The sequence below is a fragment of the Lycium barbarum genome, chromosome 4, assembly GCF_019175385.1.
Source record: "Lycium barbarum isolate Lr01 chromosome 4, ASM1917538v2, whole genome shotgun sequence".
NCBI lineage: Eukaryota > Viridiplantae > Streptophyta > Magnoliopsida > Solanales > Solanaceae > Lycium > Lycium barbarum.
Window position 1 is genome coordinate 142,005,800 of NC_083340.1, and position 72,089 is coordinate 142,077,888.

The following is a 72,089-nucleotide window of genomic DNA, read 5'->3' on the forward strand; positions in this document are numbered from 1 at the left end:
TTTTTTAGCATCTAAAAGTTCTCATGTTTAGGTTTTGTTGGTGCTTTGAGCATCTAACAAGCAGGGCTTTATATAGTCATGTAAACAGTGTTAGGTGTCATGGATCACTAAGATCAATTTTCCCACGAGGTTAGCGTTTTGTTTAATGTCTTCCGGCTTTTAATACGACGACAAGAATGAAATATTAAATCAATAAATAAATAAATTTTCTATTATATAGAAACATGAGTTTCTATATAGGATCGTCGTCCATCCCAGGGGACCCACCTATATAGAAACTCATGTTTCTATATAGTAGACATTTAAAAAAAAAAAAAATTAAGGACCCGCTTTTATAATAATAGAAATAAAAAAAAATAAATTTAAGGTGGGGCCCACGTGAGGAATCAGGAAACAATTGCAAAAAAAATAAAGAAGGTGGGCTTCACGTGAAGAAGTACGAGGCAATTGCAACAACAAAAAAAAAAGGACATTTAAATAATGATAATAAGTTCAGAAAATGGTAAATGTACGCTTAGAGAAAATTTAAAGAAGAGAAATTCAGGAAAAAAGAAATAACGATTTAAATTGAACACAAAAATCGATAAATAAGTCATAAAACCAAAACATTTAAAACTTATACCTTTGGGTATAAGTTTAGACACATACGTCTCACACAAATAATGAGGAATAACATTAAGAAAACGAAATATAAACGGTCTTCTATAATAGTAAATTATAAAATTTAAAAAAAAATTAAGGTGGGGCTCACTCTTCTAAAATAGTAGAAAATTAAAAAAAATTAAGGTGGGGCCCACTCTTCCATGATAGTAGAAATTAAAAAAAAATAAAAATAAAGTGGAGCCCACTCTTCTATAGTAGTAGAGATAAAAAAAATTAAGGTGCGCTCCACGTGAAGAATTAGGAGACAATTGTGGAAAAAAAAAAGTTGGGCCTACGTGAAGATGTAGAAGACAATTGCCAAAAAAAAAAAAAAAATGGGGTCCACGTGAAGAAGTAGGAGAAAATTAAGGTGGGGTCCACTTGAAGAATTAGGAGAAAATTAAGGTGGGGTCCACGTGAAGAATTAGAAGACAATTGTAAAAAAAAAGGTGGGGCCCACGTGAAGATGTAGAAGACAATTGCCCAAAAAAAAGGTGGGGTCCACGTGAAGAAGTAGGAAAAAATTGCAAAAAAAAAGGACATTTAAATAATGATAATAAGTTCAGAAAATGATAAAGGTACGCTTAGAGAAAATGTAAATAAGATAAATTCAGGAAAAAAAAAAGATTTAAATTGAACACATAAACCGCTAAAGAAGTCATAAAACCAAAAGATTTAAAATTTATACCTTTGGGTATAAGTCTAGACATATATGTCTCACACAAATAATGAGAAATAATATCAAGAAGGCGAAATATAAACAGTCAAGAAATGTATATACATATTTTTTTAAAATAATGAAGTTGGTCTACTTAAAAATTTAAGACAACAGCAGATGCTGACACATGAAAGCGTTTTTCAGTGTCGTTGAGTAGAAAGAGATGATGACATGAAATTCTATAGGAGAAGGTGTATTTCAAATCTTTCAATTGGAGAACCAAACCAGAAAAGTCATATATAGGAGAAACAGACTAAATAAAATAATTTATTGATATTTTCAGTTAATTGACTTACAATACTTTTTATAATAAAAATTTCATAATTATATTGACTCTCTCTGTCCTTATTTATATCACATAGTTTGACTAGGCACCAAGTGTAAAAAAAAAAAAAAAGGAAAAATCTTTGAAATTTATGGTCTAAAATAAGTTATAGATATTTGTGTGAATTTAAATCATTTTATTAAAAATAAAAAGGAAAATTTCACGTTAAATAATTTCTAAACATAAAAAATATATTATTATTTTTTAGACAAATTAAAAAAAATATGATACTATTTTTTGTGTTGGATATAAAATCCGTGCTAGCATGGGCTTTCATCATGTGGTAAAGATGAATGAATGCGTCACGATAAGTTTCAAATCAAACTACAAGTAATATAAAATGATTGATCAATTATGTAAGTTAGGTGAATATATTTAATCAAAGTGGCCCAAAGTCTGATGATTGTCAGTTCGATTTCTTAAAAGTTACCTCGTAAGTCCGCATAACTGTTCTTTTTTTTTTTTTGGTACCAAATTCTTGACACCATCCTATATTTTTTTAGTAAACAAATGGCAGCTTCACTAACTTTGAGCCATCAAATTAAACACACATAGAAATCAGCAAAATAAAAATGGTTAAAATGAGAACTTTTTTATTTTTTATAATTTTAGCTTTAAATAAAATCAGCAAAATGTAATTAAAAATCACTTAAATAGGTTGAGTAACTTTATAGGTGAAACACTAATAGTTGAGTGACTTTCTGGTTAGAAAACAAAGTTGATTGACTTTCTGAATGAAACACCAATAATTCAGTGACTCTCTGGTTATAAAACAAAGTTGAGTGACTTTCAGAGTGCTACCCATAGTTGGGTAACTTTCTGATTAGAAAACAAAGTTGAGTGACTTTCTGAATGAACTATCCATAGTTAAGTGACCATCTGAGTTATTATCTCTTCATTGGTACATAAAACATAAAACTCTATGTGATTTTCGTAATCTAAAAAGAGATTATGCGAAGTGTATTTTTTTTTTTTTTTAGTTTTGTTTACCTTATAATTAAGACAATATATGAAGTGTATTATATATGTAGATTTAAGCTTTCTAAAGGCATGTCTATGATAAATACAATAAAACAATTATACTTTTTGTGTTGATATACCCAATCTTATTGAATTATTTTATGTCTACTTATTCCGCGCGTAAATAAAACTAATTTATCGCTTTTGTATATATCTTATACACTTGGAGACCCGTGAAGGTCAAAATTAATATGCTATGTAATTTAGGTTAAAAAAAAAAAAATCAGGCGAAACTCCATTTTTTTGGGTAGGGAGGGGTTCCTGTGGATGGGAATGGGTTTTCTAGGAAATTGGTTTTTTATTATTAGCTAAATAGGTTTAAATAATGTTTTTTTATGATAAATAATTTTTTAATAGTTTTATGAGCCAAAATGCCACATGTAATCAATTAATTAGCTACTTTGCCACGTCATTGGCGAGTGTATTATACTCTCCTTAATTTTTTGTTGATTGTCAAAAAAGTGTCTAATATGACAGTTTTTGAATAAGTTGAATGTTCAATAAGAACAACCCTAAATTTAGGTGTCTAAGAGAAAAATCTTAACGACTAAATGAGGCCGCCGATGGGTTTGACCTTTAAAATATAAAAAGTTAAACACACAAATTAAAGAAGCTAAAGAGTATGTATACAAGATTTTAACCTTATATATACTACTCCTCATTCTTTTTACACCTACACTCTTTCAGCAGAAACTCCTCTTATTATTTAAGTGAATTTTCACTTATCTCTTTCCATATCCAAGCACTCCACATAATCCTAGCGGGTATATAAATCTTAGCCCTTCTTGCATATATATTTTCTCTCTCTCTCTCTCACACACACACACACGGTTTTCACTTTGCATGAAGCAAATGGTTCGAATCATTTGAAGAAAATGAGGTGGTAAGGGTCCGGGGAGGAGCTAGAGGGGCGAAAGAGGTTAATTTTTGTACGTATATATAATAGATGATGAACAGGGGTAGAGCCAAGTGAAAGCAAAGGGTTCATCGAAACCCCCTTGGACAGAAAATTACGTTGAATATAGAAGGTTAAAAAATTATTTTTATTAATTTATAGTAGATATTGGATCCCCTTGATCATTTCTTCATGTGTTTATTTCTTTATATTTTAAAGTCCATTAATGAAAATGCTCGATCTGCCACTAATGATGAAACCCCTTAGGTGAAAGTCATGTCGCGCGAATGTTCGGGGTAGTACAACTCTTTTCATTCCATAGGAGATCATGGAAATGAAGGGGGGATGGAATTAAGGCAGTGACGAAGTCAGGAATTTCACTATATGTATAAAGAAATAACTATACAAATTTTCTGATAAAGGATGTTCAATTAATAATTCTTCACTAGTTGTAGCACCTATCCTGGATAGAGAGAATCTGACACACACCTATATTGTGTGTGAGATTCTCACTTACACCACTAGATTGTAAGTTTTGCTGGCGGCATAAGATACCATCCTGACATATTCGCTAGTAGTAACTCTCCACCCTTAGACAACGATAATCGAACTTACACCTAATATTATGTGTGAAATTCTCACTGATACTACTAGATTGTAAGTTTTGGTGGTATAAGATATCGCCTTGACGTATTCTTAATTTATTGTCTTTTTTTTCTTAGTAAGCTAGAAGCTAGAAAAAGAAATTAAGAATGTGGAAATTGAAGATTGCTGAAGGACAAGATGGGCCATATTTGTATAGCACAAACAACTATGTTGGAAGGCAAATGTGGGAGTTCGACCCAAATGCTGGAACACCAGAACAATGGGCTGAGATCGAAGAAGCCCGTCAGCAATTTTGGAACAATCGTTATAAAGTCAAGCCGAGTGGCGATCTTCTTTGGCGAATGCAGGTATATTCGGTTTTTACACCAAAGCATACTAATTATGGAAACTTAAGTAAATGTACCATTAGGCCAACTAGTTTACCAAGATGGCCGAAGTATACACTACCTATACATTTCGGTTATATATATATATATATATATATCATGAATACTAGTTTAATGATAAGAGAGTAAGTGAAGACATAATTTTACTATGTATTAATTGGATGGGTGTAAACACCACATACAACCGTAGAGGTAAGTTTTTACTATATTAGAACTATCTTGATTTTTTTGTTTTGTTTTTGTTGGAAGTACTCTCTACATTAGTAGTTTTCAAGATGATCACAAAATTTTGATGATGAAGAGTGGTGTGTTTTTTTTTTTTTTTTTTTAATTTACCTAAGATTTACGAACAATTTTAGATTTTAAAATTGAATTAGTATGAGCATGCATGCTATTGTGCACTTCTTTAAGACTTAGATATGTTTCTAAGAGATATTTGCTCCAGATATAAGATTATCTAAAACAATGAATAAATCATGATTAAGTTGTTTACTTTTTGTAAGTAATTGATGACATCACTCGCATTAGTCTATATTTGTATCCTAAGTCATTGAAAGTGGGAAAAAGAATACGAAACGATGTCCAATAGAGAGAGAAGAAAGCAACAGGGAGAAGACTAAAAAAGAAGTCTATTACCTCTAATTGGGCTGGGTCGGGTCGGGCCCACCTATCCCGGCCCCTAACCGGGTAAGAAGGTGGTGGATTGGGCTAGTGGAAAAAATTAGAGGGTTGGGCCGAACATGCCATGTAGCCCGGCCCACCAACAGGTAGTTTTTGAAAAATGATTACATATATATATATATATATATATATATATATATATATATATGACAATGTTAATTAGTGCATATCAAATATTTACTTCCATAACAGATTCTAGTATATGAAAATCAATCCTATATTAGATTCACGGGTCGGTTTGGTTTGGTTTTAGGTTAAAACCAAAACCAAACCAATATAATCGGTTTTTTCATTATTAAAGACCAAACCAAACCAAATGTAATAAATATCCATTGGTTTGGTTGTAGTTGTTTCGGTTCGGTTTGGTTCGCTTTTATGGTTTTTAATCATACATAAATGTGTATCCTTTTACAACTATATCACAATAAGTCCATACCAGAATTACCAATTCTTTAATTTACTACTATTTTGAAAAACCAGCAAGTAAGTGTGAGCAAGTAAGCATGCTCAAGATAAGCAAATATACAGAGCGTGCAGATTTTTTTTTTTAATTTTAAAAAACGCACATAGGCTTTCTGATTAGCAAAAAAATTATAACCAATGGAAATTTTTAGCCAAAACATGAATATGGTACTTCAAAATCAGTTTGACAAGGAGGAAATATATTACCTTGACGAATGTGGAACAGTAGTAGTACATTTTTTAGTTAAAAATCTTGGCAAACTAGAAAAAGAACCGCTGTATGCAAAAATACTTGGCTAAACACAAAGACCAACTCATTCCCTGCAACTCACTTATTAACCAAATAAATTTGGATGCATTTGATAAACTGAGACAAAAAATAATAAAAACCTTAAAGCTGACATATTCTTGTAATTTGCTTCACTCCATTTGAAAGCAATATTCAAACTTAAACTATAACCAGATAATCCAGAACACAGTCACACTATTTCATCATCCTCCTTAATTGTGTTCCTGAATTAATCAATGCTCAAAGCAGTGCCTGAGTATTCTGGATTTTTTTTTTGTCATATTAGACATTAAATGATAAAAAGATAAAAGTATTCACAAAGTTAACTGTGTAAAGTTACCTTTTTCAACTATCTCAAGTTTTTGAATTTCTTCTAAAAGATCTTCAAATTTGCATTCTTTAGAAGTTGACCACAACCATTGTTGACTACAAACAAGATCTTCAACCGTCTTTGTCGATAAAGAACTTCGGTAACAGTCAAGAATTCGATCACCAGTGCTAAAAGCTGATTCCGATGCAATGGTAGAAATACGAATAGTTAACACATCTCTTGCAATCTTAGAGACAATTGGATATCTCTCAGATGAAGTTGTCCACCAAACTAAGATATTTAAATCCTTAGTCTTCTCCAAATCATCCATCAACTACTTCTCAAGATCAGATTAATCATCAACATTAACCTCATCTTCAAGAAATTTTGCCCATTGTGATTGCACATCACAATCATGTATTGCAGCACTTTGACTCGTCACACTAATTTGATCTCCAATATTTCCACTTGAAGTTCCAGAAAGAGAATTCTTATAGTGATTATACAATTGAGATAACGCATCCATCACTTTAGTAGACCTCTCTATTCCATCCAAAGGATCATAAAATTTGTCAAAAAGGTACTTCACATACTTCAATTTATTTCAAGGATCCAGCGCAATAGCAATAAATAACATGTTCATAGGATGAAACAGAAATTAACTTTCTCTCTCTAGACGTTTATGCTCTCGGCGCACGATAAGCCAGGATACGCTAACGTGCACTGATTTGCCATGAATCGACGGAAAAAGAAAGGAAAGGGTAGGAATGCCACCACATCGCGGGTGGTTACACCGGCATCTGGAGTTGCTCAAACCCTAGACCCATTACAACTAGCTAGTTGGATCCCCGAGGCGAGCTCTTCGGGCACGAAATCAATAGTTGACCTAGGTACTAGCCCTAGAACGGTGCCAGCAGCGACGAGCAAAATACCTTCTGCACAACAAGAGAACCAGGCTCCGTCGGTAATGGAGGAGACAACTGCGGCTCGAAAATTGGATTTTGGTAGGCCAACCCAAGGCCCAACTTTTGCAGAAATTGTTCAGAATAATCGCGCAAATAAGCAAGGTATGAAGCTTAATTTCTTCCCACCTATCATCAATGATGGAATGAAGCTAGTACGATTGAACCATGCTAAGGTCACGGAACAATGCCAGAAGCGGGAATCTGCTTTGATTAGGTATGTGTTAGGGGGAATGCCTGCGTTCAAGGAGATGCTTAGGTTTGTTTATAGAGTGTGGCGTGCTGTAACTACCCCCAAAATATTCCTGCACGATGAGGGGTACTTCATATTCAAATATGATACTGAAAATGATGCGGACCTTATACTAGAAAATGGCCCCTATACATTTAATAACAAACCCATGATTTTGCAAAGCTGGAAACCTAATTTTCAGCTGAAGCAGGAATCTATGCGTGTATTACCACTTTGGGTGACCTTCCTAGACCTTCATGTACAATACTGGGCAGAGGAGAATTTAGGGAGGATTGCTAGCTTTCTAGGTAGACCTATTTGCACAGATAAACTCACTGCAAAAGAAGAAAGAGTCTCATATGCTTGAATACTCATTGAAGTGGACTTAACTCAACCACTTCCGGATGTGTTGTTAATTGAGAGGGCTGATGGGAGTGTAAAAGAGAAAGATATTGACTATGAGTGGAAACCTTGCTTCTGTCAAACTTGTAATCAGTTTGGCTATAATACAGATGAGTGTCAGAAGGATGAGCACCCACATGGTACAGGGCAATTAAAGGGCAGAAGGAGGAATAAGAAGAAGATGGTGCCACAGTGGTTAGCAAAGGCTGATGAAGGCAAACCAGTTGAGCATACTGAACTTGTTTCCCCAAAGCAGCTTAATGGGAAGAATGATAGTGTGGTTCCACATCTAATTCCCACCCCTGTACCTACAGAAGAGGAGAAACAATCGGTGGATATAGCTACTGAACTGACTGCTCAAAGTCCTGAGAGGATACAGGATAGTGTTGATGAGAGTGTTGAATTACAAGTAGTTGAGGGGGTGTTGACTCAACCCACTCCTGCCCTGACGAAGGGAACAGTGCCATAGACACCTGTATCTGAATTCCTCTAGTACCCTCTTGTTGGTGAAGATCGAGGGAAAAGGGTGACTGATAGTGGAAGGTTGAAAATTGGCTCACTTTCTATCTTTCCTGCACTAAAAGCCACTGCCCACTTGAAAGATCAAGAGGGCAGATCAAAGAAGATGACTAGAGAGGTAACCCAAGAACCTGCTGATATACTCAAATTACACCTATTAATGGCGTAAAGCGGACGTTGTCAAATATAGTAACCCAAACAAGGTTGGGGTCGAATCCCACAAGAATATGGAGAGAAAATGATACTAATCGTATGCGATACTGGTCTTTAAAGACTTTAATCCTATTCCTGATAGTTTGAAATATTTGTTGAATAATGTAATTGAATACTTTGACTTGAATTGTACTTAATGCGAGATAGAGACTAAGGTTGTGTTCCCCAATTTGATTAGATATTATGCTTTAGGTTTCAATGTGATATATTTCTAATAGTTGTTCTATGAATATGCACTTGATCTCTTAAGGACTTCCTAATGTTTTCCAACAGTTAAGTTGTATTTCCTCTATATGATTCTTACGAATATAAAAGAGTTGCAATCGAAGAGCGACCAATAATGCCAATTTAGACTTGTTCTTATCCCTAAGTTAGTCTATTAAACGAGGGTTAACGCCTCGAGTCATTGTTATTCAATCTTACCAATACTAGCTCTCTTTCCCAAGAAAAGTTAATATAATGGCTTAGGCTAATGCTTGCAATCATTACCCAACGATTGTTGACACCCAATTTTGTCCCTCTCCTATTTAATTTACCCGGGTTTCTAAATTTACTGACGAGCTAAATACTTTATTTTCACTACTATTATTTTCGCTACTTTTATTTTTTTTAACATTATAAGTATTACTTTATCACAGATTTTAAACGGTTAGTCATCGTTTCATTTTCGGGTTTGGAATCGTTAAATTAATTACAAGACAACACTTTGCAAAATCTTTATTTTTTCTTCTACATATTAATTATTAATTACATAATATATATTATACCAGTTAGAATCCCAAAACAAATATAATTAAATAGCGGAGGAAGGACCAATATTTTTCAGCCAAATTAATGGCCCAAAATACAAATATAATATCATTTCCCTACCCAAATAATCACCCCACATTTTAATACCCAACCCACATTTATATCAGCCCATATTTAAATTAAACGGACCAGCCCACTACCATTTTAATTTCAGCCCAACCCATATTTCACCCGACCCGGTCCACTTCTTTTCCTCTTCTCTTTTACCCTAAAACCTATTCTCTTTCTCTTTCTCTTACTCTTTTCTCCGCCTCCTCTCTCTCTCTATACTCTCCCTCTCTCCCTTCCTAGCCGCCTCCTTCTTTCCCGCTTCTCGCTCCCATCTCCCACCATTTCCGCTCTCTCCACTCACCTCTGTCCCCCACTTCGTCTCTCTCCCACGCTCCTCTCTTTACCAACGAAACCCTATAAATATAAATGCAAGTTGAATCGGAAGGGAGGGGGAACAAGAAAAAAAACAATCTTCAAAACTTGATTTCTCCTTTCTGGTAAACTTTGGCCGGAAATTACTCAACGTTTTTCAGAGATCTTCTGAGAAATCAGTAGCTTACCTTAAAGATTCGTACCATTTGACAATAGTTTATCTGTTCTTAAACACTTCTCACACGAAAACTTTCGGGTCTATTTCGATCTGGGGGTTTGAATCTGTTCGAGCGTAGATTCGAGACATCGATACCCACTTCACTGCACCCACAAAAGGTCAGTGTGTTCTTTTTATTCCGAATCTAATGTCTGTGATGTGTTCGTGTGTTGTTGTTTCAGTCGGTTTAATTTTAGTTTAGCAGCTTAATCATATCCTGCACGTTCATGTTTAGTGAGTTTAGTTTTTTTTTTCGATTTAGCAAATATTCTTTCCTTAAGTAGTTTCATTTCAGTTTCAGTAGCTTAAGAAATAGTCGTATGTTTCTTACATGTTTGTTTCAAGTGGTCGAACTTCAGTTTAATGATTTGTAGCATTAGGTGTGCTCAAGATTGGTTAATTTGGTTTTGGTTTTAAAGATGTTTGTATGTTCATGTCTCAATTTGGTTTGGGTTTTTGCAGTTTAATAGTTGGTAAAATTTATATGTTTATGCCTTATCTATGTTTGGTTTGATTTCAGTTTTGTTAGTGTTTAGACGTCCGTATGAGCTCAAGGGTGTACGATTATATCGACAGTGTTTGGATCTCTAATTGGACATAGTCACACTTGATAAACTTGTTGGATTAACTTAGTCATCTGCTAGTTTTTTCAGTTTAAGATAAATTTCGTATCTAAAATAAATATATCCTTCAATCAAACTCATGTTGATTCAATTCAAAATAACTTGATATTTATATACATGTGTGATCATTGCTTTGTGGCTTACCCAACTCTGTTTACTTCCCTACCCTTTTTTGAATCTGTGTATGTTAATCTTTCCCTGCAAATTTGAATAACACGAGACTACGTTATCATTCCACATGTTTAATTCTTAATCAAAGTCTGAAATATCGAAAAAATATTAATCCTTCCTACCTAAATGTTTTGTCCAACTGTTGGTATCTCAACAACTTTAGATCGAACAACCCTTTTTTTGTCCTCTCGATCATGGTAGTTGTTTGTTTTCTTGAATTAGCTTGCATCAGTCGAATTCTGAAATTGCATTAAATGACAGAAAGATCAATTCAATCCTGCCTTGCCAGAAACAGATGGTTGAACTTTTAGAAATGAATCTGTGTGATGCTTAGTTTAACATGGCTAATCATTATTCTCTTTTGATCTCTGAAATCCTTGTCAACTTATTTCTGATGGCAGATGATTCTTGGGTTTAAGTTTCATTTCATTTGACAGTAAACTTCCAGTTCTTGGACTTATTAGATTCTTGCCCTTTTTTGCATTCCCATGTCTAAGTCTCATCTTAGTCTAAAATGTGCTTATGAATTATGTCCATTTATGCCTTCTTTATAGTTGTGAATGAAATGTTCATCATGAACCAAAAATGGTGATCCCGCACTGCTCGTATTACGCTGTCCTAAAATCTGCCCTGTTTCTTTTCTTGCTTTCACAGTCTGGTTCAGTTTTTCTATTTATTCAATGTGGGGATTGGCAGATGATTAAATTATGATGAGATTAATGAGTGTGTTTTAAGGGGATACATTGTTTTGGTATAATTGCTAGCAGAGTTAAGCTATAGTTTATGTTTAGTAGGCTAATATAAATTGGTTGGGAATCATATGCTTTAAATGTTCAAATGCCCCCTTCTAAACACATCTCCCCTCTGCAATCCCTCGACTATGTATACTGTATCTTTTGTCTTGAGCTGTTAGTAGCTAGTTTGCTTATACGAGAGTATGAAAATTCGTAAGTTTTCACATTCTTGATTACATTTAGGAACCTTGCACTATGAACTATGCCCAGTCAGATATTCTATTTGCCTTCTGTGGTGGCTCCTTAATTTGGTAATAGTTGTTAAGTCTTACATAGGCATGAGAATAGGTTGTGTTCCTCTAAAATCTGGTGGCTATTGCCCCTGTATTCACGATTGCAAAGATTGACTTGTGTCCTGCCTATTGACTTTTGTAAACAAGTAAACTGAAGTACTGGTTTAGGTACTATCGACAGCTATGAAAACTGGCAATTTCTTATTACATGAATAGGAAACATCATGTATATATTAGGATGTATGTATGAGAATATATATGGTATATGCATGAATCATTTATGTTGGAAGCTGAAACTGCTCTGTTTTTATTCGTTGCTTTTGATTGCTTGGATACGATTTTGGATCTGTGCTTATTTCCCTCTAACTGTTTGTTGGTATGGAGTCTTACTGCCCATTTTGTTTATCTCTATATGTCTCCAGTTCGGCAGTGAGCTTTGTTTTGGGATGCCATTATTTGCGAGATGTTTTCCTTATTCTTTCCTTTCATCTAAATGCTGCCCTTATATAATTTGAACCCATATTAACATTCCCTCTTTCTATATGCCATGTAATCCTCATTGTTATTCTTGGACTATGAATTCTCATCAACTTGAATAAGACTGTTTTTCCTCATTATTGACACCATCTGTTTTTTTTTCATATTCTACACTCTTATGCAACTTATATTGTGCTTTTGTTAGCTGCCTACAACTTTATAAAGCATGTTATATATCTGCATCTATTCATCTTTATATGCTAAGTATACTTGCATCGATTACGTATATATACGTATATGACTGGTATACTTTAGCTTTTACATCCTTATGAATGTGTATACATGAGATATATCTAAATATACACAATGCATACATAATCTAGAGCATAAGGATGAAGCTCTTCATAAGAAGCTTATCTGGCGAAGCACTTACTTGGTATACACAACAGGATGTCCGTAAATGGCGTGGTTGGAGTGACATGGCGCAAGACTTTATGGACAGGTTCTGTTTTAACACCGATATCACACCAGATAGAGTTTACATGACTAAGTTAACCAGGAAGTCAACTGAGACGTTCCGCGAATATACGTTACGTTGGAGGTCAGAAGCGGCCAGGGTTCAACCTCCGATGAATAATAGGGAAATGACTGCTACCTTCATTGAATGACAGGCTGGCATATTTTACGAGAAAATGATAGGTATGATGGGACAAAAATTCACAGAAGTTGTTCGAATGGGAGAAGCCTTGGAAGAAGGAATCAAATCGGGGAAAATTCAGGATCTTAATGCTTTACAAGCAATGAACAAAGCTATACAATCTGGTTCTATCAACGGGATTAAAAAGGAGAAGGAAGATTTCATCTCGTCCGCACTCTTAAAACAAAAAAAAAAAAATAGTTAAGGCCTTCCAGAGTTATTTTCAATTATGTTTTAAAACACTACATATCCCACACTTTCAAAACTAAACTCTTCTTTTATACAACTTATTATTTTTTTTCATGTCTTATTTCTAATAACATTATTACCTTTTACTTTAAAACTTTAGCTATGTTTATAAGTTAATTCCCAAACATTTATAATACTATATTTACCCTTAGCCTAATTAATTATAAGTCCGGTCGGTTAACCATTATTAATGGGTCTTAAAGGGTGCCTAATACCTTCCCTTTAGACTAATTGAACCCTTACCTAGAATCTCAAGTTTCGCAGACCTCAAACAGAGTTAACTTTAAACCTAATAACTTTAATAAACTTTAGGTGTCCTAATTCACCATAAATAATTAGGTGGCGACTCCTTAACAAAACCAACAAAAAACAGGAATCTCCAATACGTCATACTTCTATTTTAACCTCCCGGGTAAAAAAAGGGGTGTGACAGCTTGGCGACTCCGCTGGGGATTCACTTAGGTTCTAACCATAACGGACTTAGTTTAAATAGGTTTTGTGTGCTTATTTTGATTACTTTATTTGATTGTTAACTGTTTTTTACATGCTATTAATTGTTTGTTTGATATAAACTGTTTGTTTGATATAAACTGTTTATGTGTTACTGCTTTGATAAACTGTCATTCCGTTCATATTTCCTCCACTTCTGGAAAACTCACACATATTCACACACTTAAAACGGCTTCGCGGTTCGCGCCCGTTCACTACTAAATTACCCCTTTAGTTGGATTGATCTTGTGGATTTAGTCGATCAGCGGTGCAGTCGACGGCCACGGACTTTCCACTCTCAAGTTGTCCGCTTGGGAGAACCTTGTGTCATAGGAAGCCAACTCTTAGTCAGCCTAAGATAGAGCTAAACCAACACCCTTTATTAAGAGCATACATTTCATGACCTAGGAGGTTTAATACCCTTGGTGCATTAAATCCATTAGATGACTTTACCCAAACGTCCAAGCGGGTTCACAACCCCAAGTGACACCAATCATACTTTATGTGCATGTTTGAAGGATAACTGTGCCTAAATATTGACTATTTGCTTTAATTAATTAAACTTTAGGAGGGAAGGATGATCAACGTTTCTATGACAGGTATGGATTTGCATTGGAGTACAATGAATGACGAAGATCAATGACATCACAAAAACGGGGCTGAGATTTAGACATAGGAAATTGTATTCACTTCATTTAGATTAGGAAACACTTTATGTTGTATTCATTTGACATGTGATAAACGTTACATTTGTACTTTATTGTTGGGGAAATAGAATTTGTTTAAATAATCAAAGCAACGGGATGACATATTATGGCACATTTTATCCTTTAAACAACGTTAGGCCCACCTCTGGCGCAAAGAGGTCACATGCATATTAGGACGTGCTAGTTGTTTTGATATAATCGTTTACATTTGTTTGATAACTTATTTGACTCTACTTGATAAATTATTCGCTACATGCCTTACTCGACTTTACGTGACCATGACTTTACCTAGATATGTTCATGAGATTAACATCGTTTATACTGTATGTCTATTTTATCTTATTCCCGAACAGAGAGTTGATTCGTGTTGACGCTCGATGGCCGACCATCCTTACATCACGAGGTCAAAGACGTCATCGTTACCTGAACGTAGTTGGGCTGTCCAAGGAAATGAAATTACTATGTCTGATCCGGCCGCATCTGTTCCAACTGGTATAGAAAACCTCGTGATCGCTAGCGATCCGCCTGAAACTTCCGAACATGGAACTGCTATTCAACGGGATGAACATATCGCCCGCCTGACTCAAGAAATTGAGAATCTACGTGGAGAACTAAATCGGGTTAGGGACTTGACCAATTTATCCATCACACTCCAAAATTCACCTTCTGAACCTAGCAATACTGCACCAGAACCACCTCGTTTCCCATCACTCGAATCCCCAGTTCCTGAGCATTTTCCTCCCCAAAACAATGCACCTACTAACAACAACTTGCCTCCGATCACCCCCGCAAATCCACCAAATCCAACATCCGTCTATACTCCCCCACAAAGTCAACCAATCACTTACACTAGCTATACTCCTCCACAAAATCAACCACCCACCTACACTACCTATGCTACTCATAATCCACCACCCGTCAACCCACCAAATCAATCGCTAGTTCACACTCCCTATGTTCCTTTGCCTACCAACACTAATCCACTACCCACAACCACTCCTCTAAACCCACCAAATCAACCACCTATAAACACCAATTATAACGCACCACCTCTTGTCCAAAACACCCCCATCGTCCAAACTTATCCGACCCAGCATATACACGGGGCACACTTTGTCACCCCTAATGCACAATATGTTCCTCCGGTATATGCCGCAGAAACACAAACCTTTAACAACCCAGTAACGGTCAGGTTCCAACCCGAGGTAGATCAATACGAAGAAATGGAAAGGGATGCAAAGGCAGGGGCAGATAACATACTGCTAAAAGAAATCCACAGTCTCAAAGAAGCAATGAGGAACCTTCAAGTCGCTAGAGGAACTAAGAGTGTAGAATATGAGGATCTCTGTGTCCAACCTGACGTCGATTTACCCGTAGGCTACAAACCGCCAAAATTTGATACATTCAATGGAACAGGCGACCCTCATACACACTTAAGGGCTTATTGTGACAAACTGGTTGGAGTGGGCAGAGACTAGAGCATAAGGATGAAGCTCTTCATAAGAAGCTTATCTGGCGAAGCACTTACTTGGTATACACAACAGGATGTCCGTAAATGGCGTGGTTGGAGTGACATGGCGCAAGACTTTATGGACAGGTTCTGTTTTAACACCGATATCACACCAGATAGAGTTTACATGACTAAGTTAACCAGGAAGTCAACTGAGACGTTCCGCGAATATACGTTACGTTGGAGGTCAGAAGCGGCCAGGGTTCAACCTCCGATGAATAATAGGGAAATGACTGCTACCTTCATTGAATGACAGGCTGGCATATTTTACGAGAAAATGATAGGTATGATGGGACAAAAATTCACAGAAGTTGTTCGAATGGGAGAAGCCTTGGAAGAAGGAATCAAATCGGGGAAAATTCAGGATCTTAATGCTTTACAAGCAATGAACAAAGCTATACAATCTGGTTCTATCAACGGGATTAAAAAGGAGAAGGAAGATTTCATCTCGTCCGCACTCTTAAAACAAAAAAAAAAAATAGTTAAGGCCTTCCAGAGTTATTTTCAATTATGTTTTAAAACACTACATATCCCACACTTTCAAAACTAAACTCTTCTTTTATACAACTTATTATTTTTTTTCATGTCTTATTTCTAATAACATTATTACCTTTTACTTTAAAACTTTAGCTATGTTTATAAGTTAATTCCCAAACATTTATAATACTATATTTACCCTTAGCCTAATTAATTATAAGTCCGGTCGGTTAACCATTATTAATGGGTCTTAAAGGGTGCCTAATACCTTCCCTTTAGACTAATTGAACCCTTACCTAGAATCTCAAGTTTCGCAGACCTCAAACAGAGTTAACTTTAAACCTAATAACTTTAATAAACTTTAGGTGTCCTAATTCACCATAAATAATTAGGTGGCGACTCCTTAACAAAACCAACAAAAAACAGGAATCTCCAATACGTCATACTTCTATTTTAACCTCCCGGGTAAAAAAAGGGGTGTGACAACGATAATGCACAAAGATAGAATAAATACTAACAACCATTATGCATATATCAATAGTAGAAACCCATTCACATAATATCCATCATTGGACCCACAACCTTAGCGTTAAAATTAGCTACTCATAATTTCTGCCAACAAAGAAATCTTAAAAGTTAACATCATATACTTACGATGCGAATATAAAATGGAATGAAAGAGAAGTTGTTGCCTTAAATGCTCCAACCACTCCCAATACCTAAAGTTAATGCTCCAAGAGAAATCTGAATCAATGAAATTGAAACCCTACTTTAAGTATTTATAGGGACAAAAATCGCGCCAAGTTTCTGGACAAAAACACCCTTACGCGGCATCGTTACGGACCGTAACCTGTGTTACGGTCCGTCCTTCGTTCCGTCCCTTTGTCAGCATGCTGTCACGGCCACCATACGACAGACCGTAACACAGGTTACGGTCCGTATCTCCCGGCAGATCATGGCCTCAATCTTCAGTGGCCAATGTGTTACGCCATGACGTTACGCCCCGTAATCTGAGTTACGGACCGTCCTTCTGGGGCGTAACCTGTGACACTACTTGGAAACTTTCTGGAAATTTGAGAGACGTTACGGTGAGTGTTACGGTCCGTAACATGAGTTACAGACCGTCCTTCATAGCGGCACGTATCCTCTCTGGTACAGATCACGTTACGGTCCGTAACATGAGTTACGGACCGTCATTTAGCTCCAAGTTGTTCGTTTTTCAGCATGTCTTATCATTTCCGATCCTTATTCGACCAACCCTATAAAACACAAAAATAACATAAGAACCGATGTAAAAACACTTAAAAACAAACAACACTTCTAGTTATAAAGGCATAAAATGTGCCGAAATTCACGGCACATCACCTGCTTTACTAGGAAGGGGAATGAAGGATCTAGGAATCAATGAGCATCATGATCATCAGTTCCTGGAACATCAGAGGGCTTAACCAGCTCTTCAAGCAGAAAGAATTACAATCTTTTCTGCAAAAGAATAAAGTGTCTCTAATTGCTTGCTTAGAGACTAAAGTTAAGGCAAGTAAAATTCCAAAGATTAAGACAAGACTTGGCATAGACTGGCAGTTTAGGTTTAACTATGATCATGCTCCAAATGGAAGAATTTGGGTTGGATGGAGGACAACAGAAGTAGATGTTACTATTTTGCTAGACACTAGCCAATTGATTCACTGCCAAATTGCTGATAAAAAATTCTTCATTTTCCTGTTTCATCACATTTGTCTATGGTTTTAATACCACAAGGGAGAGGAAAGAACTATGGGATCATCTAAGAGCCGTATATTCGAGCTTATCAGGCCCCTGGCTCCTATTTGGTGACTTTAACACTCTATTGTCTGCAGATGATAGGCTCCATGGAGCACCTGTACACTTCTCTAAGGTTGAGGACTTTCAATCTTGTGTGGATGACCTTGGGATGGGACAACTTACAAGAAGAGGATGTTTGTACTCTTGGTGCAACAAAAGGAAAGCTCAGGACAGGATTTATAGTCACATTGATTGGGTATTTGGAAATACAGCCTGGTTCTCAAGATATGGAAGTATTAAGGCTGATTTTAAGAACCCAGGCTGCTCTGATCATTCTCCAATACTACTCAACACTGAAACTACTTATAGTCAAACAAGAAGGCCTTACAAGCTACTTACTGTGTTATTAGATCAGGAGAGCTACAGGTTAGCAGTCCAGGGTGTATGGGGTCAAACTATTACTGGTTTTCACATGTATATAGTCTGGCGAAAGCTGAAGCTGGTTGAATTAAATACTAGGCAACTGTCCAAAGAATGTACAAGTTTGGAGGACAGACTTACTAATTTGCAGCAGCATCTAGCCGAGACTCAGGACAAGCTAAACAATGATCATTTTAACCCACAATTAATTACTGAAGAGAGGGAACTCATTTCTCAGCTGCACAAGTGGAGTTCTATTCAGGAGTGTGTACTACGGTAGAAATCTAGAGCCACCTGGATTGCAGTTGGTGACTCAAACTCTAAGTTCTTTCATGCCCATCTCAGAGCAAGGAAATCCAGAAATAAAATCTCCAGTATTTACAATGAACAAGGTATCAAGCTCACTGACCCTGATCAAGTCCAACAAGAATTCATAGGTTTTTTTCACAACTTATTAGGTTTACAGTATCTAGGCTCCCTTGTATTGATGTCAACATAGCCAGGAATGGGCCGTGTTTAACTTTGGCTCAGCAGCAACAACTTATGCTACCAATAACTACTAAGGAGGTATATGAAGCCTTAAAATCAATGCCAAATGACAAGGCTCCAGGTGTTGATGGATACCCAGTGGAATTTTTCAAGCAGTTTTGGCCACTCATTGGAAAGGAAGTCACAACAGTTGTACTCCAATTTTTTCAGAATGGCAAGCTACTCAGAGAGGTCAATAGCACATCAGTCACCCTTGTCCCTAAGGTCAAAAATCCTACTTATATTAAGGACTATACGACAATTGCTTGTTATACTACACTATACAAACTGATTGCTAAAATACTTACAACAAGACTGAAGACAGTAGTAGACTTATTGGTGGGGCAGTCTCAGTCTGCCTTTATCGAAGAAAGGAACATACTAGACAATGCCATTATGGCACATGAGCTTATTAAAGGTTACTCTAAAAAAAATGTTTCCCCCAGGTGCATTGTCAAAGTTGATATCAGAAAGGCATATGACTCATTTGAATGGGTTTTTTTGAAAATGATATTGCTCGAGTTTGGATTTCTTCATAAGCTAGTTCAACAGATCATGACTTGTGTCTCCACTGTGTCTTACTCATTGCTAATCAATGGGGGTCTTACTCCTAGCTTCCCTGCTAAGAAAGGATTGACACAAGGGGACCCTATGTCCCCATATCTCTTTGTGTTGGCAATGGAGTATTTAAACAGATCATTAAAGCTACTACAAATAGAACCTGATTTCAAGTATCATCCCAAGTGTGCCAAACTACACTTGGTTCACATATGTTTTGCAGATGACCTACTCATGTGTTCTAGGGCTGATAGTACATCAATTAAACTCATTTTGTAGAGATTCAACCACTTTTCAGAGGTCTCTGAGCTCAAAGCAAACATGGAGAAAAGTTCTTTGTATGTGGCAGGCATCACAGATAACACTAGAGACCAGCTGGCCTAAAATATGCATTTCACCCTTGGGACCTTACCTTTTAAGTACTTAGGAGTTCCTTTATCTGCTAGAAAACTCTCCATCAGTCAATGCTTTCCACTAGTGGAGAGGATTATAGCTAGAATCAAGTGCTGGACATTAAAATTCTTATCTTATGGTGGAAGGGTCCAACTTATAAAGAGTGTGCTTTTTGAAATGCAAACCTATTGGGCATAGGTCTTTCTGCTGCCTAAGAAGATTTTATCCCTAATCACTAGTGTCTGTAGAAACTTCTTGTGGACTGGAAGTAATGACTACTCAAGAAAAGAACTAGTGGCATGGGACACTATGTGTCAACCTAAGGCTACTGATGGACTGAACCTGATTAACTTCCCTTTATGGAATAAGGCTGCTATATGCAAGTTACTATGGGCAGTAGCAAAGAAGAAGAAAAGGCTATGGGTTATGTGGATCCATTCCTACTACATAAAAGGAAGGGATTTCACTCAAATTCCTTCACCAAAGCAAGCAAGCTAGCTAGGTAGTGTAAAAGATTTTTAATGCTAGACACCGGGGGGATGCTGGTGTGGACTGGAGAATCAGACTAGAACATGCTGCTGCCCAGGGGAAATTTAGTATCCAGAAGCTGTACAAATCTATCCTTCCTCAATTTCCAAAGATGCAATAGAAGAGCCTGATTCTTGTGCAAGGTATAATACCAAGACACACTTTATCTTGTGGTTGGATCTGCATAATAGACTCTCAACAGTGGACATGCTAAGGAAGTGGGGCATACAAGTTGATCCAGACTGTGCCTTATGCTCCTCTACTCAAGAGGAAACACATTCACACCTATTCTTTGAGTGCCCCTACTCTAGATTTATATGGAAAACTCTACTGTCATGGCTTGGCCTGACCAGGCAAGTGGGTGCATGGGCTGAAGAAGTACACTGGTTATCATCTATCATCAGGTGCAACAACCCAAAGACGTTGATATTGGGTGTCTTGTTCTCTGCAATTGTATATCAGATATGGGCTGAAAGGAATTCAAGACGATTCCAACAAGGGCAGAAAGACAAGAAGGCACGAGTCAAAGAGATAGTCCTGCAACTGCACATTGTAGGACAACATAAACCAAAATGGAGCAGAATTCTGCATGAGTTGAACATTTTTCCATGTTAACCGATACCCAGCAGCTACTATCAGCGGAATTACCTGAGTGTTCCACTTAGTGCAAACCTGATAGATAGTGCAAGCAGTTAGGATATATAGGGTATTTTTCAATTTCCTGATCTGAGAGCTAGCTGTAGAGTCCAAATGAGCTGGTTGTACATAGTTGCTATACTTGGTTGAATAAAATATTTCAGTTTAACCAAAAAAAAAAATGTTCATATCCTCAAAATTTCCCCAATATTTATCAAACTTTATTTCATCTTCTTAGCCATATTAGTCAACAGAGAATCATCACTATTAGAATATTTGACAATATAGCTTTGAAGATTGAAGATCTCATGGAAGAAAGAATTAGAAGTAACATGTAAAGTTCCTGAAAATTTCAAAGTGATTTGGTAAAATTTCAAGAAACTTGATAAACACTCTCACATTTTGCCAATCATCAGAAGATGGATGTGTTGTTGTTCCCCTCAAATCTAGACAATATTTGAAGTACTTATGGTCATCATCATACATTCTTGAAAAGGCCTTTTCAAATTTTAGAGTTGTATCTAACATCAAATATGTTGAGTTCTACATTGTCTCAACATCCAAACTCAAAAGGCCTTGAGTGTCTAGTTTGACCTTCTCAACATATGACTTAAAGGAATTAGATCTTACAGGAGAAGACTTAACATATTTCACAGCAATCTTTACCCAAGATATAGACTCATTTTGTTCACTCAACCCTTCTTTTACAATCAAATTTAGAATATAAGCGTTACACCTAACATGTAAAATCTCATTCCCTAGCATGACACCTTTTCAATGATTAATTCTCACTTTCAAGTGCTTGATTGCAGCATCGTTTGCTGTAGCATTATCTAGCGTCATTGTGAATAGGTTATCAATCTCCCAATCTATAAAACATGCCTCAATTCCTTTAGCAATTGTCTCACCCTTATGATCTGGTGTTTGATAAAAGTTAAGAATTTTCTTTTGTAAAATCCAATCATCATCAATCCAATGGGCAGTAATGACCATATAAGTCAAAAATTTTATTTATGTCCACGTATCACTAGTAAGACATATGCGTTGACCTTTAATAAGCCTCTTAAGCTTTTCTTTCTTTTCTTGATAAATCTACAAACAGAACCTAGCAACAGTGATGCGAGAAGGTAACTCATAATTAGGCAAAACAACCCTCATTAATCTTTTAAAACCTTCCCCTCAACAACTTTAAATGGTTGTTCATCAAGAATAACAAACTCAGCAATGGCCCTCCTAACCTCAACAACATTATAAACAACCCTCTCCAAAGCTCCTTTTTCCCTTCCTTTAATAGTTTTAAATTTTAGTGTTGACTGCGTCCTATCAACAAATTTCAAAGGGGATTTGTCGCACCTGGTATTTAAATGTCCCCATAGGTTAGAATTCTCATTCTTACTAGGGCAAGCAAATTCTTTGCTGCAGTACTTCCATTTTGCCCTCAGTTCAGCCATTTTGTCACCCTTTTTATCAATAACTTCTGTAAAATAATCCCAAATTTCAGATGCTTTCCTACCACTCCCTCCATGGCTAGGGTCTTGACCGCAAGTAGTAGTTCTTTTTTGTTTTTTAGGAGGATTGCACGCAGTAGAAGTATTAGGAGTTTTACTATGTACCTGAGGTATCGCTGGTGCTGATGTATTTAGAGTATGTTTTACAATCATCTCAAGATCTTCAACCTCTATTATCTCCATCTGAAAAAAAAAAAAACATTAAAACACAATGCAATATAAATTTTACTATAATAATATTTTATGTAGAGTTTGTGAAAGTTAGTATTCTTGGTAAACCCAAAATCATTAAAATAATTGCATGGCGATTGACAACATGAGCATGTTAAAGGCAAGAGAATTCAAACATTGTTCTTTATATAACTAGAAGGAATTTGTATAAAGAAACTAAAATTATAACCTTACGTAGTTACGTCCAATACTTTAACAAAGTATAAATGTTTCATTCTATTCGATTTTTTTTTTCCTTGTCTTAAAATTACTGTAAATCAAATAAGTATAGAACTTATTAACTCAACTTGTGGAATCACAAAGAACTATGGAAAAATAAAGATAGTGCCTTTTTTATATAGCAACAACAAATACAAAGTACTGGAACTCGTTTACAGCAAAATAATTTTGGTTTACCTCTTGTGGACTGAAATATAGAATTGAAGGAGGAAACGACAATGACTTAGCCGATTAGGTTAAGTTTTTCTGAAATAATCTTTTCTTATTTCTCTTCCACTTAAATATGTTTGGATTAATGGCTTCATTCTTTTAATAAACGGGCTTGTGACCTAAAGTCCACTATCTCTTTAGATATGGTAAATAATTTTTTTTTTATATGTATATATATAAAAGATACTTAAAATTATTTATAAAAATTAAAATTACATAAATATAATTATGAAAGTTGTATATATAATTTGTCGGTTCGGTTCTGTTTTTTCTCGATTTTTTTAATAAAACCAAAACCAAACCAAGTATCGTCGGTTTTTTAAAATTAAAAACCAAACCAAACCAAAGCAAAAAAAAAATCGGTTTATTTAATCGGTTTTTAACCAAACCGTGAACACCCCTAATTAGATCCATGCTTTCCATTTTCTTGCCTATTTTTAGGGATAGTTCTAAAATTTTGGAAGCTAATTAAATAAGTCACTCAAATTAGCTATTTAATAGGGAGATGATTCCAACTTTAACTGTTAAACTCTTTTTATTCACTTAATTACTATGCAACTAATTAAAACTTAATAGTATTCAATTAATCATTATATATACCTAACATTTTTTTAGAGGTATTCTATTTACTAATGTATTACACTATACATGGTATAATTTAATTATATTATATTATATTGAGGTATAATATATATATATATATATATATAATTCGTATAATTCATTTTTAGAGGCACACTGATATACTTTTTCATAGTATAATTTAACATAGATTATAATGGTATAATGTTATATATACCTGGTATAATATTATTTTTTAGAAATACTATGTATATTGATTTAACCTTTTGTGACCTTTTGATTGGAAAATATTTTTTAGTTGAAAAAACACCATGTATATTTGTGATTGAGATATTATCAAAAACTCCAAAAACGACTTGTATATCTTGTTTGGATATTTATGACTTTGTGTATGTCTTGTATATGTTATTTGTATATTTGTTATATCTTGTATATGTTGATTGTATATTCGTGTATATCTTGTATATGTTGTTGGAATGAAGATTCCCAACGGCTATTTAAGCAAGAATAGTTGTTGGGCAAATGGGCAAACACCAAAAATGACTTTTTTTTTTAATTTTTAATTCATTTAATTATAAGTGGCAAATATTATAAAAAGTTGACAGTGTGATGCAAGACTACATCGATAATTTAAAATAAAATTTCAACCTTAAATTGATAACACTGCAAATTCTAAACATACAAACTTGAACGACTTACATTGCAAAATCAAATCAAAACAAACAAACTAATATTGCAAAATGAAAACATACTAACTTGAAATTTGAAACTTGAGTATTGAAACTTGAAAGCTCAAAATTCAAATTCTAACAAAGAGTTACATATGCATTTGGGTGTTTCTAACCCAAGTGAAGGACCAAAGTATCGATCGGTGCATATCCCGGTCCGAACCTATGCTTCATAGTTTGTAGACAAATTTCTACATTGAATTGTATCTTCTTCTAATTTATCATAATACCTCCACACTGATGCACTCCTTGAGCTAGAGGAGGAGGATGATTTTCATTATCCATTAAATTTAAATTTTGAAATTTGAACCTGAAAGTTGGAAGAGAGAGAGATTTAGATGAGTAGGAAATTTAGGGATAGAGGAGAGTAGGGAATTGTGAGATAATATGAAGAAGAATGAAAATAGAGCCAAAGAATAATTTAAGGAGCTTGATGGTTAAAATAAAATTGGCAACAACTAGATTTTAAAATATCAAACTTAAAAAATTTTAGTATTAGAATTTTTTAAAAAATAATTAAAACCTGGCCGGCCCCTTAACTAAAACCCGGCCCGGCTCACTTAGCCCACTAAGTACCCCTACCCGGGTAGGGGCTGGGCCGGACACCCTTTTCCCTCCTCAAACCCGGCCCATTCACCTATGGCCCGACCCTGTCCGGAACCGGCCCCATGTGACCTGAATTTACATGGCCCGACCCAGCCCGGCCTGACCCAATTGACAGGTCTAAAATTTAGAGGAAGACCCTAACAAACTTTGTGAATTAACAATAATAATATAGAAGAAAAAAGATGATTAAAATAAAGATAGATCAACGACTTTTGTAAATTAATGGGTAAATTCACTAATTTAAAAAAAAGAAAGGCTGACAAATTAAATTAAAGGTACAAGACAAGGGTAAGCACCAGAGAGAAAAGTTATACTGTTCCACATCATCGAATGTTTTGACGTCAAGTCACTATTTAATCAATTGAATTGGAAGGGTCAGTTGATTTTATGGTCTAATATAGTTTTTAAAGTTTTATATCAATATTTTCAACTTTCTTTTTGTTTATACACGTCAGAGACCTGAAAATAAAACACAAAAATCTTTGTAAAGTTATTTTTTTCTATCCAAATGTAAAAAAAAAATACATTGAACCATTTTCTCATCAGAACATGATAATTTAGGTTTACAACAATTGTATTTATTGACAAAAGTTTATTCGCACCTAATATTTTTACATTATAATAATAAATGCAAGATGTATGTTAAACGACATCTATTATCACTTTAAATTTTAACCGTTAAATTTAAATTGTATGGCTGTTGGCAGTGACACATAAATGAATAACATTTCAATTTCTTTAACTAGGAAAGTTCTCATATTAAATCAAATATCTTTCTTAAGAATGTTGAGTTTTGATGTAATTATTTTAGGGAAATCTGTGCTTTTAATCCATCAAATATCGCTAAATTTCTAATTTTGATCCTTGTGATATTTGACTAAGTATATTTAACCTTTAACTAATTGAAATCTGTAATTTTTATCCGGCCGCCGAATTATTAACCGTCGCGTCATTTAATTATTTATTTGTTGTGTAAAGCTTGTATACAACTATTGGTACTATAGTTCTAAAACGTCTAAATATGATACATTTCTTATATAAAAAGGTTAATATAATTAATCATATATTAGGAGGATCAAAATTATAGATGATTGAGGGACCTGAAGTACTATTATATGCTAGTAATATATTAAGGTATCAATCTAAATTCTCTGTGTTTTGAGTACTCTTTCTTATCTGATCTATATTCTTGTTAAACAATTCTTTCTTTTAAACATATATATCAATTTACAGTTTCTTGGAGAGAAGAATTTCAAGCAGAGAATTCCAGCTGTTAAAGTAGAAGAAGGTGAAGAAATAACCCATGAAGTTGCAACAATTGCATTAAGTAGAGCTGTTCATTTTTATTCAGCCTTACAGGCTAGTGATGGCCATTGGCCTGCTGAAAATGCTGGCCCTTTGTTCTTTCTTCCACCTCTGGTAAGTTTATTTTTTACTTTTTTGATTATATACTCTCCCGTCCTAATTTAATTTAAGTGTCTTATTTTTTCTTTTTAGTATGTCCAAAAAGAGTGGCTCTTTTCATATTTCGTAAATCACAATTCAAACATCCTTCTTGCCAAGTATAAATCCTACACATCTTTAATTCAAGACCACAAGATTCAAGAGTATCCATTTATTTCTTAAACTCTTTGCCTAGTCAAACTAAAATACTTAAATTGGACGGAGTGTGTAATTACAAATAAACCTATATGATAATGTTTAAGTGTTGTGTGTTGATAATGTAAAAAGTATTTACATAATCAGTACTTATGAGGTAATTACAGTTGAATATCTATGATAAGCATTATTGGTAGGTATTAAAAATTGGTAACAACCCTGTTATTTTGGAAAAAAGAAAAAAAACACTGCTATCAAGTTAATTTACTGTAAAAAGTCTTTGTAGTATCAGTGTATATAACTTGGATCCATATGACAAACATCAGTAATTGTTAACCTTGTAAAAATGGTAACAAGAGGTTGATTAAGGCTTTTAACTTGATAGGTTCGACTTTTTTAACTTGATGGGTTCGACTTTTAAGCTTTTTAGCACCAAACACATTATATAGTTGTACTTCTAAAATTATAGGTTTAGATCTAATAGTTGTCAGAATTCTTATGAGTTTCCTCATAAAATCTATACTCCGTGTCGAAAATATTGAGTTCGGATGAATCTGGTGTGAAACACTAGATCCCCCCTGATAGTAACTATCACTAGTTGATGTATTTGTGCATATAAGTTAAATGCTTGCAATTTTTAGTTCCCTTTTCTTTCCATAATTGAAGCTTAGATATGCTGAAGCTAATTCTTTGCCCTTTTTCTTGGGACCAAAATTCAGGTTATATGTATGTATATCACTGGCCATCTTAGTACTGTTCTCCCAGCTGAACATCGTAAGGAAATTCTTCGGTATATATACTGTCACCAGGTACATGACTTAATGTCAAAATGAGTATGCTATTCTATCAAAATTTTCTGCAGATTCCTAAAGAATTTAACTTATATACAATGACCATGGGTATAAGTTAAGTTTTTAACCGGTTATATCAAGATATTGTTGCATCATTATGTTATGAAATTAAGATATTATAGACAATGTACAATGCATAGAAGTTAACTCATTTGACGACGTTTCAGAATGAAGATGGTGGATGGGGTTTGCACATAGAAGGTCATAGTACTATGTTCTGTACAGCTCTGAGTTACATATGCATGAGGATCCTCGGAGAAGGACCAGATGGTGGTGAAAATAATTCCTGTGCAAGAGCAAGAAAATGGATTCTTGATCATGGTAGTGTCACTGCAATTCCTTCTTGGGGAAAAACATGGCTTTCGGTATGCTTAATTACCCTTACAACTTTTTTGTGTGTCATAGATTTAGATTCAACGTATGTACAATGATATCGTACATAATTTTTACAATATTATTGTATTTAACCTGTTGTAGCATGTAAATTGCCTTATTTTTTAGATTACTAGTCCTAGTTGTTATGGATGGCCACCTTTAGTTGTCTTTAGGTGGCTCTCGGTATGCTTAATTACCGATACCCTGTTTTTTTCCTGAGAAATATTCCCTTATTTTACTCAGATTCTTGGAGTTTTTGAGTGGTTTGGAACCAACCCAATGCCACCTGAGTTTTGGATTCTTCCATCTTTTCTTCCCATGCATCCAGGTTGGTCAATATTGTTTAACTTCCTCATGCACTACTCAACATCATAAAATTTTAGTTCATGGTGTATAGATAGTAATTTTCAGGATTTGCTTTGCAACATTTCGATTGACCAAGTATTTTGACTTAATTAAATGCAGCAAAAATGTGGTGTTACTGTCGAACGGTTTACATGCCAATGTCTTATCTCTATGGGAAGAGATTTGTTGGTCCAATTACACCTCTCATTTTGCAATTGAGGGAAGAGTTATATGATCAACCATACGATGAAATTAACTGGAAAAAAGTGCGCCATGTATGTGCAAAGGTAAGACTATCAGTGGTCGTTTGACTATAAAGATCAGAATAATTGTCCTAACATAAAATTTGGTATTACTTGTCCCTGTATAACTTTGTCTACGGACCAAATGAGTCATTGGTCTTCAGTTAGTATAGATATCATACCTTTTCTTACAAATGCTCAAACACAAACTTATTGATGCAGGAGGATATCTATTACCCTCATCCATTGGTTCAAGATTTGATGTGGGACAGTCTCTACATATGTGCTGAGCCTCTATTGACTCGTTGGCCTTTCAACAAGCTGAGAAATAAAGCTCTTGAAGTTACCATGAAACACATACACTATGAAGACGAGAATAGCCGGTACATCACCATGGGATGTGTCGAAAAAGTATGGCAACAAAGAATTAACTTGAATGACCTGCATTTTCTTAATGACTTCAATTGTTAGAGACTGGTGTAACTAGCACTTGGATGGTGTAGGTATTATGCATGCTTGCTTGTTGGGTTGAGGATCCGAATGGCGATTATTTCAAAAAACATCTTGCTAGGATCCCAGATTATTTATGGGTAGCAGAAGATGGAATGAAAATGCAGGTTTGTAGATCTCAAATATACTATTTCACAAACCAGAATGAGTTAGGATAAGATCTAATGTTACTGAATAGGCGAATATTTGTCGTTAAATTGCAGAGTTTCGGTAGTCAAGAATGGGATACTGGTTTTGCTATTCAAGCACTATTGGCCAGTGAGATGAATGATGAAATAGCAGATACTCTTAAAAAAAGACATGACTTTATAAAACAATCTCAGGTTTGGATGTTTAAATCATGAGCATTTGTTTTTCTTTTTAACTAAGCCTTATTAATATAAGTGACTTCTTGCAGGTGAAGGACAATCCTTCTGGTGATTTTAAAGGGATGTATCGGCATATCTCAAAAGGATCATGGACTTTTTCAGATCAAGATCATGGATGGCAAGTCTCTGATTGCACCGCCGAAGGATTAAAGGTATCTAAAATTTCAACTTCTTGTAATTGCAGAAAAATGGTAAGATAATTCTAGAAAGTTTGCCTGATTGCTTCTTGACCTTTTTCTCTCTAGTGCTGCCTTCTCTTCTCTACGATGCCTCCTGAATTAGTCGGCAAAGCAATGGAGCCAAGGCGACTGTATGATTCGGTGAATGTCATTCTTTCATTACAGGTAAACACTGAAAGATGTGGTCCTCAAATCATTAATCGTTTAATCTGAAGTTTTTTTCTGCTTTAAGAAAAATTCCAAGAGAAAACTTTATCTTACAGTAATAATAATATCCATTTAAAATAAAATCACAGAGCAAAAATGGGGGTTTAGCAGCATGGGAGCCTGCAGGGGCCTCAGAATATTTGGAGGTAGCTTTTTCTGCTAAGTAAAATAATCGTTTCAGTTTGAGATTCACGACATAGGGACTTTTATCTCTGCGCTTTAATTCAAGGTTATTAAACTTGTTTTATAGTCTTCCACAACCTAAACAATTAAGTCTCTCGTTCTGTTTTATCATTGACAGTTGCTCAATCCGACTGAAATTTTGGCGGACGTTGTTATCGAGCACGAGTAATATTTGTTTCTCTAGTTCCTGTTTTCCCCTTTTACCGTTAGTATCCATTTTATAGCTTGACACTGATTTAATCTCAATACAGGTATGTCGAGTGCACTGCCTCATCAATTCAAGCACTCGTTCTGTTTAAGAAGCTATACCCTGGACACCGAACCGAGGAGATCAACAGTTTCATTGATAATGCTGTTAAATATCTTGAAGATGTACAAATGCCTGATGGTTCATGGTATATTATAGTTCTTGTGAGCCCTACAACTTACAACATATAGTTCGATAACATATGACACGAGTAATCATGTCAACAGGTACGGTAAGTGGGGTGTGTGCTTTACATATGGTTCCTGGTTTGCTCTTGGAGGGCTTGCTGCAGCCAGCAAGAGTTACAGCAACTGCGCATCTGTTCGTAGAGGTGTTGATTTTTTGCTAAGAACGCAAAGGTCCGATGGTGGTTGGGGAGAAAGCTACCGTTCTTGCCCAGACAAGGTAACGCAAAAGCAAAAAAGTTGCATCAAACAAAAATAACCACAACTACGTCTTATTTTGTACATAGTTCGGGTCGTTTGTATGAATTCTCAATATTTATCCCGCTCCATTATATTGGAACCTTTCCATTCCAATACTCAAAAAATTTAAGACAAGTTTCTAATACTAGATATTTTGTACGTTCTCTTATTAACATGTATTTTGCCCTTTAAAGAAGAGGATGGAACTTGGAAGATAAAGGTAACTGTGGAAAAGATCAATCTGACTTAGCTTTGTATTTTATCAAAACAGGTATATAGAGAACTTGAAACAAAAGACTCAAATCTTGTACAAACTGCATGGGCATTGATGGGATTGATTCACTCTGGCCAGGTGAATTCTTAGTTAGTAGTAGCAAATGCTTAATTTATTCACCATCATAGTAAAAAATTTCTTGTTCAAGATTTATTTACCAACTTTCTCATTTGGACAGGTTGATAGAGATCCGAGGCCCCTTCACCGAGCAGCAAAGTTGTTGATTAATTCTCAGACGGAAGATGGTGACTTCCCACAGCAGGTAATCTGAAAATTAAAAGCTAAAGAAAGGAAAAAAAAAAAAGGGGTTCTTCGACTGTTAAAAGATCAAGCTGTTAAGTATTGGAGTGAAATGTGTTCAAATTAAACAAAAACGGATATAGATGATTCATATAGTCGATCCGAGTTAGTCCAGGATTGGGTCAAATTTTGCTTGATTGACTGTCACGGAAACAAGTTTTTCAAACTAGAAAAACAATCTGTAAAGGAATGGACATTATAAAAGAAACAGGCTCTTTCAAACAACATATCACATGTTCGTGTCCTGCCACAGATAAAGCCTGGTGTTTAAGTGGAGAAAGGTAGAGGGGTGGGCCATTATCCACTGGGTTTCGAATGTGCGGCGCTGGCCCTCAGGAATTTCTCGATTGGTTGTAAAAAACACTAGTCTCATCAAAAGATTGCTACTATCTGACTTGTGTTCCACTTCATATGTATGTGCAGGAAATAACTGGAGCTTTCCTGAAGAATTGCATGTTACACTATGCAGCATACAGAAATATATATCCATTGTGGGGTTTGGCAGAATACCGCAAAAATGTCTTATTACCATTACAAAACAACTAAATATATGTGAATGCAGCCTTGTTCAAAGAGAGATATGAAAGGAATCTGCCCGATAGAATGCAATTTGGCCCTTATTTTTCCCCCGAAATAATGTATTTTAATTTTTTGCTGTGTTAATGTAAGTGATGTAACAGAGTCAAAAAGCATAGCCTGAGCTATTGTTATTATTTTGTATGCATAATTTGCGAATAAAGAAAATTACCCAAGAAAATGCCTTGCTCTTGTTTCACCTCCCCCTCCCTCTATTTATTTTTTATTTTTTATGCATTATTCATGAACAAGGTGGTCTGGGTGAAATTCAAGATTTTACCGTCTTGCATATCAGTCGACTTTGTAACATTTTGAAGGAATTCTGTAGTAACGTAGTGTGAGGTACACTAAGCGTTGTGGTGGGATAAATATGGTCACTCTGCTCTTAACCAGAGGTCTCAAACTAGAGCCGTGGATATAGAAAAATCATATAGGTAGCGTTTCACCCTTTAATGGACGGCCTTACATGACGCCAATCCAGATTAGTCGAGCTTCAATGCAGGTACCGGACATTGGGGAGGGAAACTTTTTTTTTCTCTTTTTATTTTTTTGCCGCCCCCCACCCCCAGTTTTCACAAAAAGAACGTATAGTGAGGCATAAATTCCATGTGGGTAGTGATTACACTATCAAAACCTTACTCGTTTTCTGCAATTTTTTCAACAATTAATTAAGGCACGCTTTTCTTGCAATTTTATTATCTAATTAAGCTGATATCCTTTTTTTGTCATCATTTGGGGTGGGGTGGGTGGGTGGGGAGAACGACCTAAAAACACGCGTGGTGGCTTCAGTCTGTAAGGTTTGTACCTTGTGTTCCAACTCTGCAATGTATCTCATCTTTTGCTCTTTCGAACGAGCAGCAGACTGACGGCTTGCCAAAATCCTTAAACAACAACAACCAAATCCGTGCATCATGACTTTGTAGTGAACACTACCTTTTGGCACTTTTCGGATCTGCTAAGGCTATCTCTGCAAGTTACAAAAGCGAAAACGTCGGTTACATAGATTTATATATCGAATCGACATTTAACCAGCTAAAGGAAAATCATCACGAGATCATCAAGTAGTGCCAAAAGCTTCTCTGTTATTATCTGAAACAGAGAGGCTGATGATATTAATTGGCACCAATTGTGGATTTAGAGTTACGGGTTCATCTGAATTCAATACTTTCGAAGCGAACATAAATTTATTAAAACTGCAACAAAGGGTAGATTTGAACCCAAAATTTATTAAATTGCAACAAATGGTAGGTCTGAACCTTAAAGTTTGAACACGTACAGTTTAAATCTTGAATCCGCCTCTGAATTTGGCCGTTGAAGAACTTGATGATACCTAAGGATCTTTACTAAAGTTAATTTACAAATGATAAGCTCCAGTAACTTGTTAGAGATTTACATAAAAGAACCATTCTTCATTGTCCTTGATCATTAGCAACGTCTGCAAAAACTAAAAAACACTACTAAAAGCTTCTTACTCAGTTAGTAACAAAAATTATGCTCTTTAAGGCCTAACATGCCATGTTTTCACTATGCTCTGGAACAGTGTTGTCAAAGGCAAAAAGCTTTAGAAAGCACGCTAGGTCTATTAGGGCTTGAAGCACCACTTTTTTCAAAGAGGGGAAGACGACTTACGCACATTTTCTTTGATGGTCATAGGCGAATTGAAAACTAAGCAATGAGTATTCTAAAGATTTCCCAGGGGAAAAATAGACATGTCTCCTACATTACACAGAACGTGTAGAAGTACCAATGTAATTTCATAGAGACATTTGGTTAGAATACTACATGAAGAATGTAAGCCAGGCTTTAGTAAAAAAAAAAAAGTGCAACGAAAAAAAGTAAAAATACATATTTAATGCAAGAAAAAAGTAACAAATTCATTTATAATGTTTTCCTTAACGGTTAATGTATCTCTTTTCTTGATTATATGTATTGTTTAGTATCGCTTTGTTGATAGAAATCATGGGAGATTTGGCACAACCCCTAGTGCATTGCCTACACTGAACCGTAGCTTAAGCGAGGTCGTCCCTGAGCTTTTTTGAACTTCAGGGGTTAAGCGTGTCTTAAATGAGCCTTTGACAACACAACTCCAGAAACATTGGGAACGAAAGCAAAATGTAAAGAATTAAGTACGATGCACAGACAGTATAAAAGATTTTCACGTTGTCAGTGTATATAACTTAAATCTAAAATACGAACAAGATTCAAAAGGATTTCCACCTATTAGCCAAGATCGTGGTGATCTCTGTTGAGTGAAACAAGGCTCCCAGAAAAAGAAAATCTTGTTGATGATCTGCAGCAATAAGACTTGCCATATTCGCTGTGGCATAGAACCAGATCATCTTCAAGAAGTGTCAACAATGCTCCTAGTGATTGGTTTACAATGCTCCCTTCTGTTAGATAAAATCAAGCCATCTTGATCATATAGTCACTTTTCCAAGTGAATAAACAGAATACTGGACTCCATAAGGAATGACATATATATAGTGGCGGAGCCAGGATTGTCACTAAAGGGATTCAAAATATAAAGAAGTAAATAGACAAAGAAGCAAAGGGGATTCAACATCTACTATATTTACATAATAATATTTTTAACCTTGTATATTCAGTGTAATTTTCACCAAAAGGGATCGGAAGATACGTACCTACAATCAAACTTAGTAATCACTTCTTTCTCCAGATCAATAATTAAAGCACCATCACCAAATCTACCCCAGAATGTACTACTCCTATACGTCGGAAATGTCCAGACAGAGCGACTGATACTCACATCTCTCTCACTTCCAGTGACTTCATCACTACTCAAGCACGAGTTCCTAACTCTTTTCCAGGTATTGCAATTGAGCGAGTAAATTTCAGTCCGGTAATCAGGTTTTCTCTCATGTTGAAGTACCCTCACTACTTTGCAATAATTACTATTAGGAACAAATCCAAAGCCAAAGCTAACAACAATATATCCCAAATGAACAATTGGCTTTGGCAAAGCTTTGAATTCGTTAGTTAAAGGATTCCACAAGTACACATAAGAAACATGGGACAATATAGATCCACAAATGCAGAGTATTCCATTAACAGGCTTCAATAGCATGAAATCAAGGGATTGCAATTCAATTGGAATCTTAAATTTCCATTTCACATCATGGGGGCACAAAACATCACTGTTACTCGTCAGTATGTATTTTTTATCAGAAACTTGGTTGACATGAGTGACGGTTTCACGTGTGGATAATATAGAAAAACTTTTAAGAATTGTAATGCAAACTTTGTATTTCTTTCACCATGTTCTATAAATTACAATAGATATGTATATATACAAAAATACACGAGAGATAAAATAGGCAACAAAAGATTACATATCATCTTCCTGATTTGGTTCTAACCGTCAAGAGGAGATTGTGGAGATATTAAAGAATAAATCTTGATTGAGGGAATCCCTGTGATATGGCAGCACATTGAATGAGATTTGATATCAAGTGATTGACTCTTTCCTTGTGTGAATCATGAACCATAACTGTACCTTCCATATCTTTCTTTTCACCCTTTTTCAAGCTGGAGAAAATGATTGAATGTACCCCTTGTTACACCCCATTTTAACCGGGTTAAAGCGGAGTACAACATATTGAAGATTCCTATATTGCTTTATTTTAAGGAGTACAACATATTGAAGATTCCTATAAATGTTGCTAATAGTTTAAATGGAAGTAGCATAATGAAAATGAAATTTACGAAATATAATAATTTACATATAAATAGAAGAAGATGCGAGTTTATGCAATGTTTTACTGAAATACTTGAAATAATTCAAATGGTGAGATGTTCATTGATTTTTAGGAACAAGATACAGAATAGCCATTGAAGGTATTTCTTTGTCCTCTTCATTATTTTTTATTAACTATGCTTAACCAAAAATATATATGATTGATTCAAGCCTAAAGGGTTATTAATAGAATATACTTGAGTTCATGTTTGAGCATTAATGATGTTTTGAAGTGTTTAGATAATAAGAATAAAATGACTCTCTTTAATTAACATATATATAATCATTCTATTTTTTTGCAAATCGGTTTTCCAAACAAAATAATATTAGACATTGTAAATGATTTTAACATGAAAAGAAAAGAGTGATACTTATGAAATTAATGTTAATATTTCTCTTGAATTAACTACCCATGACTAGAACTAAGCCTACTAATTGCTAAGGCTCATCTAAGTTAAGAGGATAAAACAAGATAAAGGGTTAGTTGCATAAATACAAGTTATATGCACGAAAATAAAATAAAAGAGGCCAACAATATCAGATGGGCCAGCCTATTTTGAGACTGCTGCTGCTGTTGCACGGGCCAAGGCCCAAATATTTTTTTTTTCTTTGCTGCGACAGGCCTGATGGGAAAATGACTCGAGAATATTATGTTGGGCTTTTAGCCCAACGTCGAATGCGGGAGGAGAACGAGTCCCTCAGACTCGTGTGCGGTAATCATGCAAAAAAAAATGAAAGAAAAGGATTAGTAAGCGGTCAATGAACTGTATTAAACATATAAAATATAACCTCATACGAGCCTCTCAGAAACACTTGAGTAGGATACTTATCAATCATTAACGAATGAAAGAAAAAGAAAATTATGAAATTTAAACGCATGAATTCAACTGTGCATTAAAGAAACACTGTTTAATGACCATACGCTATCTGATTTCAAAAGTCCTCTGACTGATTTTAAGCTCCAGCATAGCGTCGAACAACAAACTTTATACTTAAACTAGACTGCACTCGATTTAACTTTGAAAACGAAAAGGAAAACTGTCCTCCTCAATTTTAAGAGACAGATTTCAGGCCCAGTTATGTTCAGTCCTAATTCAACCAATAGAATGCTTCATTCGAGAATATAGGGACAAATATGTCATGGGGATACTTCAACAGAAACAGAAACACAAAACAACATAGGATATAGACCAAGGTATTTGAGGTAATTCTACCATTATTGGATATGCTTAGTGTTTTTTTAGATTAGAATGCAATGAATTCTAATATACACGAATCGACCGTCAACAAGATAAACAAAAGCGTGGAACTTCACTACATCCATATGCTTGGCAGGCTCCCACATCAAACACATTGGGATAATAGGCAAAGCTAACATAACCTTATTCCACAGAATCGAAACTTATAGGTATAGCATCAACTCTTATTTAACCAAAGAAGTTCAAATTAGCAAGATATGGGCAGAGTCTATGTTTAAACCACCTGTTAGCATAAAAACTGCAAGCAGCAACCTTCTTTAGGAATTGAAGTAGTTAACTGATTTCATACAAACACAGGAAGGCAACATCATGCATGCAAACCATGGCAAGTAAGTTTCATTTAAATCAGGGGAGTGACAAAAATCATGGTAAGAAGACAACAACCTCAACAAATTGGAACTTCCTTCTTTTAAATATAGAATCCAGACAAAAGGGACAGAACTGAGTTTAAATACTTGTGACCCTTTAAAGAAACATATTCCGAGATCTTTAGATACTAAACCCAATAGTGAATTAACAGCACAGACCACTGATACTGGCTAGACTGAAATCATCCAAAACAAGCTTTTAATAAACCTGAATGACCTAGACAGGTTCATATCGGTTTAAGTTGGACTCAATTAAACAAACATAAACAATTAGAAAGCAACAAGTGATTATACATGCTTAACTGATCATTAACCAAGTTAACTAGGAATGAAAATCTAGAATGAGCCTATAAAACACTTCTAGCTTGAATCCCACATATAAAACTAGATGCAACAACTTCACAATTCACACAGATTTAAACTAATATCTCCTAAGGATGTATACTCACATGACTCATGCAATGCTCATAAGTGAACTTGAATAGATGCAACTTAGCAGAATTAGCCATGAATGCAATGGACAGAACACTTTCAAACAGGACAGTGTTTAAACCAGGAGAACTTCAATTACTCTAAAAAGTAACAAATTATTCTAGGAATAAACATTGTCCTGAAGCTAAGCAACTGTCCCATAAGAGTAGGTTAACTGCAGTAAATTACGACTCATTACCTAGGAGGACACATTTTGTCCTAAATACATAAACAAGCAATAGTTTAGATAAGATAACATTACAGATTTAAAACAGAATCCTTTAAGGGAAATCTGTTATCAACTATTCCAATCATCTTTTAAGGATGCCCAAAGAGAAAATCTATTCAAATCAACCTTTACTCACAAAGATAATGAGAGCACATTGTTCCCTGAAACTTCCTATCTATTTTATTTGGGGTCAAACTTCACTAAGAAGTTTATATGGTATAACTGGATACTGATACACATTCTTTGACCAAGTTTGAACACAAAAGGGGTTCGGCTCAACAAACAGCCAACCTTTATTCAATGTCTAGACAATCAACATGATTTTAAACTACCAGATACCAAGCAGCCATTTACAAATCACACAGGGATCAGACGAACCATCACACATGCTACATAAGCAAATCTCAGCAATTAGACTGAACAAGATATCCAAGCAGTGCAGTGCGACCAAACTATTCATGTACACAGATCGACCAATCCCTAATGGTCAGTGTGCTAAACACAGGAGCAGAAACAACATACACTTCCACACTTCTTATGAGATCACACAACTTCAACAAAGCCATCCGCAAGTCGATTTTAACTCATTAACTTAACTAAACATGCGATCAGATTCCAATGATTTAAAGCCAAACATATGCTTAATAAAACACCCGACCCATGCCATATAATAACTGAATCGAGCAACCATTTAACACGCGCTTAACCATGAAAACATATTAACTTAACAAATAATCGACTACAAATAGCTAAAGAAATCGAATAAAAAATGCAAAATAAAGGAAAGGGGAATCACTGACCTTCTTCAGGTGCAGCGAAATGAGGCTTCGGATCCTTCGATCTACCTCGAAACACCACCGAATTCGAAGTTGGTATCCTCTCGGATTCAAAACAGCCAATAGAGAATACACCAAAAACGTTTGGGTATTTTCGAATCGATATTAAATGATATTGTGACAGCTAGAAAAAATACTTTGCAGTGGATTTCTTGGGGGTTCAAGAACTCGTTTCAGAGCTTAATTTTCCTGGGGGGATTTTTTTGCGATTCGAAAGCTTTGATTCTTAGGGGGTTTCTGCCGATCCAAAAAATAAGCTTTCTCTCCTATGGTTCCTCCGTTCTGATGATCCCCGTTTGTTTTCGTTCCCGTTCGTCCCCTCTCTCCTTCGTTCCCCCCTCTCCTTTTATAGGTTTTTGCTTGGAAAAGGGAATGAGGAGCGGGAGAGAGAGAAGAGTGGGGGACAAGGGTGAGTGGGGAGCGGAGAAGAAGGAGGAAAAAGGGGAAGTGGGAGCGGCGGAGGAGAGGGAAAGGAGGAGAAGAAGAGGGAATGGGAAAGAGGGGGTGCGGCGGTGGAAATGAGGAGATGAAGGGGAAACCCTAAAAAGGGTTTCCCTTATTTGGACGAAAAAAATGGATCGGACCCGGTCCATTTGTGGACCGGGTCAAATTTTAGACTGGGTATTAAAAGATGGACTAGTGAATTTAAACGTGGACTGGTCTAAAATTGAGATAAAAAATATGGTCTAGTCCAAAAAAATATTAGGAGTTAATTGGACTTTGATTTGGGGTCCGGTAAGTCAAAAATACGGACCGAGTGCAAGAAATAGTTTGGCTTCTAAATTTGAATAAGAGACACATTTTGATTAACGGTGTACTAAAGGTGCCAGAATATCATCTAATACGGAAATACTTAGTTATAAAAAGACCCGGGTAAAAATTATATGATGTCGCAAGTGACCGTGCTATAATATTTAATAACAAAACGCTATCATAAGAAATGTGCGAAATAAATGCGATGTGTGTGCGGAAGTTGGTAGAAACGTCGAGAAAATGCAAGTTTCAATAATACTAAATAATAACAGCAAATAAATAGCGGTAGTGATACTGTTAATAACAATAATGATAATGGTAATAATGATAACGTTGATGATAAATGGTGATAAAAACAATAAATAATAATAGTAAACAACAAATATTGATAATTAAAAAATGATAATAATTAATAAAGCTAATAAAGATGATAGTAATTAATAATAAACGATAAATAACAATTATTGCAAATAACAAAATGATAATGAATTAATAATAATAACAATAATAGGGGTAATAATAATATAATAATGATGATAATAATAAGAGAAATAATGATGATAATAATAATAATAATAAATAACAATTATTGATAAAACAATGATAATAATTAATAATAAAAAATAACGATGATAATAATGATTAGTAATTAATAATAATAATACTAAATAAATAACAATAATAATAATAATGAGAATTAGTAATAATAATAGTTTAAGGATAATAGTAATAATTAATAATAATAATAAAAACGATAATAATGATAATAATAATAATAATAATAATAACAATAGCTGCAGTGAAATAATACAACGTGGGTGTTAATGAAAGACTAATAATTATAAAAACATATTTTTTATTTTATTTTATTTATTTATTTATTATTTTTTTTTTTATTTTTTTTTTTTTAACATGCCAGGAGTATAAATAGGTGTTTCGGAGGAGAGGCGGGACAAAATTGGGTGTCAACACCCCTAGCTTGTCCCTGAAATGCCAAAATGGGAGCTTTGACAAAGGTTTGGTGAGGATATCTGCAATCGGATGAGAGGAGGGAATATATCGAGTTGTTAGTGCTCCAATAGCCACCTTTTCACGAACAAAGTGGTAGTCAATCTCTATGTGCTTTGTCCGGGCATGCAACACATGATTTATGGTCATGTAAACTGCACTTTTATTGTCACAAAAGAGTTGTGGTGGTTCATGTAGTTTAATTCCAACATCTCGTAGTAAGAAAGTAATCCATACTAGTTCTGCCGTTGTACTTGCCATTGATCTATATTCTGTCAAGAACAGAGAAAACACGAGAGAAATTGAAGAATGACTATCTCCATTACTTGATTCCCATACATCAGAATACATTGGTATTTATATACAAGAGAAATAAGAGAGGAAAAGTAGTAAAATATCCTACACTAAATGTAAATCCTACAAAATATTCTTCATAATATTCTACCACTAATGTTACATAATATTCTACACTAAATGTAGAATATCCTTAATAATATTTCATATATTCATAGTATCTCTTCATATTCACCATATTGAGGATATCTTAATGTAGATATTCTACAATCTGTCCATTATGCTAACATGTGGGGACCCCTGGTGGGACTCGACCCCTGATGGGCCCATGATCTGACATGCACTGGTATTGTCTGTGCCAGGGTACAGCCAGTTCGCACATACTTCCTCTTCACGCTGCAGCGCTACGGGGTATCGAACCTGGAACCTCAGGCTCCTTTACATTCCCCTGAGGGAATCGCCTCTTACGGGGTTCAATTGTACAGTACTTACTGGTAACGAATGAGACTTCAAGTGCTATTGAAAGTGGAATACAATGTAAGTTGCCCGAGAAGGGGTGTAGTGGAATGAATGGTATGTTGAATTATAATGATGTTCTTGAGAAAGGAGAATGGAATACAACAGGGAGAGGATACCGGAGAAATTAGAAAAAAAGAGCTAAGTCCACAGGAAAAAGGTAATTCATGAAGGATCTCAAGGAAGTGGTGGTAGACAGTTTTCTACCGAAGGTCATCAGGACCCACTCCATCTGCAGTTAAAGATTGAAAGGGAAAATAAACAGGAAAGTGTAATAGGTACAGTTTGAGTTGGACATATGAGGTAAGTTCATCATTTTTATACTGTTGTTGAAATTGGGAGCCTTGTGTGTCTATAATATGATATGATATATATGTATATATGCTGGCCTTGTGAGGCATTGTTGGTATTTCCTATGTACAGGTTTTGGGATAGTAAGAAATACAAAGGAAACTCTGCCAAAATTTTCCTAGAAATAGAAGGAGAATGAGATATAAGTTCGTAATATGTCTGGAAAAGCCATGTCAACAGTAATAACAAGATTTGACTAAGTTACGAGTACGACTGACTTTGAGAAATATGATTTGATTTCCTATTCAGATGAACACCTTAAGTGGGTGACAGTTCGGATACATCCGAATGTGTGTTAGAAACCAAGGGCTTACGTTAAGTTTGGAGTAGAGTGACTAGTGGAAGAAGAAATCAGCTAAGCCGTAAGAGAGCAAACTACAGAAGAATAGCCTTTAGGAGTTGTCAAAAGGGGCTGTCCTAAGATTTACAGTGTGAGCAGAGTTAAGTCGTTAAGATGGAGTATGCCAGTTATGAATATAGTAGCAATTCGTTCATGTAAGTAAATTTAGTTTTTCCCTATGAGAAATTGCTCAGATGTGAGTAAAAAAAAAAGTGTTCGTCAGTGTTGTAGAGTACAAATAAGATGTTAGCATAGGTCTAAGGGGGAGATACATAAATCGCAAGTAAGTCCAGTGAGATAATTGAAGACCCGAAGGGTTAGTATGAGATATGAAGAACCTTAATTCAGTTAGGTTGGCATAATGAGATAGTCTCCATAGGGAATATGCCAAACCCAAAGTGGGTAGAATGATCGTCGAACAAATCGTGTCAAGTTCAACTACTATCGATTAGGCGATCACAGAAAAGCTATAAGATCATGCCCAGTTATGTGTCAAAAGGGTAGTGCCATTGCACAAGACTCTAATCTTTAAGGTGCTAGTGAAAGACTTAGCACACAACAGTACTATGAGTATTTTAGGAAGTATCTCAGAAAAAAAAATCAAGTATGGGAAGTATGGCTCATAATTTAGACAAGACAAGAGAACTATGGTGAAAGAAGTTCACCGCTTATCCAAGCTAGGAATTCGACTTTCAGGCTCCGAAGTGGGTGAAGTTGTTGCCCAGAATATGGCTTATTCCTCCTTAGTCATCGAAGTTAGAGAGAAGCAGTTCAGTGATTCCTAATTGCTGCAGATGAAAGAGGGGATTCACGAACAGAAAGCCTTAGCTTTTGAACAAGGGGGAGATAATGGTACCTTGAGATACCGAGACAGATTTTGCGTTCCATATGTAGATGGATCAGAGGGCTAATTATGTCAGAAGCTCACCATTCTAGGCCTACCTCGTTCAGCTAGGAGGCGTGATTTAATTCGGGTGATTGTGGACAGACTTACGAAGTCAATGCACTTATTTCCAGTTAAGACCACAGATTGAACAAAAGATTATGCCAAGTCATATGTTAATGAAATTGCCGGATTGTATGGGACCCTAGTGTCCATTATTTCAGATTATGGTGCTCAGTTCACAGCGAATTTCTGGAAAAAAAAAATTCTTTCAGAAAGGATTGGGTACCAAGGTGAACCTTAGCACAACTTTTCATCCTCGGACAAATGGTCAGATAGATACGTTATTCAGATCTCATGTTATAATATTCATGTTAGTTCAATACTCAGATATTTATGTCAGCTTAGTACTCAGATATCAGTCCAGTACTCGCGTATTCATTCCAGTTCAGTATTCAGCTAATCCAGTATTCAGTTCGCTCAGTATTCAGTCAGCCAAGTCTTCAGTCAGTTCAATAGACATTCAGTTTAGTATCTCAGCAATTTAGTAGTCATGTATTCATTCAGTTCAGTAACCATGTGTCCTTGATTTCAATGGTAATCGGGATGACCACCTGCCTCTTATTGAGTTTACTTACAAAAAAAATAAATTACCATGCTAGTATTGAGATGACACTGTTTGAAACCCTTTTTGAGCAAAGGTGTAGATCACCAATTGGTTGGTTCGAAGTTGGTGAAGCAGAATTGTTAAGATCAGATTTGGTTTACCAGGCTATGGAGAAAGTTAAGTTAATACAGGAGCGTTTGAAAACGGCTCAGAGTCACCAGAAGTCTTACGCAGATGTGAGACGAAGGGCCTTAAATTTTCAGTAAATGATTGGGTGTTCCTTAAAGTCTCACCCATGAAGGGTGTCATGAGATTTGGCAAGAAAGGCAAACTCAGCCCCAGATATATTGGACCTTATATAATTCTGCGAAGGATCGTTCTAGTAGCTTATGAACTTGAGTTGCCACAAGATTTGGCCGTTGTACACCCAGTGTTTCATGTATCCATGTTGAGAAAGTGTGTAAGGGGACCCATCGTTGGTTGTTCCTGCTGATACTATAACAGTTACGGATGGGTTGACTTATGAGGAGATCCCCGTAGCTATTCTTGACCGTCAGATTCGCAAGTTGAGGACTAAGGAAGCAGCCTCAGCGAAAGTCCTGTGGAGAAGTCAGAACATTGAGAAAGCTACCTGGGAAGCCAAGGAGGATATGAAATCCATGTACCCGCACTTGTTTCAGCCCGCAGAAGAGATTTATGATGAACACCAAGATTTTGAGGTATGTAAGCTTTCTTTTCATGCTTTTGGTCGTGTGTGGCCAATTTATAGTGCTATTGTGATGTAGCCCTGTAAGGCAATGATATTATGGGCTGTTGTGACAGGTTGGTAGTGCCATATTACAGGGGAAACTCTGGCAAAATTTTTGTAGAATCCCGAATGTTAACATTTGAGGACGAATGTTCCAACAAAGGGGGAAAATGTTACACCTTGGAAATTTACCCGTTAGAGTTCCGCGAATAGACCCACGAAGGGTATGATGTATACGACATGTTGACGAGTAAGAAGTAATATTTAATGATTCTAAATGAGATTTCAAAGACATTTGAGGTAGGAGACAAAAGTTGTTAAGGAAAGCAAGGTATATGTTGTGTGTCGGGCAAGAATTATGAGTATCGAATTAATGATGGCTTAATGACATTTTGGAGAAGAGTTATAATTTCCCTTATGTATTCATGCCTCACGATTCGCATTCAAGTTCATGTATTCGCTATTCATGTCTCATGTTTGGGCACTGATGTTTTCATGAAACTAGGTCATGCCAGTTTCCATGCCCCATGTCATGTTATGTCTCATGTTCCACGTTCATGTCATCTATCCAGTGCCCATGTTCATGTCTCAGTATTCACGTTTCCATGTAACCATGTCATGTTAGTTCAGTCTCCACGTTTCCTTCACGTTCATGTAGTCAAGCCATGTCTAGCCATATTCTTAACCATGACCCATCATTCGAGGACGAATGATCCCAAGGGGGAGATATTGTAACACCCCGCATCTTGGAACTGATTTTAAGATCATATCATTAGAGTTCTAGTGGAAAACACTGAAGGTTTGAACGTTTTGCGAAAATGGTTGATAGGCCTATTTCGGGCAGCGATAACTCCTTGATCGGTTTGGAATTTGGGAAAGTACCCTTAATGAGGTTGTAGTATATAGAAATACCTTTCTAACGATATAAGGACCAAGCCAATCAGAGATAGGAGCAAGGAGATATGATCGTCTCAATATGGCTAATAGTAAGGCACTTGAAATCCTATAGAATCGGCTAAGTTTTCGATACGTCTGCCTTCCAGTCAAATTTCTTAAACATCCGATTGGAATTTTGGAAAAATTACTTGATGAAAGTTGTAGCCCTTTGAAATAGATTTCCAACGGTATATTATGGGGCTCAAACGGACATCTGTGCAAAGAGTTATGCCCATTTTACTGAATCATGTTCGTTGGAAATTTCGTCTGCGTTACGGTGACGTTACGGGCCGTAACTCGTGTTACGGGCCGTAACAGTGAGCCGTAACACACCGAAAATTTCCATAACCTCACTGGAAATTTTCACCAAGTTACGGTCCGTACTTCGTGTTACGGGACCATAACATGGGGCGTATTTTGGTCTGTAAGTACGTTTCGGGTCACCTGACTTCGAGAGGCCATAACCCTATCATAAATTGGGAATTTGGGAAAACTCAAAAAACTAAAGTTGTATATAATTGAAATACCTTTCCAACCAAGGTTCGTGGGCCCACAGGTGAAATCGGGATAGGGAGATATGGACGTTTTAAGACAGAAAGGTCCCAAGCCGATTTCAAGTTGGGTCAAACCCATTTCCCCTTGGTATTTAAGGGAAATGTTAACCCTAGCAGCCACATTTCATCCAATTTTCAGATTTTAGAGAGATATAGAGAGAGAGAGGGGAGAGTTAGAGAGAGAAAGTAGAGAATCAACCAAGTTGAAGACCCCGAATCCGGAGGCTCGTGAAGGATAAAGTGTAGTACAAGTCGTTGCCATCATTCTAAGCTAAAAATCGAACTTGGGGATGTTGATTTCGTGGTGACTACTCATTAAAGGTAATGTTTCTACTCCCTAATCATTTATAGTTGTGAATTGATGAATTCTTGGGAGAATAATAAACGGGTTTGATGAAGAGAATTATATGAACTATGCTAGAGTTGTTGGATTGTTGACTTGGGATTGTTGTATTCATATGGGTGATGAAGAATGATGTTAATTACATCTAATTGAGATTGTATAATTAGCTAGAAGTAATAGAATGGGGATTTGGTGAAGAAAACACCATTAATGAGGGTTGTGGAGCTTCATGCCCACCAAGTGTTTGATAAAATGCTTAGATGAACAAAGCATGGATATTGTTGCTAATATAGAATTCCTATGACCTGTATTGCTATAGATCAAAGTTGAAGGGATTGAAGGACATTGTGATACGGTCAAAAGCGGGAAGTTAAGGTATGTAGAGTTACTATCTACATGTGGGAACATCATTGTTCTTCCCGACGCCTCATAATCCATAAAATTATGATTCTCTACTAAAACTAGGGTTTCAATACCATGCTCATGATAACCCTAGGTCCATGTCCATGATTATATTATGTATGAATTGTTATAATTCCATCATTGAGTTCTTAATATTTCTTTATGATTATTGAGAATCCGTCCGTAATCTATGAAAGCCCATATCTTGTATTCCATGGGTTCTTGCATGCATGTTTTTGACTAAGGATGATTGTTTCATGAATATCCTACATGTCTACAAGTTTTCATGCAACTGTATTATATAATTACTTTCATGCTATGATACAAGATACATACATACTAAATACAAGTTATTTCATGAAACCATATTTACAAGTTATTTCATGAAACCATGCTTACACGTTATTTCTTGAAACCATGTTTACGAGTTATTTCATGAAACCATGCTTACACGTTATTTCATGAAACCATGTTTACAAGTTATTTCGTGAAATCGTTATTACAAGACAAGTACAAGTTAATTCACGAAAATCATGGGCTTTTTAGCCAACTATATTATGTTAATGTTTTTGGGAGCTGCACAAATTATCGAGAAGGCTCAGATAGCCTGAAACTACGTAGCCACCGTAGGACAAGGATCGCTCTGCCCAGATAAGATGATACCTTAATTTTACACTGAATGGATCCATCAGGCACGTTACCACCTTATACTCTGGCAAGGTATGAGGGCTCTGCTGGTCCGGCGAGGTACCAGACTCCACGTACCCACGTGGTGATTTACCACCATATACCCTGGCAAGGTATAGGGGCTCTGCTGGTCCGGCGAGGTACCAGACTCCACGTACCCACGTGGTGATATCACATGTCGGTTTATGAAATGCTCTCCCTACTTATCATGTTTTACTTATGTCATATATATACATATGTACTCATGCTCATGTTCATGTCCAGGTTTTCAGTTTCAGTTCTTATCATGTTATTCCATGTCCCATGTTGTTTCTTTCGGTTGCTTTACATACTAGTACATTCAATGTGCTGACGTCCCCTTTTATTGCCCGGGGGCCTGCATTTCACGATGCAGGTACTGATATACAAGACGACACATCTGCTCAGTAGAACAGCATTCGCATCAGCTTATTGGTGAGCCCCATCTCATTCGGGGTTTAGTCAACTTTTGTTTTATGATTAATTATGCATCTAAAGGTATGCTGGGGGCCTTGTCCAAGTAAGTATGTTTTCTAGTCAGACTCATGATAGAGGTTTCATAAACTAGACAAGTCAGTTATGTCATGTCAGACATTTGGAGTCGTATAGCCTTTTGGCTCATTCATGTTATTTCCGCACTCATGTTTAAACAAGTATTTTATTAAGTATTATGACTTACTACGTTTTATAAAGGTTCATCATGCATTCATGTTATATTCCTCTTATGTTATGTATCATGATGATTCAGGAAGCCATGTGGTTCGCTCGGTCACATGCAGTCAGGCACCGAGTGCCGTGTTACGTCCAGGCCATGGTTCGGGGCGTGACATAACATCCCCCTCAAATTGATGCGGGTAGATCAACAAGCATCAATTTGCCTACTAGAAACCGATGACGTTGTCGTGCCATTGATTTTGTAAACACATCAGCTATTTGAAGATCACTGCATACATGTGGAAGAGTAATAACTCTTCTATTTAGAGCTTCTCTGATAAAATGACAGTCCACTTCAATATGCTTGGTTCTTTCGTGATAAACTGGATTGGTTGCAATCTGAATGGCACTTGTTTTGTCAGCTTGGAGAGGAGTAGGACTAGATTGAGGAAATCCTATCTCTGCAAGTAAACCACGAAGCCAAATATTCTCGGAACAAGCAGTAGACATTGCTCGATATTCAGCCTCCGTTAAAGATTTTGAAACGCGATCTTGCTTCTTGCTCTTCCAAGATATCAAAGAATCTCCGAGAAACATGAACCATCCTGTGACGGAGCGGCGAGTATCAGAACATCCAGCCCAATCAGAATCACTAAACGCTTTAAGCTGAATAGGAGAGCCACTACGAAAAAATAATCCACGAGTAGATGTTCTTGGGAGATATCGAATGATGCAACGAATAGCCACTAAATGTAGATGATGCGGAGTCTGCATAAATTTACTGACTTGTTGAACTGCAAAAGAGATATCAGGCCTAGTAATAGCAAGATAATTTAGGCTCCCAACTAATTGTCGAAACAAATTTGGATCAGGAATAAGATCTCTTTCATCACGGGGATACTTTACATTCAATTCCAATGGAGTATCAACAGAGGGTGATTCTTGAAGACCAGCCAAAGCAATCAAATCCTGAGTATATTTGTGCTAGTTTAAGAAAACACCTAAAGAATTATAATGAACTTCCAACCCCAAGAAATATGTAAGAGTACCAAGATCTTTCATATGAAAAGAATCCTTAAGTTGCTGCTGGAGGCTAGTGATTAATGAAGAATCAGTTCCTGCGATAATGATGTTATCTACATATACCAAAAGAAGAACGCAACCTGTAGATGTTTTCTGAAGAAAAAAAGATGAGTCAAATTTACTTTGTTCAAAAGAGAATTGAATCAAAGTAGATCGAAACTTGTCAAACCAAGCTCTGGGAGCTTGTTTTAATCCATACAAAGATCGCTTCAACTTGCAAACATCTGATGTGGGTGATGAAAACAAACCAGGTGGAGGTTTCATATAAATATCTTCTTTCAGATCACCATGAAGAAAAGCATTGTTTATGTCCATTTGATGAAGAGGCCAGTTCTGTGATGCAGCAATGGCAATAATAGTTCGCACTGTAGTCATTTTTGCTACTGGTGCAAAAGTCTCTTCATAATCCACACCATACTCCTATTTGTTACCAAGGACAATCAAGCAAGCTTTGTACCTATCAAGAGTTCCATCAGAATGAAGTTTAATTGAATAAAACCATTTACATCCAATTGGCCGGACATTTGAAAGACATGAAACAATGTCCCATGTGTCATTTTCTTTAAGAGCCAAAAGTTCTTCCTCCATTGCTTTCTGCCAACATTCATGCTTGGAAGCTTGTGAGTAACCAGTTGGAACAGAAATGGTGGATAAAGTAGAGGAAAAACCATACCAATTAGGAGTACTTCGCAGTCTAGTAGACCGTCGAGTAGACTCAAGAGAAGCTGGCCTTGAAGAAATCTCATATAACACCTCGTGCATTTGGGCTAAGATTTGACTCGTAAGACGGGGGTATAATGAACCCAATTTGAGTAGTGTATAAATGGTGTTTTAAACCCAATCAATACATGAGAAGATTCCTTGAGCAAAGGAAAGTCGGAAGCTACCCTACGGAGCGTGTTTTTAAGTGAGTTTGCACTATATCTCAATTAAAATGAGTATACGTAAAAATATGTAAGGAATTTGGGAAAAGTTCCTCCTTGAAAGTTGTAGATCTTTGAAATACCTTTCCAACGGTATATTATAGAGGTCAAACAGACATCTGTACAAAAAGTTATGTCCGTTTTACTAAAATAGTGTTCTGTCGATTTACGGTGGAATCTACGGGCTGTAAAAATTATACGGACCGTAAATTTGGGCCGTAAAATTGGTCCAGAAAGCCCAAATCACTGTAATTGATTTACGGTGGGATCTAAGGTCCGTAAAACTTTTACTGGACATAAAATAGGGCGTAAAATGGGTCCGACAGCAATTTTAAAACTTCGTTTTATGGCTTTTTCACTTCATTCTTCACACCCCCAAGCCCTAGAACGACCATCTATTCTCTCCCATCATCAAGAACACCAAGGTAAGCCTACTCTAATCATTCCAAGTCAATTCTAATATATATCCTTGTAATCTAAACAAGAAATCATCATTCCTAACCTAGGGTTTTCAAGAAAACCCATCTCAAGGTTCAAGAATTCAAGATTTTGGAAATCTTCTTCAAAGTTCAAGTCTTTAATTCAAGTTTTGGAGCATTACCAGGTATGTAGGGTTTCTATCTACGTGTGGGAACATTGTTATTTTTCCCCACGTCTTATAATCCATAAATTATGTATGACTCTCCATGAAAACTAGGGTTTTTACGCCATGCTTATGATAACCCTAGGTCCATGTCTATGATTATACTAAGTATGAATTGTTATAATTCCATCATTATGGTCTTAATATTTCTTTATGATTATAAAGAATCCATCCGTAATCTATGAAAAACCTATATGTCTCATTCCATGGGTTTTTACATGCATGTTATGTTATGATAAACTATGATATTTTTTTAAGCAAAATACTAACTTTTACAAGTTCATGCAAGCAAGTTATGATTCATGAAAATCATATAAAAGCAAGTTATGATTCATGAAAACCATGTACTAGCAAGTTATGATTCATGAAAACCATGTACAAGCAAGTTATGATTCATGATATACCATGGGCAGCAAGTGCCACTATTTTACATGTTCATGTTTTTGGGAGTTGCTTTAATTACCGAGGAGGGCTTCAGATAGCCTGAAACTACGTTGCCACCATAGGATGAGGATTAATCCACTCATGTTCTGGATGATTCTTATAATGACTAGATCCTTTCATATTATTAAATCTCATGTTCCTTGGTAAGGATTGAGTGTTCTGTTGGCGGGTCGCAAGCACCAGACCATGGATCGGTTACAAGTTATTGTACTCCCCACGTATAACAATTTTTCTTATATTATACTCATATGTATTCATGCTCATGCTCATGTACAAGTTTCAATTGTCGTATATCATGTTATATGATGTCCCTTATTCTTTTACTCAGTTGCTTTACATACCAGTACATTCAATGTGCTGACGTCCTCTTTCTATTGCCCGGGGGACAGCATTTCATGATGCAGGTACTGATTTACAGGACGACACATCTGCCCTATAGGATCATCCACGTATCAGCTTTTGGTGAGCCCCATCTCCTTCGGGGTTTAGTCATTACTTACTTTTATGATTGTTATGCATTAAAGGTATGATGGGGGCCTTGTCCCAGCAGTTTTGTTTAGCAGACTCATGTTCATGTTAGAGGTTTCATAGACTAGACAAGTCAGTTATGTCATGCACACTTTAGGAGTCGTATAACCATTTTGGCTCATTCATGTTATTTCCACACTCATGTTTAAACAAGTATTTTGATTAAGTATTATGACTTATTGCATTTTATAAAGGCTCATCATGCATTCATGTTATATTCCGCTCATGTTATGCCTCATGATGATTCAGCAAGCCATGTGCTTCGCTCGGTCACATGCAGTAAGGCACCGAGTGCCTTGTTTCGCCCAGGCCATGGTTCGGGGCGTGACATCTCAGATTCTGGTTATGGAGCAGTATCAGGTGGCGGATCAGTTTCGGGAGGGGGTAAAGCTGGCCGACGTCATTCATACACAAATCCAGGTTTGAACCTCTTAGAAGAAGATGGCAAATCCTCAAAAGTAGGAAGAATAGGAGAAACAGAAGATGACTCAACATGAGTAGGAAAGAAATACTGATTCTCAAAGAAAACAACATTTCTAGAAGTACGAAATTTGTTAGAACTTGGATCATAGCAAATAAACCCTTTTTGAGAAGTACTATAACCCATAAAAGCACATTTAGTAGACTGAGCAGAAAGTTTATTGCGTTGAGAAGGAGGCAGATGTACAAAACAAACACAACCAAATGTATGAAAATTATGATAGCTAGGATTATTATGATAAAGGCGATAATATGGAGACTCAAGATTTAACACTTTAGATGGCAGCCTATTAATTAAATAGACAGCAGTAGACAAAGCTTCCACCCAGTATTTGGATAGCTTCCACCCAGTATTTGGATGGGACAGAGGACTCGATCAATAAAGTACGAGTGACATCTAAGAGATGACGATTTTTACGCTCAGCAACCCCATTTTGCTATGGCGTATATGGGCAAGAGCGCTGTGAGACAATTCCTTTCTTAAGAAAGAAATTATTGAATTCATGAGAAATATATTCTCCACCAGAATCAGATCTTAATATTTTGATGCATGTAGAAAATTGATTCTCAATGTAAGCCAAAAATGTCTTGAATATGGAAAATACCTCAGATTTGAAACGGAGAAAATATACCCATGTAAACCGACTATAATCATCTATAAATGTCACAAAGTATTTGAAATGAGCATGAGAAGTAATTGGTGAAATGCCCCAAACATCACTATGAATGACATCAAAACATTTTATAGCACGACTACCAAAATTAGGAAAAGGAAGAGTTTTACTTTTGCCTAATTTACAAGTTGAACAATCAAAAGAAGCAGCTGAAAATTGATTTTTATTTCCCAATAAACCAGAATTCGATAAATGAGACAACACAACAGAATTTGGATGTCCTAGACGCTTATGTCAAACCTCAATCTTACTAGCAGTAGAAGTACAAGCAAAAGATAGAACAGGAGGAATGGAAAAATGTATAGGAAACAATCTTCAAACTTTAGGCCCCTTCGTGATTACCGTCCCCGACACCTGATCCTGCACAAGACAACCATTATGAGAAAAATTCACATCACAATTATTTTCTACCAATTGTCCAACTGAAATAAGACTAGTTGAGAGTTTTGGTGAAACAAAAACATTCTTGAAAGTTGGAGTAATGTCCCCAACCTTGGTAATAGGTAAATTACTACCATTCGCAACCTGAATCTGTGATGGACCGTGATACTTACGAACATTTTTTAGTATACTTGTTAAGTTGGTCATATGATTGGAAGCACCCGAATCAACGAGCCAAAGATTAGATGCAGCATCATTACCTTGTAATCCCAAAGCCGAAAAGGCTGACACAATCATTTGTTGGACCATTTCAGGAGTAAGAATTTGTCCTGCAGAAGATGAGTTATCAGTAGTGGAACCATTTACCTCAGCTTGAAAAGCATTGACCCTACGATTTTGAGGGCGTGTGGGACACTCTTTGATAATATGTCCATGTTGTTTACAATAGTTACAAAACTTCTTGCCACAATTGCTAGCAATATGACCATATTGCTTGCAACTATAACATTGAGTTCTAGTCATATCCCTGCCCTTTCGTTTTCATTGAGCAGCAAATGCAACAGTGACATCATTTGCTTGCTTGAAAGCATTTTGTGTGACAAGACGTTGCTCTTCACGGAGTAATTCCCTAAAACAAACATCCAAAGAGGGAGATGTGTCACGATTCATCAAGTTAGAGCGAAAACTCACAAAATCGTATTGCAATTTCATCAAAAATTGGTCTCGCTTGCTTTGCTCATGAACTGCTTGAATTATAGAGAGAGATTCAGCAGGTACTTTAGCATAAACAATATCAGTAAATTCAGCCCATAAATTCTGAAATCCAGAATAATAATCCTGAACAGAGAGACCTCCTTGAGAGTAATTAGCAATTTCATTCTCTAGCTGAAATCTTCTAGCACTATTGTCTTTATTGTAAACCTTTTGTAAATAATCCCACATGGCCTTTGCAGTCTTGTACGACCTGAGATTAAGAACAATAAGAGGGTCAATTGACCCTAAAATCCATGTCATCACCCGAGCATCCTTGACCTTCCACTGACCTAACTTTGTAAGATCAGTAGGAGCAGGATCACTTCTATATATATGGCCCCATAATTCTTTTCCCGTGACAAAAAGTTGAAATTGAAATTCCCAAGCTGAATAATTTTTTTCAGTAAAACGAACACTGAAAGACTCAAATTGATGTGAAGTCATGTTTCTGAATAGAGAAAATCAAAACACAATGACACGAAAAAATAGCTAGAATAACCAAAACCAAAAGCCCTAGATTCTTAGGACTGCTTGTTGAAGAACACTTTCAAAAAAAAAAAAAAAAAGGCTTTAATACCATGTCAAGAATAGAGAAAACACGAGACAAATTGAAGAATGACTATCTCCATTACTTGATTCCCATACATCAGAATACATTGGTATTTATATACAAGAGAAATAAGAGAGGAAAAGCAGTAAAATATCCTACACTAAATGTAAATCCTACAAAATATTCTTCATAATATTCTACCACTAATGTTACATAATATTCTACACTAAATGTAGAATATCCTTAATAATATTTCATATATTCATAGTATCTCTTCATATTCACCATATTGAGAATATCTTAATGTAGATATTCTACAATCTGTCCATTATGCTAACATATTCTGCTTCAGAACTTGATCTTGAAGCTGTTGGTTGCTTCTTTGACGACCAAGAAATGCAATTAGCTTCAAGATATATACAATTGGCGTCACAAAATCCATATAGCTTTAGAGGACTTTGGGCAAGAAATTTGATTCCATGGTGCATAGTTCCTTTGAGATAGCGAAGTATTCTTTTTACTGCTTTCATGTCTCCTTGTGTTGGATCTTTGAGTTTTTGACATACTTTATTGATTGCATGGACGATGTTAGGACGGGTATAAGTTAGATATTGAAGCGCACCCGCTAGACTTCGATATTCCTTTGCCTCAACTAGTTTTGTGTCTTCTGATGTTGGTTGTGATTTCAAGGCCATTAGTGTATTGAAGTGACAACTCTCTATAAGATTTGCTCGGTTGAGAAGATCTTTGGTATACTTTCCTCGTGATAGAGTAATGCCTCCTGGAAAATATTGTACTTTGAGCCCAAGAAAGTAATGTAATTTTCTAAGTCCTTCAGTGCAAATTCCAAGCTGAGTTGAATTATTAATGCCTGTATAAATTCTTCATCGTTTCCTGTAAGCACAATATCATCGACATAAATTAGCATGGGCACAATAATATCCTTTTTTCTCAAAATAAATAAGGAAGAGTCTGCCCTGCTACAGACTAAACCAATGTGAATTAAAAATGCAGACAATCTATCAAATCAGGCACGAGGTGCTTGTTTCAGTCCATAGAGTGATTTGTTTAGTTTGCACATGTAATCAGGGAGTTTTTGGATACTTAAATCCCGGCGGTTGTTCCATGGAGGAAGGCATTTTTGACGTCCAATTGCCTTAATTTTCAGCTTGAAGAGACTGCAATAGCTAACACAAATCTTATGGTAGTAGCTCTTACAAGTGGACTGTAGGTTTCTTCATAGTCTATGCCTTCCACTTGTGTGTACCCTTGTGCAACCAAGCAGGCTTTGTATCGTTCAATTGATCCATCTTCCTTGAATTTGATTCGGAAGATCCATTTTGAACCAACTATATTAGTGTTTGTTGGTCTGGGCACAAGGGTCCATGTGTGGTTTTCATGTAATGCTTCTATCTCTTATTCCATTGCTTCTTTCCAGTGGGAGTGAGCAAGAGCATCTTTGTATGATTTTGGGGTTGTAATGCTGCTAGTTGTGATTAGGGTGTGGTGATGCAATTTTCCTAGTCTCTGATATTTCTTGTCTTGAATCTGTTGAGTTTTATTTGTTGGTTAGGATCTAGTTCTGGATCGTTTCTTAGCTTCATTCGAGTAATCATGTGAGTGTCTTTTGAGGCTTGCATTGGACCTGCACAAAATCATTAGAACTAGAAGTGAGTTTGCCATTCAAGTTTGGTGACTCGTAAGAAGATTGAGGTTCGATTGTTTGAGACTCGTTGTAGTCAGAAGAGGTTGTATGTCCACTGCTCAAAGATTCTGGTTCTTCATTGTTGACAAGGGGTTCTTCATTTTCTGTTGGATGAGTTTCTACATTTTCTGTTGCATTCTCCACGTCAGTTGTGAGCTCCAGCATGGTGTTATTTTCATACTCTGAATCATATAGCTGAGTTGACTTCTCATTTTCTGTTTGAGATATGGTGACATAGTCTTCATCACATAGAGTGCACGATCCCCCTTTTTGAATCCGAACATCAATTTCTTTAATGGCTTTCGATTGTTGTGCACTCCCTTTTTGAATTGTGCAGTCAATCTCTTTCTTTCTCCATGCATCTGAATCGGGAAATGTTGTGACTTCTAGATTTTCCGGTATAGACATTTCTTTGGGAGGAGCGTAAGGAAAAACATTTTCATCAAACACAACATGTCCTGAAATCCAAACCTTATTAGTTGAGGATCAAGACATCTATAACGAATAGGACTGTATCCAAGGAAAACACAAGGATATGTTTTCTTTGCAAACTTATTTTTGCCGTAGTCTCTTAAATATGGAAATCACCTACATCCAAAAATCTTCGGACTGCCGTAGTCAGAATGACGATTAAACAATTTAAAGAAAGAACTTTCCATTTTTAGCGTTGTGGAAGACATGCGATTTATCAAAAAGCATGCTGTTAGAAAAGCATCAACCCAATATTTGGAAGGAAGGTTTGCTTGAAATAATAAAGTGAGGCCTGTTTCAACAATATGACGGTGCTTCCTTTCAGCCACATCGTTTTGCTCTGGGGTGTGTGGGCAAGAAAATTGATGATGGATGCCACATTTAGATAAATGACTTTCAAACTCAGTTGATGTGAATTCACCTCCTCCATCACTTTGAAAAAACTTTATTTTCCTTTAGAATTGATTTTCAATTTGTCTTTGAAATTTATGAAAGTGCTCAAAGAAATCAGATTTCTTCTTTAAAGGAAAAATCCATGAGTAACGAGTATAATCGTCGATAATAATTGCATAATATTTAAATTGTTGGCAAGATAAAATTGGAGCAGGACCCCACAAGTCACAATGCAATTTATCTGGAGGAGATTTCAAAACATTGTTGGATGAAGAAAAAGGAATTCTGCAATTCTTTCCCATTTGGCAACTAATACAAAGAGATTTTTCTTTTTCCCAACTAGAAACATTGATTAAATTTCTTGAGTGCTGGAGCTTCAATAGTTTTGGATGAGGGTGACCCATTCTCTTGTGCCAAATATTTTCAGAGGCAAGATTTTTGAAAACATAAAAGGCTTGATGCTTTATTTCATCTAGTGCATACAACCCTCTCTTTTTGCGTCCTTTAGCAAGAAGTTTTCTGTTATACCCCGTATATTTATACGTCAAATTATTCGCAAGCAAGTCGAATCAAGTTAAAGACAGAATTATTTTCGGACACGAAATAGAAATCTTTAATTTTTAATTTTAATTAAAACATAAATTGTTTATAAATTTTATTGGTATAAAGATATTATTGTTGGAGATTAGGAATTAATTAATTGTGATTAGATTATTAAGTGGGAGTTAGTAATTAATTAAAGTTAATTAACTATATCACCTAGTGGGCCCCACTAGATTTAAAAAAATAAATAAAAGAAAAACAGCAAATTGTTAGTCAATATAAGGGAGCACGTGTCCATTGTATGGATGCCATATAAAGAAAACATATATGACTAGGAACAACATTGTATTCCACTTCGTGAAAGGCAAAGCTTGGAGAACTAGTGGGAGTCTCGGCCATAGCATGGCATTTGGTAACTAGTGAAATGTTTCTTTTTGAATAATGTTAAATATTTTAAAAGGGGTTAACATTTTCAGTTGGTTTCTCCACTAAGTGGGGTCTACTAATTAAATAGCTATTCTTATGACTAACATTGATAAGCACCAAAGGTTTGGTAAAAAAAAAAACCATACGTGTATGCATAGTAGATATACTAGCTAGGGAAAAGGGGCAAATATACCCTCAACTATAGGATATGGAGCAAATATATCCTTCGTTAAAAAAAAGGAGGATTTATGCCCTCGCCGTTAATGAAAAGGGGCATATATACCCCTCAACTATATGATATGGAGCAAATATACCCCTCGTTACAAAATTAGTGTATATATACCCCTGCCGTTATAAAATGGTGCAAATATACCCCTGTCGTTTTAAAATGGTGCAAATATACCCTTTTCACTGACGGATTTTAAAAAAATATATATTTAGGTTATTTTTTAATTAAAAAATATCACGTGACTTTAAAAAAAGTCTACCCATTTTTTTGTGTAGACATACTTTTCTAAGGCCACATAGTAATTTTTTTTTGATAGGTGGGGTCTGTTCGTTTAAAAAAATATCTCCGTGACTTTAAAAAAATAAGTCTACCCTTTTCACTGACGGATTTAAAAAAAAATATTTAGGTTATTTTTTAATTAAAAAATATCACGTGACTTTAAAAAAAAGTCTACCCATTTGTTTGTGTAAACATACTTTTCTAAGGCCACATAGTAATTTTTTTTATAGGTGGGGTCTGTTCGTTTAAAAAAAATATCTCCGTGACTTTAAAAAAAATAAGTCTACCCATTTTAAAAAAAAAATAAGTCTACCCTTTTCACTGACGGATTTTTAAAAAAAAAATATTTAGGTTATTTTTTAATTAAAAATATCACGTGACTTTAAAAAAAAGTCTACCCGTTTTTTTGCGTAGACATACTTTTCTAAGACCACATAGTAATTTTTTTTTATAGGTGGGGTCTGTTCATTTAAAAAAAATATCTCCGTGACTTTTAAAAAAATAAATCAACCCTTTTCACTGACGGATTTTAAAAAAAAATATTTAGGTTATTTTTTAATTAAAAAATATCACATGACTTTAAAAAAAATCTACCCATTTTTTTGCGTAGACATACTTTTCTAAGGCCATATAGTAATTTTTTTTTGATGGGTAAGGTCTGGTTCTTTTAAAAAAATGAGTAGACTTATTTTTTTTAAAGTCACGGAGATATTTTTTTAAACGAACAGACCCACCTATCAAAAGAAAAAATTACTATGTGACCTTAGAAAAATATGTCTACACAAAAAAATGGGTAAACTTTTTTTTAAAGTCACGTGATATTTTTTAATTAAAAAATAACCTAAATTTAAAAAAAAAAAATCGTCGGTGAAAAAGGTATATTTGCACCATTTTAAAACGACAGGGGTATATTTGCACCAGTTTAAAACGACAGGGATATATTTGCACCAATTTTGTAACGAGGGGTATATTTGCTCCATATCCTATAGTTGAGGGGTATATATGCCCCTTTTCATTAACGGCGAGGGCATAAATCCTCCTTTTTTTTTTAACGGAGGGTATATTTGCTCCATATCCTATAGTTGAGGGGTATATCTGCCCCTTTGCTCTACTAGCTATGACTCATTCTATCTAAATTAATAATAATTTATGTTGAAGATGGGCCTTATCTATTTTATATTACACTAGTAGGACAAGAACACTTCCTCCTAGAAGCATTTCTTCCAATAAACATATATGGTAAGAGACCATTAATTGCTGTCTAGTACGGGAGTTTTAGAGTTCAACAAACACAAGTCATCAATCAGAGGAGCCTCACATATATAGCACTACATGTTGATTCGTTTATTTCAAGTAAAGCAAAGAAGAAAAATTTCTTTTGGAAAAAAAAAAAAATATATATATATATATATAAGGCTCTCGGCCAAGGTGGGTTCTAGCCGAGCAATGGAGGAGTGATGGGGAGAAATTTTGCCTCAAAGTATTGAATTTATTCAAGTGATTAGCAAGGTTAAGGAGCCAAGTTGATTGAGGTATGATTTGATCTCTTTTTATACACATTTTGGAGACAATTTAAGCTTGTATAAATTGTAGATATGTGATGAATATAAGAAGTTGTAGGTGTTGGTGTTGAAATGCAAATCGAGCCGTGAGGGAGGGCTGTTCTAATTAGGCATGGAAAAATTAATTTTAAGTAGTATTTTGGTTGTTGTTATCATGAATTATGTAATGAGAGTGGAGGAACTAAATGGTTAAAGTTGAGGTTGAATTTGTTTTAAGGGCTGTGGCAGAATTTATGGTGATATTAGCACAGTTTTCTTGCATATTATGAATGACGTTGTTGTCGTGTGTGCGCTGGTATAAATCACGAATTTGGATGAAAAGATTGTATGAAATAACGTATAAGAATCGTATGTGGTTTGCTTGGTGTGTTCGTAGGTGTTCGCAAGATTTTCGAGCATCTTTTTATGTTGTTAGTTAGAGGCTGTTTTGATATGTTGTTGTTCTTGTTGAAATAAAAGAATTGAAGATATGATTGCGTCCATATGTTATTGTGGGTATTTCTGTGTCAACAAGAGAGCAATTGGAAATTCGGATAGGCGAATACATAGGGGAAATGTTGCCGAAATTTCTGTAGACAAGTACTAGCTTGGGATTGAATTCCTAAGTACTTGTAGCTAACGTTTGGTATTTAATGACATTATTGTAGATCTTGGGGAGCCCGAGACTTGAGTTGAGATTAGCTTAGGAAGCGAGTAAGGTATGTAAAGCAACCTTCCTTCTTTTGGCATGCCTTAATTTTACATAGGCTAGATTAGGGCCTTAAGGGAATTCCAAATTCGAAATCCGAGCATGATATGATCTATATATATTCCTTGGCACTCTTATGTATGATTTGATGAAATATGAACCATTATGTTTTTGAAAGAAGTGATTTCCAAACTTTGTACAAAAAGGTTTCACTTTAATGAATTTCGTAATTTTTGAATGCCATACCTTTCGCATAAAGGCTCGGACTGTTCCAACATTTTCATAAGAGTTTGCATGATGTATAATGAGTATGTTTTCCATAAGCGGGCCTGATTCGGGTCAATACCCGTTCGTGGGTCCCGCGACTTTCCTTTATGTAATTCGGGAACTTTTGAAAGAATTCGTTATGACTATTATTTTGATTTTCAAGTATGATCATTTTACTTATGTTTGAGTTCATGATAATGATTTTATGCATATGACTACTCACGACTCTACTCGTGCGTTCTGTTATATCTTTCGCCGGTTCCCGGGCCGGTTCTGTTATCGTGCGCACTTTGATATACTCTGGAGTTATGCTGTGTTTATGGTTCACCGAGCTACTCGCCAAGAGGATCGGGTTCCACTTATATTTGGTGTTATGCTGTGTATGGTGGTATGCTGTGTTATGATATGTGACGGAGATACGGAGATTTGAAACTTTCTGGTGTTATGCTGTGTTATGGCGCCATCGACGGGCGGGCGACCATATTCTTCTGTGCCCTACACATGACTTATGTTTTAAAGTAAACATTTTGATATGTTGAATTTATACTTATGTTTTGGTACTTCTATTCCGTTGCTGTCTCAGATTTGTTTTCTGTATCTTCTGCTTTGCATACTCAGTACATATTTCGTACTGACCCCCTTTCTTCGGGGGGCTGCGTTTCATGCCCGCAGGTACAGACGCACAGTTTGGTGATCCACCAGTTTAGGACACCCTCTTCTGCTATTTGGAGTGCTCTTCTCATTCCAGAGCCTACATTTTGGTATATATATTTTGTTTGCTGTGAATGTATATATTTGATCAGGGGTACGATGGGGCCCTGTCCCGCCATATGTTCCGTTTGGTCTGTTTAGAGGTCTGTAGACGTATTTGTGGGTGTGTGTGCCTACTTCTGTTCAGATGTGTTTGTATGATCCTATTCGTTATGGCAGCCTTGTCGGCGTGCATTTTGTATATGTTTTGGGGCCGTTTTTCCATTTGATAGCCTTGTCGGCTTTTGTTATATATATGGATATGGTTGTGCTAAAATGTGTCCGATACGGTTTGATGAAGTTTGAGACGGCATATAGTATTTATGGCCGTATATGCTATTTGGATAAGTGTGTTACGATTTGATATGTTTGTCTGTCTGGGTGCCGAACTCGGGCGCCAGTCACGGCCTACGGGGTTGGGTCGTGACATTTTCCCTCCTGTGACTTAACAAAAAATTCGTTAGCATTAAACACAATGGTACATGCATTATCCTCAGCTAATTGACCCACAGATATCAGGTTCTTTTTAATGTTTGGAACAACCAGAACATTTTTAAGGTTTAAAGTACCATTTTGAGTCTTAATTTTTCCTTCACCAATATGGGAAATATTCAAACTTTCTCCATTACCGACAAGAATTGTATCATTACCTCTATAACACTTCACTTTAGAGAGTTTACTTGTGTCATTTAAAATATGTGTTGTTGCGCCCGAGTCTGCATACAGATTTGGATCTTCTTCAGCTTTCAAACTCATCGCAGCTAGCGCCTTCGGCAGATTGTCCTTTGATTGGAATGAATGGTCGAAGTGATTCCAACATTCAAGAACTTTCCACGTTTCTGATTTGTACAATGCTTTCTCCTTGTTGGTGATGCGATGTTTGTTTCCAACTGAAATTTTTCGCATTCTGCTCATTTTTATTTTCATTGAAATTAGAGTTTTGGTGAGAGCTTGGATTGTACCTTGCTGCTGGATTGAATCCTCTGTCCCTAGAACTGAATATGCCTCCGCCTCGACCCCGTCCTCGTCCTCTTTGGCTGACAAAGGCTTGGTCATGGCGTGGCATGCTTTCTTTTTCTCATTGCTACTATTAAGCGTCTTTTCATAGGCTTGCAAGGATAAAACAAACTGATGATAAGTCGGATAAGGTGGTTTGGTTAGCATAGCAGTTAGGAAGTCCTAGTATTTTGGTCTGAGACCTCTAGCCAACTGAAACACCTTCTTTGGTTCATTCACTGGATTCTTGATTGTTGCGATACTATCACAAACACTCTTGAATTTTTTAAGGTATTCATCTAGTGAGAGACTTCCCTTTTTTAAACTCATCCAGGTATTACCAAGCATCATTTCTTTTTCTACATTAGGAGGGAGAATTTGTTCTTCAATCGATTTCCATACCTTGTGAGACGAGGTTATATTTTCAAGGGAGATCAATACCTCTATTTCAATGTTCCTCAGCAGCCAGGCCTTTAACAGACCATCATTCTTCGCCCAGAGAATATAATTTGGATTTGGCTCGACTTTTCCGTCATCCTTGGTAATCTCCTTTGCTGGTTCGCTGCCTTCGATCAAATGATGTACCATGTCTAAACTTTGAATCAATGGCTCCATCTGTGATCACCAGAGCAAGTAATTGAAGCGGTCAAGTTTCAGAGAGATAAGGCTGGAACACTAATGAAGAACTTGTAGAGTGAGTTCAGGTTGAGTGGTGAGGAGAGCGGAAGAGGCCATGTCGTTAATCTCTCGTGAGGCTCTGATACCAAGAAAAACTTTTAAGAATTGTAATGCAAACTTTGTATTTCTTTCACTGTGTTCTATAAATTACAATGGATCTGTATATATACAAAAAGTACACGAGAGATAAAATAGGCAATAAAAGATTACATATCATCTTCCTGATTTGGTTCTAACAGTCAAGAGGAGATTGGAGATATTAAGGAATAAATCTTGATTGAGGGAATCCCTGTGATATTGTGATATGGCAGCACATTGAATGAGATTTGATATCAAGTGATTGGCTCTTTCCTTGTGTGAGTCATGAACCATAGCTGTACCTTCCATATCTTTCTTTTCAAACATAGCACGCCACGATTTGCAAATGCAATGGAACCGAAAGAGAGATCTAACTGGCAATCTGTTGAGGATATTCAAATCTGTCTCACAACACTTGATAGTTCATCACTTCTTCTGAGATTTATTGGATCTTGTTAAAGTTGTTGACACTATCATATGATTCTGCTTTGCCAGTCGCATTGGTAGGTGCCTTGGAACAAATTCCTCGTTCACCTTACCATCCCAACTATGTTGTCTTCCATGTGGCTTCTTTTTGCTTTTGTTGCTTTCACTTCTAGTTGCCTAGGTGAGAGATCCCCATCCTTAGCCACCTTATTAAAACATATATCCAGCATATCCTCCTCATCATCCCCATCGAACATGTCATAGCCCAAGTCAATATCATAAGTTGTAGTTGAATTAACTCCTGAAACTACAGTTCTTAGCTCAGGGCTCTTTGCTAATACTCCCATATCCTTGTTGGTAATGGACAAGCTCTTGGTAGAGTTATCAATTACCTTTAATGTATCTCTAATTGTCATAGATGGATTTGCCTTACTTGAAGGCACAAATACGGGTGCTTGAGGACTTAACTTACTCCTAGGAGGAGAAGTAATATGCTCCTCTTCCTCAACTGAATCTGCCCACCTATGAGGGCTCGTTTCCCCTGGTTTTTCCTCCGAAACAATTAAATTGTTTGTAGCTTGCATAAAAGTATTATTTTTCTCCACACACTGCTCCAGTTGAAATTTTTCAGTACTGGACAATGGTTCAAAAACATTTTGAGTTGGTAGAATTAAATTAGGATCGATGCACGACTGAACATTTCCTGTCGCACCCTTTCCCCGACTTGGAGAACTAGCTGAGGAGCCAATACGACTTCCGCCTGAATTTTTGTGTGCAACCAATGTCCAATTTTTAATTCCATTCTCGTTTTCAACTTGCAAAACATGCTGCCCAGATTTTTCAGCAATTTTAACATCACCTGTATCAATCAGTTTTTGCCCCGAATCAAGTCGTGACGCATCGACCACAACTCTTGGTGTTGCCCCTGCTTTTTCAATTGCATTGCTATTTAATTGCTGACCAAATTCTTCCATATCAGTAGCACCAATATTAAGAGCCATTAATGGCGATTTATCTACTGTAGCACCAACTGGTTTTGACACTAAACCAGTATCCAAGTCCGCCTCCATTGTGGCTGCACGATTTTGCAATGGACTCTCTGATACACCTCCTTTTCCAGAAGCTATTTCATGAACAATATTACTTGTATCAACCTCCATTGTGACTGCACGATTTTGCTCAGAATTGGCAGCACCCACTACCTCAATTCGATCGACGTTTGCGACTTCAGATTGCGCTTTCGCCGCTTCCCTAACTGTCGTCAACTGCTGCCCAGAATTTTGCGAAAGCACCTCCGAGACACCTCTATTTCCATAATTTTCACCTGATGCACGATTTTGCTCATAAGTGGAAGCAACCAGTGCACTAGTTCCTCCGTTTCCAAGTTGTTGCTGCCCTGCTTTGCTAATCGACACACCATTCAAATTCGCATCATTATTTTGAATTTCAAATAATGCATTACTAACAGTGGGACTCGAAAGATCTACTCCTTTTACTGCCTGATTAGTCCCTTTTTTAAATTTTTTCACATCTAAAATTGTACGCAAATCGCCTTGAAATTTTTCAACACTTCCATCATCTTCCCCATTAGCTTGATTGTTATTTTTATGTCTTTTCAATAACAGACGACAACTACCTTCATCATGACCTTGGTGCTTACAATAGTTGCAATACAAAGGCAAATTATCATAGACAATCTCCTGGAAAATCTCGACAACTTTACCAGATTTTCCATCCACGAACTGCAGCCACGAACTTCTGATAACCTTAGTTTACTTTGAAACACAAAGTTAGAATGAAATGGACCCTATACAGTGGAAAGGACGTATACATGATTCAATACTTTTGCTTTTTAAGTTTTTTAGTTTAACTCTAATATTTTCTTTTCCTTTTTTTTTTTTTTTTTTTTGTGATAAAGAACACAAATGAAGTTTTAATTTTATCCTAAATCACTACTTAAACTGAACAAAGTACTTATCAAAGAGAAGTGCATCCACATAATGATGTGATTAACTACATAAAAGCAAAATTATCGAAAAGGCATGACTAATGAGCCAACAAATTAAATAACATCGTATTCTCTCTATCTCTGTTGATTAATTAAAGCTCAATAAATTCCCATTGGCTTTCTTCCTAGAGAATCTTTACCCATATGTTGAACTACATTTCTTAGTTTTTAATGCTCAAACAATTAGATTCTTACCCATACTGCTTTTTTCCTGGAAACATATGGCATGCATTAGCCAAGTAATCTGCCATGAACCCACACATCAACGATTACAAATATCAAGGATACCTCCCATGAATATGTTTCAAATGAATACCAAGCACATTAATCAGATTTACTGATACTTTTCATCATTAATCAAGAGTGCAAGGCCGGCTAAAGGGCCAAGCTGCTGAAGCAAAGGCTTTAGGCCTCCACATTTTGGAGGCCCCATTTTTTTATTATTGGTACTAAGTTTTATGATTAAGTTCTGAAGAAAAATATTGAATATTGTAAGATGAAATGATATACAAGCTCTTCAGAAAGGAAATAGAACTGTTTAGCAATGTAACAAGTAATCACTGTTAGACAATTTATTACATTTTCACATGAATAATCTTCTTTCTGTGATTTACTTTCTCATAATTTTTATTTTTCTTCTTCTTCCACTACAAGAAAGTAGAGATACGACGACATTATATAAATGTCATATTAAGCTGTTTAAATGTCACAAATTCGTTTACCGACATTTAATTTACATTTGCATCAAATGTCGTAAATTTCAATGTCGGGAATTTCCCGACACTTAAGTAAATGTCGGTAAGAAATAAACGACATTTATTTACGACATATATAAAATGTCACTTAAATTTTCCGACATTTAAATAAATGTTGGTAAGAAATAAATGACATTTATTTACGACATATATAAAATGTCACTTAAAATTTTTGACATTTAGATTAATGTTGGTAAAATTTTTATGACATTTACTTGTGACCTTTTGTAAAATGTCACAAGAAAATTTGACATTTTGGTCAGTATCAATATAACAAACGGAAAAGGGCCTAAAATACCCTCGAACTATTGAAAATGGAGCAAAAATACCCTCCATCCACCTTTCAGCCCCCAAATACCCTTATCATCCACCTATTGGGTCTAAAATACCCTTATCACCACCTATTGGGTCTAAAATACCCTTATCACTAACAGAATCTTTTCATTAAACACGTGTCATTTTTCTATTGGTTGGATTATAAAATTAATTAAACTAATTAACTTTTGCAATATTGACCAGATAGTCCCCCCCCCCCCCCCCCCCCCCCCGTGATTTTTTTTTTTTTTGAAAAAAAAGTTGACATTTTTTTTTGCACCCTACCCCTCCCCCGCACCCCTACCCCCTCCCCCCCCCCCCTACGCAAAAAAAATTAATATTTTTGAAAAAAAAAGTTTTGACGTTTTTTTTTTGGGTTTTTTTAGCTGGGAGGGGAGGGGGGCGTAGGGTGCGGGGTGGAAAAAAAAGTCAAGTTTTTTTTTCAGCTGGGAGGGGGGCGAGGTGTAGGGTGCGGGGTGGGGTGCAAAAAAAATATTATTACGCTTCTCAGTTTCCTAGTAAAAAGCACAAGTACTGTGAAATGTCTTGATAAATTAAAATGTCTAATGTAATTGAGTTACCAAAAAAAAAAAATATATCTCACCCTAAAAAACATGTTATATTTTCAACCAAAAATCTAAAAGGCACAAGTGTAGACTACAATATTTTTTTTGCACCCCACCCCGCACCCTACACCTCCCCCGCACCCCCCAAAAATCTAAAAGGCACAAGTTGACTTTTTTTCCACCCCGCACCCTCCCCCTACGCCCCCCTCCCCTCCCAACTAAAAAAACCCAAAAAAAACGTCAAAACTTTTTTTTTCAAAAATATTAATTTTTTTTGCGTCGGGGGGGGGGGGGGGTAGGGGTGCGGGGTGGGGTGCAAAAAAACATGTCAACTTTTTTTTCAAAAAAAAAAAAAAAATCACTGGGGGGGGGGGGTAGGGGGTGGGGGGCACTTGGGTTATCTGGTCAATTAGTTTAATTAATTTTATAAGCTAACCAATAAAAAAATGCCACGTGTTTGACCAGAATATTCTGTTAGCAATAGGGGTATTTTAGACCCAATAGGTGGATGGTAAGGGTATTTGGGGGCTGAAAGGTGGATGGAGGGTATTTTTGTTTCATTTTCAATACTTCGAGGGTATTTTAGGCCCTTTTCCGTATAACAAATTTACTACATTTATGAAATGTCGTATCCAGATTTACGTGAATGTCAAAAAAATTAATGACATTCTTTAAAAAAATAGCACATGTCACTTTAGAATTTTCAACATTTCAATTAATATATTCCGAATTTATATTTATTTTATCCTGGCATATTTATATTCAATTTGTACATTTATAATTGTCAATCTTTACAAACATGAAATACATGTCAAGTAAACACCCCTTTTTATACCACAACCAAAGAACAAAGTAACAATATACAAGTATTGTGAACAAATTAAATAATGTAAAATCAAATGATTTGTTCTCTCTCAAATAAAATTCAAACCTAACTAAACAATTAAGATGGTGTTTCAACATCTGACTACATCAAAATCACTCCTAATTCGAATTCTTCTACAATAAGTTTTTCAACAAAGTTTTATGAAACCACATCTCCGCAAGTCAAGCATTTCGTTGTCAATAATTGATCTCATTCTCTTCAAAAATGTTGCACAAAAAGTTTACAAATAAAAAATTATAACTATATAATATAATAAAGAAATGTATTTCGTAATCTTCTTAAACTTACCCATTTCTTTTTTCTTTGTGTCAACTCCAGTCTTCTTGATTATGTTAACCTGAGAAGAAATATTAGATTTGCACATGAGAAATATCTAGATATTATAGCATTTCATAGATATATGACACATTATGAAGTATTAACTTTTGTGAGAAACATACCACGGTGGAATTCACTAGTATAATCGGCTGTTTGATCAAAATATTAGGGTTTTTTGGGGCACTAACAGAGGGAGAACTACAATGGTAGAAACTGATAATAGAGGGATTTTAAAGCGCATATAAAATAAAAAAAGGGAGGGGCTTTGAAGCGGGAAGTTATTTAGGATTATTTTTGAAATTTGGAAAATTACGCCGCTTATTTGTCTATTCATAAACGGGAAGAATGGGATGGGTGTGGCGGCTGGAAAGGCTAGGTTTTAGGGGATTTTTGGTTGGGCCAATTGGCATCCTTTTCTTGTATTATATCTTTATTTGCTTTTTACGTTTTTTATTTACTTTGTATACACAAGTACTAAATAGCTGTAAATAAATCTAGTAACAATTATGGCTAAATAATTACCTATAGAAAAGACAAAAAAGTTATAAATATATACGTTACATTAAATAGAATAGAACAATTAACTATTGTCGTGAAAATAAATGATATTCTGAAATATGTTTGTCAAAAAAAAAAGTATATATTTAGCAACAAAGATTAAGTCTACTAATTTATGGATAACTATAATTACATAGCTATTTAAACTATAACTAAAATTCACATGTAATACTTTTTCAATATTGAATTATGATATTGTTAGTCTTTGTGCTCCTATTTTAATTATACTAAATTCTAAATTGTTAATGTTAATTAGATTTATGATAAAATTTTAAGTTATTAAAAATGGTAATAGACCAATACATTAATAGCATTTTTGCTTATTTAAATTGAAGTTAAATCATAATTTTAAAATAATTAATATTCTTTAATTATTATCTGCAATTATGCCTATACTAATACTAGTTACTTTTAAAAAATTCAAATATTCAATAATATTTTTTCTTATTGGTTGAAATGTTCAGTAGTTCTGTTATTATAATTGTATAATTACTTTAACTAACTTAAGCAAATAATTTTAACCACATTTTTAGTTCCAAACTCATTTATTATATATTATATAATTACTAATATTTATGCATCCAATAATTTTTCCTATAGTTGAATATAAAGAAGGTCAAGGGGGTCAAATATATCTGTGGACTATACAATTTAGAGAAAATTTATCCTTCGTCAAAAGAGTATCTCATTTTTTCCATGTCGTAACCACAATGTCTCAATCTTGTCCTTTGGGCTAACGACAATATCATAAAGGGTAAATTTAAGCCATTTGTAAGTTCGAGGGGGCCAAATAACTCTGATCTCTACCATAGGTGTTAAAGAAGAATGAGAAGAAGCCCGAAAAGAGCAAAAACGAACATAACATTGGATAGGTTAAATAGAATAAAACCATATTAGGGTTCTAATAATACGACTTTGGTATGATGTCCTTCGAATGTGGATTCATGTAGAGCATTGCGTCACCCTATGAATATATAGCAAATTTGGATCATTCATGTAGGAATTCCTACTGAGCTATCTATTGGCTAAAAGAGTTTAAGTTTTTATACTAAATATTTTTACCAGAAAAACATCCAAAGAATATTTATAGATAAACCTGCTTAAAATATAGCAAATTGAAGTTAAATTTTTTTATTTTTATACTAAATTACCAACTTCTAGAATCATGCCCTATTGATCGAGCTTTTTGTTGCCTTTTTTTTATTTTTTTTATTTCACATTTGTTGCCTTTTTACTTTTCTCCATAAGTGTATTCTTTTTTATTACATGCTAAAATTCAAATATAGCAAATAGAAAATTGTCACACCCCAATCCTAATAGGCCATGATGGGCACCCGACCCTTTACTTAGAGCCGAGCGAACCCGCTGGTTCTCGTTATATTCATAATCTCACTGGACTCTTAAATCACGAAATGAAATGCATAATGAAAGCTTTTCAAAGAAACATTCTTTTCGTCTTTCTCAAATCAAGTAAGATCTGTAATCATATGAAATTTGTAACATAATGCATAATGATACATCGGCTTGCAGAGCCGCTTACAAGACTGACATGCTATATACGTGACTCTGTCTACAAAATCTCTAACATAAATCAATATACCATAACATATATACTCTGACTCGGCAACACTCCGGAAGAGAATGGAGCTCGCCAATCCAGCTGGAACATCTTCTAGCAATATCCTCTACTCATCTGTATACACCTGCGTGGCATGAAACGGAGCGTCCACAAGAAGGGACGTCAGTACGAATAATGTACTAAGTATGTAAGGCATGAATAACGCCCTAATATAGATATGAAAGGTAACATGGAATAAGAGAGATAACCTGTACATCTGAATGCCTCATAAGGCGGATGTCATGCATGCTTAGCCTTTCAAAAAAACATTTCTGTATATATACATAGTACCATGCCCGGCCATTAAGGCTCGGTGTCATGTATATAGTATCATGCCCGACTAGTAAGGCTCGGTGTTATCATCATTAGCCCGCGTCTGGGCCTCCCGCGTCCAGGGCAATATCATAACATGGCCACTGCAGTGGTGTGCACATCTACGTGCCATGCCCGGCCGACTATAGCGCGGCGCGGTGTGAGAAAATACATACATATATATATAAAGCATGCATAAGAGCCCAATCAAAAGCCACAACTATATCGGAGTGACGTAAGGTCGGTAGCCTCCGATTATATTATGGATCAATCATCATCGTTTATCCCACCTTGAAGGAACAAGGGTCATAAGGTGAGATTACCAACAATGAAGGAAATTAAGAAAAGTCAAAAGATAGCTCAATATTCTCATATCGTCATTGAAATCATAAACTTGGAACCTTTGAACATAAAATCGTTCTCATCATAGTCATCATAAGAATATAAAGCTCATGTACATGGAAATCTCTATGAATAAAAATTATCTCATAATAACACGAAATCTGTATGCCTTGGAGCTTGGATAAATAAATCCCTCATAATCATCATCATGGTTATCATAAAAGAAATTATTCATCTTTGCCATCATAAAACTTTAAGAGTCATGAATCTCTAACATTCTTGGAAATAAAAAATTTCATGGAATTCATGCATAGTTTGGTAGAAAAAGAATCATGCCTTTAGAAGCTCAATAACATCACAAGGATCACGAAATTCATGGACT

The 72,089-nt window shown here is 35.8% G+C and overlaps 1 protein-coding gene across 2 annotated transcripts; it reads left to right on the forward strand.

Annotated features, from left to right (window-relative positions):
• Positions 1-3,363: 3,363 nt before the first annotated feature.
• LOC132636732 (beta-amyrin synthase-like) lies at positions 3,364-32,763 on the forward strand. 2 transcript variants are annotated; one of them, XM_060353736.1, is made up of 19 exons: positions 3,364-3,469; positions 4,323-4,553; positions 26,621-26,806; positions 27,706-27,795; positions 28,005-28,202; positions 28,456-28,540; positions 28,678-28,844; positions 29,022-29,210; positions 29,303-29,416; positions 29,513-29,632; positions 29,707-29,829; positions 29,923-30,021; positions 30,153-30,209; positions 30,365-30,411; positions 30,498-30,641; positions 30,721-30,898; positions 31,190-31,270; positions 31,371-31,454; positions 31,916-32,763. In XM_060353736.1, exons 2-19 carry the CDS (start codon positions 4,353-4,355, stop codon positions 32,036-32,038), a joined length of 2,286 nt encoding a protein of 761 aa, XP_060209719.1. In that variant the 5' UTR covers positions 3,364-3,469; positions 4,323-4,352; the 3' UTR covers positions 32,039-32,763. The 2 variants fall into 2 exon arrangements, with proteins under 2 accessions (XP_060209719.1, XP_060209720.1); XM_060353737.1 differs by lacking the exons at positions 3,364-3,469; positions 4,323-4,553 and adding an exon at positions 26,394-26,521.
• Positions 32,764-72,089: the final 39,326 nt, after the last annotated feature.

Excerpts from the sequence above, each read along its gene's own strand:
- LOC132636732 (XM_060353736.1), top strand. The coding sequence starts at position 4,353 with ATGTGGAAATTGAAGATTGCTGAAGGACAAGATGGGCCATATTTGTAT. Across the intron at positions 26,807-27,705 it reads TGTTCTTTCTTCCACCTCTG|GTTATATGTATGTATATCAC; the intron begins GTAAGTTTATTT and ends ACCAAAATTCAG. Across the intron at positions 30,022-30,152 it reads ATGTCATTCTTTCATTACAG|AGCAAAAATGGGGGTTTAGC; the intron begins GTAAACACTGAA and ends ATAAAATCACAG.